This window comes from Delphinapterus leucas, chromosome X (assembly GCF_059928025.1).
Source record: "Delphinapterus leucas isolate spDelLeu-1000000601 "Yukka" chromosome X, BTC_Dleu_Yukka2, whole genome shotgun sequence".
Classification (NCBI taxonomy): Eukaryota; Metazoa; Chordata; class Mammalia; order Artiodactyla; family Monodontidae; genus Delphinapterus; species Delphinapterus leucas.
In genome coordinates, this window is record NC_143150.1 from 81,469,502 (window position 1) to 81,541,590 (window position 72,089).

The following is a 72,089-nucleotide window of genomic DNA, read 5'->3' on the forward strand; positions in this document are numbered from 1 at the left end:
GTAAGTCAGAAAGAGAAAGACAAATACCGTATGCTCACACATATATATGGAATTTAAGAAAAAATAATGTCATGAAGAACATAGGGGTAAGACAGGAATAAAGACACAGACCTACTAGAGAACGGACTTGAGGATATGGGGAGGGGGAAAGGTAAACTGTGACAAAGCGTGGACATATATACACTATCAAACATAAGGTAGATAGCTAGTGGGAAGCAGCCACAAAGCACAGGGAGATCAGCTCAGTGCTTTGTGACCGCCTGGAGGGGTGGGATAGTGAGGGTGGGAGGGACGGAGATGCAAGAAGGAAGAGATATGGGAACATATGTATGTGTATAACTCATTCCCTTTGTTATAAAGCAGAAACTAACACACCATTGTAAAGCAATTATACTCCAATAAAGATATTAAAAAATCTACAAACAATAAATGCTGGAGAGTGTGTGGAGAAAAGGGTACACTCTTGCAGTTTTGGTGGGAATGTAAACTGATACAGCCACTATAGAGAACAGTATGGAGGTTCCTTAAAAATCTACAAATAGAACTACCATACGACCCAGCAATCCCTCTACTGGTCATTTCCCTTGTGAAAACCATAATTCAAAAAGAGTCATGTACCAAAATGTTCATTGGAGCTCTATTTACAATACCCAGGACAGGGAAACAACCTATGCGTCCATCAACAGATGAATGCATAAAGAAGATATACACATATATATACATATGTACAATGGAATATTACTCAGCCATAAAAAGAAACGAAATTGAGTTATTTGTAGTGAGGTGGATGGACCTAGAGTCTGTTATACAGAGTGAAGTAGGTCAGAAAGAGAAAAACAAATATGGTATGCTAACACATATATATGGAATCAAAAAAAAAAAAAAAGGTCATGAAGAACCTAAGAGCAAGACGGGAATAAAGACACAGCCGTACTAGAGAATGGACTTGAGGATACAAGGAGGGTGAAGGGTAAGCTGGGATAAAGTGAGAGAGTGGCATAGACATATATACACTACCAAATGTAAAACAGTTAGTGGGAAGCAGCCGCATAGCACAGGGAGATCAGCTCGGTGCTTTGTGACCACGTAGGGTGGTGTGGGTTGTGATGGTGGGACGGAGGGAGATGCAAGAGGGAAGAGATATGGGGACATATGTATAACCGATTCACTTTGTTGTAAAGCAGAAACTAACACACCATTGTAAAGCAATTATACTCCAATAAAGATGTTTAAAAAAAACATAAAAACTAAGCTCCCTGCACTCAGCACATTTTAATAAAAATATATACCAGTTAAAATTAAGACTGTAACCCAACTACTACTGGATTTCTACTCTGAAATCACAGAATGAAAAAAATCAGGTACCAGATTCATTTACCTTCCTAAAAGGTGTGATTTAGTCATCATGGCTGGCTGAGGGCTATATGCCCACAAACGCACACAAGAAAATCATAATGTAACTTAGAGCTACTTTCTTTTCTTTTATTTTTTTATGTTCCCATATCTCTTCCCTCTTGCATCTCCCTCCCTCCCACTCTCCTTATCCCACCCCTCCAGGCGGTCACAATGCACCAAACTGATCTCCCTGTGCTATGCGGCTGCTTCCCACTAGTTATCTACCTTACGTTTCGTAGTGTATTTATGACCATGCCTCTCTCTCGTTTTGTCACAGCTCACCCTTCCCCCTCCCCATATCCTCAAGTCCGTTCTCTAGTAGGTCTGTGTCTTTATTCCTGTCTTACCCCTAGGTTCTTCAGGACATTTTTGTTTTAAATTCCATATCTATGTGTAAGCATATGGTATTTGTCTTTCTCTTTCTGACTTACTTCACTCTGTATGACAGACTCTAGGTCTATCCACCTCATTACAAATAGCTCAATTTCCTTTCTTTTTATGGCTAATACTCTATTATATATATGTGCCACATCTTCTTTATCCATTCATCCGATGATGGGCACTTAGGTTGTTTCCATCTCCGGGCTATTGTAAATAGAGCTGCAATGAACATTTTGGTACATGACTCTTTTTGAATTTTGGTTTTCTCAGGGTATATGCCCAGTAGTGGGATTGCAGGGTCATATGGTAGTTCTATTTGTCATTTTTTAAGTAACCTCCATACTCTTCTCCATAGTGGCTGTAGCAATTCACATTCCCACCAGCAGTGCAAGAGTGTTCCCTTTTCTCCACACACTCTCCAGCATTTATTGTTTCTAGATTTTTTGATGATGGCCATTCTGACTGGTGTGAGATGATATCCCATTGTAGATTTGATTTGCATTTCTCTAATGATTAATGACATTGAGCATTCTTTCATGTGTTTGTTGGCAATCTGTATATCTTCTTTGGAGAAATGTCTATTTACGTCTTCTGTCCATTTTTGGATAGGGTTGTTTGTTTTTTTCTTATTGAGCTGCATAAGCTGCTTGTAAATTTTGGAAATTAATCCTTTGTCAGTTGCTTCATTTGCAAATATTTTCTCTGATTCTGAGGGTTGTCTTTTCGGCTTGTTTATGGTTTCCTTTGCTGTGCAAAAGCTTTGAAGTTTCATTAGGTCCATTTGTTTATTTTTGTTTTTATTTCCACTCCTCTAGGAGGTGGGTCAAAAAGGGTTTGCTGTGATTTATGTCATAGAGTGTTCTGCCTATGATTTCCTCTAAGAGTTTCATAGGTTCTGGCCTCACATTTACGTCTTTAATCCATTTTGAGCTTATTTTTGTGTATGGTGTTAGGGAGTGATATAATCTCATACTTCCACATGTACATGTCCAGTTTTCCCAGCACGATTTATTGAAGAGGCTGTCCTTTCTCCACTGTACATTCCTGCCTCCTTTATCAAAGATAAGGTGACCATATGTGCATGGGTTTATCTCTGGGGTTTCTATCCTGTTCCATTGATCTATCTTTCTGTTTTTGTGCTAGTACCATACTGTCTTCATTACTGTAGCTTTGTAGTATAGTCTGAAGTCAGGGAGTCTGATTCCTCCAGCTCCATTTATCATTCTCAACAATGCTTTGACTATTCGGGGTCTTTTATGTTTCCATACAAATTGAGAGATTGTTTGTTCTAGTTCTGTGAAAAATGCCAGTGATATTTTGATAGGGATTGCATTGAATCTGTAGATTGCTTTGGGTACCACAATCATTTTCACAATGTTGATTCTTCCAATCCAAGAACATGGTATATCTCTCCATCTATTTGTATCATCTTTAATTTCTTTCAGCAGTGTCTTATAATTTTCTGCATACAGGTCTTTTGTCTCCTCAGGTAGGTTTATTCCTAGATATTTTTTTCTTTTTGTTGCAATGATAAATGAGAGTGTTTTCTTGATTTCACTTTCAGATTTTTCACCATTTATTTATAGGAATGCCAGAGATTTCTGCACATTAATTTTGTATCCTGCTACTTTACCAAATTCATTGATTAGCTCTAGTAGTTTTCTGGTAGCATCTTTAGGATTCTCTATGTATAGTATCACGTCACCTGCAAACAGTGACAGCTTTACTTCTCCTTTTCCGATTTGGATTCCTTTTATTTCCTTTTCTTCTCTGATTGCTGTGGCTAAAACTTCCAAAACTATGTTGAATAAGAGTGGTGAGAGTGGGCAACCTTGTCTTGTTCCTGGACTTAGTGGAAATGCTTTCAGTTTTTCACCATTGAGGACGATGTTGGCTGTGGGTTTGTCATATATGGCCTTTATTATGTTGAGGAATGTTCCCTCTATGCCTACTTTCTGGAGGGTTTTTATCATGAATAGGTGTTGAATTTTGTCGAAAGCTTTCTCTGCATCTATTGAGATGATCATATGGTTTTTCCCCTTCAATTTGTTAATATGGTGTATCATGTTGATTGATTTGCATATACTGAAGAATCATTGCATTCCTGGAGTAAACCCCACTTGATCATGGTGTACGATCCGTTTAATGTGTTGTTGGATTCTGTTTGCTAGTATTTTGTTGAGGATTTTTGCATCTATGTTCATCAGTGATATCGTTCTGTAGCTTTCTTTCTTTGTGACATCCATGTGTGGTTTTGGTATCAGGGTTATGTTGGCCTCGTAGAATTAGTTTGGGAGTGTGCCTCCCTCTGCTATATCTTGGAAGAGTTTGAGAAGGATAGGTGTTAGCTCTTCTCTAAATGTTTTATAGAATTCACCTGTGAAGATATCTGGTCCTGGGCTTTTGTTTGTCGGAAGATTTTTAATCACAGTTTCAATTTCAGTGCTTTTGATTGGTCTGTTCATATTTTCTATTTCTTCCTGATTCAGGCTTGGCAGGTTGTGCATTTCTAGGAATTTGTCCATTTCTTCCAGGTTGTCCATTTTATTCGCATAGAGTTGCTTGTAGTAATCTCTCATGATGTTTTGTATTTCTGCAGTGTCAGTTGTTACTTCTCCTTTTTCATTTCTAATTCTATTGATTTGAGTCTTCTCCCTTTTTCTCTTGATGAGTCTGGCTAATGGTTTATCAATTTTGTTCTTCTCAAAGAACCAGCTTTTAGCTTTATTGATCTTTGCTATCGTTTCCTTCATTTCTTTTTCATTTATTTCTGATCTGATTTTTATGTTTTCTTTCCTTCTGCTAACTTTGGGGTTTTCTTGTTCTTCTTTCTCTAATTGCTTTAGGTGCAAGGTTAGGCTGTTTATTCGAGATGTTTCCTGTTTCTTAAGGTAGGATTGTATTGCTATAAACTTCCCTCTTAGAACTGCTTTGGCTGCATCCCATAGATTTTGGGTCATCGTGTCTCCATTGTCATGTGTTTCTAGGTATTTTTTGATTTCCTCTTTGATTTCTTCAGTGATCACTTCGTTATTAAGTAGTGTATTGTTTAGCCTCCATGTGCATGTAGTTTTTTTACAGATTTTTTCTGTAATTGATATCTAGTCTGATAGTGTTGTTGTCGGAAGACATACTTGATACAATTTCAATTTTCTTAAATTTACCAAGGCTTGATTTGTGACCCAAGATATGATCTATCCTGGAGAATGTTCCATGAGCACTTGAGAAAAATGTGTATCTGTTGTTTTTGGATGGAATGTCCTATAAATATCAATTACGTCCATCTTGTTTAATGTATCATTTAAAGCTTGTGTTTCCTTATTTATTTTCAGTTTGGATGATCTGTCCATGGGTGAAAATGGGGTGTTAAAGTCCCCTACTATGAATGTGTTACTGTCGATTTCCCTTTTTATGGCTGTTTGTATCTGTCTTTTGTATGGAGGTGCTCCTATGTTGGGTGCATAAATATTTACAATTGTTATATCTTCTTATTGGATCAATCCCTTGATCATTATGTAGTGTCCTTGTTTGTCTCTTCTAATAGTCTCTATTTTTAAGTCTATTTTGTCTGATATGAGATTTGCTACTACTTTTGGTTTGCATTTGCATGAAATATCTTTTTCCATCCCCTTAATTTCAGTCTGCATGTGTCTCTAGGTCTGAAGTGGGTCTCTTGTAGACAGCAAATACATGGGTTTTGTTTTTGTATCCATTCAGCCAACGTGTGTCTTTTGGTGGGAGCATTTAGTCCATTTACATTTAAGGTAATTATCGATATGTATGTTCCTATTTTCTTAATTGTTTTGGGTTCGTTATTGTAGGTCTTTTCCTTCTCTTGTGTTTCTTGCCTAGTGCAGTTCCTTTAGCAGTTGTTGCAGAGTTGATTTGGTGGTGCTGAACTCTCTCGGCATTTGCTTGTCTGCAAAGGTTTTAATTTCTCCATCAAATCTGAATGAGATCCTTGCTGGCTAGAGTAATCTTGGTTGCAGGTTTTTCTCCTTCATCACTTTAAATATGTCCTGCCAGTCCCTTCTGGCTTGCAGAGTTTCTGCTGAAAGATCAGCTGTTAACCTTACGGGGATTTCCTTGTGTGTTATTCGTTGTTTTTCCCTTGCTGCTTTTAATATATTTATTTGTATTTAATATTTGACAGTTTGATTAATATGTGTCTTGGTGTATTTCTCCTTGCATTTATCCTGTATGGGACTCTCTGTGCTTCCTGGACTTGATTAACTATTTCCTTCCCCATGTTAGGGAAGTTTTCAACTATAATCTCTTCAAATATTTTCTCAGTCCCTTTCTTTCCCTCTTCTTCTTCTTGAACCCCTATAATTCGAATGTTGGTGCGTTTAATGTTGTCCCAGAGGTCTCTGAGACTGTCCTCCATTCTTTTCATTCTTTTTTCTTTTTTCTGCTGTGCAGTAGTTATTTCCACTATTTTATCTTCCAGGTCACTTATCCGTTCTTCTGCCTCAGTTATTCTGCTGTTGATCCCATCTAGATTATTTTTCATTTCATTTATTGTGTTGTTCATCGTTGTTTGCTTCATCTTTAGTTCTTCTACGTCTTTGTTAAATGTTTCTGGCATTTTGTCTATTCTATTCCAAGGTTTTGTGTCATCTTTACTATGATTATTCTGAATTCTTTTTCAGGTAGACTGCCTATTTCCTCTTCATTTGTTAGGTCTTGCTCCTTCATCTGCTGTGTGTTTTTCTGTCTTCTCATTTCTCTTATCTTACTGTGTTTGTGTCTTACTGTGTTCTCTTATCTTACTGTGTCTCCTTTTTGCAGGCTGCAGGTTCCTAGTTCCCATTGCTTTTGGTGTCTGTCTCCAGTGGGTAAGGTTGGTTCAGTGGGCTGCGTAGGCTTCCTGATGGAGGGGATTAGTGACTGTGTGCTGGCGGATGAGGCTGGATCTTGTCTTTCTGCTGGGCAGTTCCACGTCTGGTGGTGTGTTTTAGGGTGTCTGTGGAATTATGATGATTTTAGGCAGCCTCTCTGGTAATGGGTGGGGTTGTGTTCCTGTCTTGCTAGTTGTTTGGCATAGGATGTCCAGCACTGTAGCTTGCTGGTCGTTGAGTGAAGCTGGGTGCTGGTGTTTAGATGGAGATCTCTGGGAGATTTTGCCGTTTGATATTATGCGGAGCTGGGAGGTCTCTTGTGGACCAGTGTCCTGAAGTTGGCTCTCCCACCTCAGAGGCACAGCACTGACTCCTGATTTCAGCACCAAGATCCCTTCATCCACACAGCTCAGAATAAAAGGCAGAAAAAGTAGAAAGAAAGCATTAGTAGAAGAAGAAAGAAAGAAAGAAAGAAAGAAAGGAGACAGGGAGGGAGGGAGGAAGGAAGGAAAAAAAGAAAGAAAGAAGATAAAGTAAAATAAAATAAAGTAAGATAAAAGATAATAAAGTTATTAAAATAAAAAAATAATTACTAAGAGAAACAAAATGGACGGATAGAACCCTAGGACAAATGGTGGAAGCAAAGCTGTACAGACAAAATCTCACAGAGAAGCATAAAAATACACACTCACATAAAGAGGAAAAGGGGAAAAAATCATAAATCTTGCTCTCAAAGTCCACCTCGTCAATTTGGGATGATTCTTTGTCTAAAGGAGGGAAGGAAGGAAAGAAAGAACGAAGATAAAGTAAAGTAAAATAAAGTTAATAAAATAAAAAGTAATTATTAAGAAAAAAATTCAAAACAAAAAAAAACACCGGATGGATAGAACCCTCGGACAAATGGTGGAAGCAAAGCTATACAGACAAAATCTCACACAGAAGCATACACATACACACTCACAAAAAGAGGAAAAGGGAAAAAATCATAAATCTTGCTCTCAACGTCCACCTCCTCAATTTGGCATGATTCGTTTTCTATTCATGTATTCCACAGATGCAGGGTACATCAAGTTGATTGTGGAGCTTTAATCCGCTACTTCTGAGGCTGCTGGGAGAGATTTCCCTTTCTCTTCTTTGTTCTCACAGCTCCCAGGGGCTCAGCTTTGGATTTGGCCCCGCCTCTGCTTGTAGGTCACCGGAGGGCATCTGTTCTTCGCTCAGACAGGACGGGGTTAAAGGAGCTGCTGATTCGGGGGCTCTGGCTCACTCAGGCCTGGGGGAGGGAGGGGTACGGATGCGGGGTGAGCCTGCGGTGGCAGAGGCCGACGTGACGTTGCACCAGCCTGAGGCACTCTGTGAGTTCTCCCGGGGGAGTTGTCCCTGGATCCCGGGACCCTGGCAGTGGCGGCCTGCACAGGCTCCCTGGAAGTGGGGTGTGGATAGTGACCTGTGTTCGCACACAGGCTTCTTGGTGGCGGCAGCAGCAGCCTTAGCGTCTCATGCCTGTCTCTGGGGTCCACGCTTTTGGCCTCAGCTCGTGCCCGTCTCTGGAGCTCCTTTAAGCAGCGTTGTTAATCCCCTCTCCTCGCGCACCAGGAAACAAAGAGGGAAGAAACAGTCCCTTGCCTCTTTGGCAGGTCCAGACTTTTCCCCGGACTCCCTCCTAAACAGCCGTGGTGCACTAACCCCCTGCAGGCTGTGTTCACGCCACCAACCCCAGTCCTCTCCCTGCGCTCCGAGACCGAAGCCCGAGCCTCAGCTCCCAGCCCTGCCTTCCCCGGCGGGGGAGCAGACAAGCCTCTCGGGCTGGTGAGTGCCTGTGGGCACCGATCCTCTGTGCGGGAATCTCTCCGCTTTGCTCCCCCCCCCCCCACGCCTCTTGCTGTGCTCTCCTCCGCGGCTCTGAAGCTTCCCCCCTCCGCCACCCACAGTCTCTGCCCGCGAAGGGGCTTCTAGTGTGTGGAAACCTTTCCTCCTTCACAGCTCCCTCCCGCTGGTGCAGGTCCCATCCCTATCCTTTTGTCTCTGTTTATTCTTTTTTCTTTTGCCCTACCCAGGTACGTGGGGGGTTTCTTGCCTTTTGGGAGGTCTGAGGTCTTCTGCCAGCGTTCAGTAGGTGTTCTGTAGGAGTTGTTCCATGTGTAGATGTCTAGTTTCTTTTTTAACAAAATATTAGTAAACATCTTTCCAGTAAAAAGTTTCCCCCAAATTCAGAGATTCAAACAATGGATCATTTCCTTCACAACAGTGGCTCAGGCATTTTTGGGTCACAGGCCTTTTTATAAGTCTGCTGAAAGCCTTGTGTCTTCTGCCCGGACAAATACACAGAGACACAGGATGGTGTAAAATTTCCCTGGGTTCACAGGCCATCTAAAGCCCATATGGTTCCCCTTAGGCTAGGAAGCCCTGTTTCATACAATGAGCCTCATGATTCCTTCTGCTAGGGATGTCTATTACACCATACGATATAAGAAGCAAAGTGTGACAAAAAGTGAACCTCTGAGAATCTGATTGAAGACATATGTAATGAAAGATTTAAAGACTTTTAAGTTTTAAAAATCTTAATGGAATACTTGCCGTCTTCACACATAAGTCATAACAATAAGCTAACTAATCATACACATGGTACTTACTTGTCCAACCACTTCCGAATTTGAGCTAAAATCAGGGCTCGATGATGAATAACTTCTAAGTTTCCCCTTGGCATCTTAAAATAAATAAATCAAATCAATAACATTTTTAATTAAATAGAAAAAAATTTAAATACCCAGGATATACAACTTTACCTAACTCTTCTTAGAGAACTAACACAACACTGTCAAATGAGCATACTTCTGGCAAAATTTAGTTGTGTTCAAAATTTATTTTGACTTTTAAGAGAAGTTTCCCTCTTAGCCTTACTGGGCAGAGCCTGTATTAACATTCCTTTGTATAAAGCTAACAGAGAACTTAGCAAGGAAAGGCTTATAATAAATTAATACAAATGGTAAGAGAGCCTAAAATATAATCCACAAGAATTCTGTTTGGTATTTACTGCCAAATGACTATCAGAAATATAGCCTGAAAAATCAGCTTACCTGTAATATAAGCTTTGTGTCCTGGGGCACAACAGTGACAATGCATGAACCCCTCTCCACTTTCCGCAGAGATTCCCCATTAGACACAGGACAAGCCACTCTCCATTAACTGCAGCTGAAACTGCACATTATCCAAAGTAGAAGGAAGCAATTAACAACTAAGCCACACTGCTCTCTCACTCAGCCTCAAGACCATTAGCCCCTCTGATAAACAACCTTATCCCAGAATCTTGTGCTCTCTCACAGAGCCCTCATGCACATGCCCATACACAACTTCTCAACTGATATGGAAAACACAGGGAGGGTTGGGCAGCTTCTCTCTGTCTTCTTGTACTGATAAAGCTATGATCGTATCAGTGAAAGATTCCCTGTTTCCAAGTTATCAATAGAAGCAAAGAAAATAAGTGGGCTATTTTTATTTTCATAAGAAAATTGTGTGCATGCACACACATACACACTAGGGGGGCATGGAACACAGAAAAAAGTGTGGCCGATTTCCTACGAACCATGAGATGGAGTCCTTCAGATATACAATAGAGGGTTGCCACAGTGAGAAAAGAAAGATTACAAAGAAGATTGAGCATATTGCCAGTTTGGTGCCTACATGGTAATTCAAAGTAAAATATTAGTTATATTAAAAAATTTCCTGAAAATTTTTGTTTACCTTAGGATGTGCTGCTTAAGGAAGGACCTCCTTCTCTTTGCTAACTGGTGTGGAGTGATTCAACTGAGATATTATGTTGAGATTAGGGGCTAAGTAAATGAACTTGAAAAGTTTTCTCCAGTCTAGGACTCCATGATAAACAGCAACAAATTGTATGCAACAATCTTAAGTCATCAAGACTTCAAAGGACAAATGATATTACAGCAGGGACTATTTTCTATTTCATACGCTGAAAAGTTACTTTTCAATGAAGCATCTCTCAGGCAAAAACAGTGGCAAGTATGGGAATGAGTTGTTAACAATAAAAACTCACCATATACTGCAAATGATGTGATATTTGAAGCAACCTACAAAAGGTCGGGGAGGCAAAGGGGAGAGTTAGCTATATTACCTGGAGCCAAGACTGAGAAAGATCCAGTGTCAGAACAAGCCTTGATACCTCAGTGTCACTGATGAAAAAGCGACATCTGTCAGTCAGGCCAAGGACAAAGAAATAAAATATGAAATTACAAACAATTCTAACCAAACTAGTTAAACCAAACTCTTCTATTACATGGTTCCATTGCCCTATGATTTCACATCTAGGTCCTTGCAATGGGGACTTAAGATGCCTAAGATGTGGTTGGTCTAGTGCAAAGTGGACTATGGCGCATCCAGTGCATCAGCAAGCCCTGCCATTTCTATCTCCTACGCATGTCTCAAACATATCACCTTTCGGCCCTCACTGCCTCCAGTCACAGCCACTTCAACTCTCATCCCTTTCGACCTACTCTCTACTGGGCAGCCAGAATAACCTTTCAAACCATGAAGCACATCACACTACTCCCTGATTAAAATCATCAGTTTCCCAATCTATGTTAAATGAGCAAAGCCACACTCCTTCCCATGGCCTATCACTAAGGTCTAGCCACTGCTTCCATTAGGTTCCTTGAATAAGCTGAGCTCTTTCTAAGCTCACAGTAGGTACAGTTCCTCCTCCCTGGAACACTCTCCCTTTCTCAGAGATAGAGCTTTCTTTTTCTTCACACTCAGCACATACACCACCACCTCCTAGAGGCTTTCCCAGACCACCAAAAGTTGGTCTCCCCATCCTCACAGCTACCATCCTCTAACTAGCCTCAAACACTTCTCTATTCTCTACCATTACGCCCTGCTCATTTACTTCATTCTCCTATCAGAAGGGACAGCCATACCCGTATTGATAGATTAAAAATTCCAGAAGGGCAGGAATTAGTCAGCTGTTTGGTTTTGTAACCACTGTGTCCTACCACCTGCCACAATTATAGGCATTCTAATATTTGATGAATGATAACCTACTGATTACTAGTTTCAAGATTACATTTCTGTTGTCCCCAAAAGTTACTTATAAAACTAACTTTGAATGTTTTGTACAACTGGAGATAAATGTCTGCCAGTTGCATTTTTCTATTTTTGAATTTATACTTCCAAGGAAAGGAATCAACTAACTACTACATGCCAGGCAATCTCTTAATCCCATTTCAGAGATTGAGAGGCTGAGACTCAGGAAACTTCTCATTGTTGACAGTGAGTAACTTCTCATTGTTGCCTTGAGATTTAGTGGACACTCAGGTCCACCTCCAAAGCACACACTCTTTCTACTTAATGCTATCACTTTCTGGGTCACTGCTCTAAGTGGTAAGTTTTTCTGCCTTGTGTTTACTTACCTCTCCTCCAATCATGGCCAATTCGGTCTGTGCGCACAGATAAGGAAATCGAACAGGAAATTCAGCAGGGTTCTTCCACGGTTCAACAGCCAGAGAGGGTGATTCTGCAGGATTGGCAGATGAGGTTTACCAAGAGCTGATCTGCTCTTTTTAAAAAAAAAAAAAAAAAGTTACACTAATACTTGCTAAAATGCTTAACATGCAATTTAAATCGCTTTCCAAATGTGTTTCAGAAACTCATTAAAGTACTCCAGTTCATTACAAGAGAAAATACAGGGAGAACACACCTGCTAATTCCACTCTATAGATTAGGGATAGTTTTTCAGGGTAGTTAAAAGACCTAATAACCACCGCAGCACTGATAAGATACAAGTATATGTGCTCAAGAATTAAATATCTACGTAAGCCATAGACATGCTTTCCTAACATTTTGATACTCACCCCAAAGGTACTTAATTATCTGACCACCAGCCACCTGCAGTGCTACTGGCTTGGTCTTGGAGTTGCAGCACAGATGGATTATGACCCCATCCACTGCCACAGATGAACTGACAAGAGTAAAAAAAAAAAGGAAATGAGGAAGGCTTGAACAGACCATTTTTCTCAAAAGTACTGACATTTCATTGATTTTGCAAAACAGAAAATGATATAATTTTCCTTTGGTGCTGCACTGCCTATTTCAATATAACATAAATATAATAAATGCACACCCATATGTATATACACACTAATAGATAAACTATTGCAAGCGCAAGCCCAAGTAAAGCAATTACCTGTCACATGACATTATTTTCCACAATGTCAATAAACTAGGTGTCTACATTGTGAGGTCATCACTCCTATTCTGGCAGAAACTTTATGTAACTTATTGCAACTTATTTCAACTTACTGCATTAAATAAAGCAGTGAATCTGTAGGAAAGTGAGCACACTTAATACCTCTACTGCTATTATATTCATTCATAGAAATCTGTGGGTCTCCCTTAATGGGAAGAGGGGAATCTGTTATTGCCATTTTAGTTTTTCCTGAGTCAACGAACCAAGAGTAGACATGTCTTAAAGGAAGTGGAAGAGGTACGATAAAAGCAAATGGTGCCAATGCTAACATTTATTCAAAGAGTTCTTAACAAATCTACAAAAAACTCCAAAATGCCACAAATTTGGGGAGGATAAATTATCTGACAAGTTAAGGGAATAGACTCTGGAGGTGCAATGGCTAGAATTGGATCCTGGCTCCACCTGCGTTATCTCAGGCAAGTTACTTAAACTGCTCTGTGCCTCAGCTGCCTCAGCTGTACAATGAGGGCGCCAAACAGTACATACTTCAGAGAGGTATTGTGAGAAATAAGTGAGTTAATATAGGAAATGCACTTAAAAGAGTACCTTTTACAAAGCACAAGCTATAGTAAATGTAAGCTATAAGCTGATTGGGGGACTACATATCCATCAAAGACATTAACATTTTGCATGGACAAAACAGTCTTTTTTGAGAAACAAAAGTCAAAGCAGCAGAAATATATTTTAAATGACTTCTCACTTCCTTTACAGCAAATGAGATGACGGCATCTACCTTTTACAAGATAATGATAAAAAAAAACTTCAAATTTGGAGTAGTAGAAACATGCATAATTTAGGCATTTCTAATGTAAATTGCTCTGTTTTCCAAAGGAAGCCCTGTTAAGTCTGCATGCAGCTAGCACATATTCTGCATCCAGACATATTGACAAAACCTTCTTAAAAATATGAAGCATTATTGGGATTTCCCTGGTGGTCCAGTGGTTAAGACTCCACACTCCCAATGCAGGGAGCCCAGGTTCAATCCCTGGTTGGGGAACTAGATACCGCATGCCACAACTAGAAAAGATCCTGTGTGCCGCAACTAAGACCTGGCGCAGCCAAAATAAATCAAAAATAAATACTTTTTAAAAACATGAAGCATTATCATTCAAAGATTAGAAGTTAATGACTGCATTTGGAATATGCTTTATGTATACAATAAAGAGAGGTTCCTAATTTTGCAACAACGGTTTTCAGAATTTCAAGCTAACCAGTAGACCTTTAATTACATGTGAATCTGGGGATTACTATCAATGTATGCCTAAGGTGCCGAGTTTTGACACTGGAAACCTGAGGATTTCTCGGAGCTGTCCAGACAACGCTATCTGCTGCACAATAGGGCTTGTAATACAGAAAACAGCATTCATTGATGAAACCTGTTACGTGACAAAGATGCAGTCAGGAATCAAAATGAAACTCAGGGCCAGGGAGCTATGAAATTTTAGCAAAGAAAAATAGAAGAGGCTTTCTAGTAATAAATGCAATCAAGTGCCAAACAAAATGTATAGGAGGCCGGAAGAAGTATTTTGAAGTCACTAAATCAAAATGAAGTGCATATATATAGATCTCATAATTGATTTTAATAACTAACAAGGGTAATTAGAGTGGCTAATTCTCATAGGCTAATAATTACTCTGCTGGAATGTAAGTATAAGCTGAATTAAAATTCTTAACACACCTTAAAAATGTTTTGCCTCATCTATTGGTATTTGTGCTATTTTTCACCAATTCTTGATGCATTTTAATCTATATTTTGACATGACTAAAAACTAGACTTAACCCTCTTGCTAAGTATGTCTAAAAAGGAAGCCACTGCCCCTCAACTCTGCTCAGTGGAAGTAAAAAACAAAAATAAAGTCCTAGGCTCATAAAAGACAGAAGCCTAACTCTATCCACATATTAACACATGGAATACAGGGAATTGTTGGAATGCCTAATATTGAGCTGTCCCTGCTTGTTATCCATCTCAGAAGGGGCCACAGTCAGATGGTGAATGACAGAGCTTGGGGTGGACTGACTGTGGCTCACAGCCAGGAAAACGTCTTCCTGAACCCAGGTGAGAAGGCTGAGCTTCAGTGGGTTTACTTCTTCATCTTCACTCTTCTCAAACTGAATTCTGTTTTAAATATTGAAGAATTTTCAAAACATGAGTAAGACTTCAACATCACCGAGATTTTCCTGAATGAAGAATGAACCACTTTATATACAGTCAACTCCTTATTTGGAGGGACAAAACCTGAGGTAATGCCCAATACTAGAAAATCCAAAAATAATGTTTGCCTTGCTTAAGAATATGTTTTTCTAGTATTTAAAATTAAGTACCTTATACTCTGAGATCTTTCGATTTGAAGAGAACATTTCAAGAAACTGACTACAGAAGAAAAACTGACTGCCCCAGGTCCTACACTAATAAACCCCAGGAGTGTTCCATTGTTACCACTTACCAGCATTCAAACCAGGCTCCAGAAGACATTTAGGCCTCAGTTGAATGGATCCTTTCCTAAGCATCTCATATCAAAATGAGTAATTAGTTTGGGAGATGACTTCTTTGCCGCTAATGCCTTCCTCCTGTAGCATTCAGACACTGGAGGAGGGCCTGTTTTTACTACTTCACGCGGCAACTCACAATGGCTACTTCCTGCCTTTCAGCTCAAGCAGCAGATCCTCAGCGGGCACTGAAGAAGCTGAGACACTAGTCTGATCTTCCTATTCAACCAGCTCTCCCTGGACTCAGTCTCTCCACTACATTCAGCCCCACACAGGAGCATTCCTGCCTCGGGTTCTCACTGACACTCTTCTGCCCACCACACCCAACATTCTCAATCCTTCTCTGGCAATCCTAAACCTCTCTCTTTTTCAAAGTTCAAGGTAATTTATTTATGCCCTTCATGAAATCTTCTCTAAATGACTTAGAGCTATGCTTCTCACAATCTTTTAAAACATGAAACTATATTCTCAATTGCCTCACACTTTCTAGTTTGCCTTAAATCTGTCCTCTAAACTTTCAAGTCTGTGAAATGAAATAATCCATGTACATGCTCTTTGAAAAATTACTAAGCATTATACAGACAGCTCCCAAATCATACACAGGTAGGAAATATATTCATTTATTAAATATATTGCATATAATGACATTTAAGAAACATATTATTTGTTATATTCAGTTATTGGCTCATTATTCCCATTAATTTAGAAATAAATGTTCCCAGGAGACAAAGTAGTGCAGTAATTAAGAACATGGGCTTGGAGGGGGGAAGCTTCAGAGCCACGGAGGACAGCGCAGCAACAGGGGTGCGGAGGGCAAAGTGGAGAGATTCCCTCACGGAGGATGGGTGCCGGCCAGCACTCACCAGCCTGCGAGGCTTGTCTGCTCACCCACCAGGGCGGGTGGGGGCTGGGAGCTGAGGCTCCAGCTTCGGAGGTCGGATCTCAGGGAGAGGACTGGGGTTGGCTGCATGAACACAGCCTGAAGGGGGCTAGTGCACCACAGCTAGGCGGGAGTGTGCCCGGGGACAAGGTCTGGAGCTGCCGAAGAGGCAAGAGACTTTTTCTTGCCTCTTTATTTCACGGTGCACGAGGAGAGGGGATTAAGAGCACCACCTGAAGGAGCTCCAGAGATGGGCACAAGCCACAGCTATCAGCGAGGAACCCAGAGATGGGCATGAAATGCTAAGGCTGCTGCTGCAGCCACCAAGAAGCCTGTGTGCAAGCACAGGTCACTATCCACACCTCCCCTCCCAGGAGCCTGTGTAACCCGCCACTGTCAGGGTTCCGTGATCCACGGACAACTTCCCGGGGGAACACACAGCATGTCTCAGGTTGGTGCAACGTCATGATGGCCTCTGCCGCCACAGGCTCGGACTGCATTCCGCACCCCGCCCTCCCTCCCTGCCCACCAGCCCCCACCCCCCGGCTTGAGTGAGCCATAGCCCCCTAATAAGCTACTCCTTTAACCCCATCTGGTCTGAGCGGGAACAGATGACCTCAGGCGACCTACATGCAGAGGCGGGGCCAAATCCAAAGCTGAACCCCAGGGGCTGTGCGAATAAAGAAGAGAAAGGGAAACCTCTCCCAGCAGCCTCAGGAGCAGCAGATTAAATCTTCACACTCAACTCGATGTATCCTGCATCTGTGGAATACCTGAATAGACAACGAATCATCCCAAATTGCGGTGGTGGATTTTTGGAGCAAGGATGTATATATTTGTTTGCCTTATTCTCATTTTGTGAGTGTGCATGTGTATGCTTCTGTGTGTGATTTTGTCTGTACAGCTTTGCTTTTACCATCTGTCCTAGGGTTCTGTCTGTCCATTTTTCTTAGTATAGTTTTTAGCACTTGTTACCATTGGTGGATTTGTTTTTTGGTTTGGTTGCTCTCTTCTTTCTTTCTTTCCCTTTTTTAAATTAATTTTTAATAATTATTTTTTGTTTTTATCTTAACAACTTTATTATATTTTTTCTTTGTTTCTTTCTTTGTTTCTTTCTTTGTTTCTCTCTCTCTCTCCCCCTCCCTCCCTCCCTCCCTCCCTCCCCCACTCCGCCCCCCCCTTCTTTCTTTCTTTTCTTCTCCCTTTTCTTCTTAGCCGTGTGGATGACAGGGTCTAGGTGCTCCAGCCAGGCGGCAGGCCTGTGCCTCTGACGTGGGAAATCTGAGTTCAGGACACTGGTCCACCAGAGACCTCCCAGATCCACGTAATATCAAATGGTGAAAATCTCCCAGAGATCTCCATCTCAAGGCCAAGACCCAGCTCCACTCAATGACCAGCAAGCTACAGTGCTGGACACCCTATGACAAACAACTAGCAAGACAGGAACAAAATACCACCCATAAGCAGAGAGGCTGCCTAAAGTCATAATCAGATCACAGACCCCCCAAAAAACACCACCAGAGGCGGAACTGCCCACCAGAAAGACAAGATCCAGCCTCATCCACCAGAACACAGGCACTAGTCCCCTCCACCAGGATGCCTACACAACCCACTGAACCAACCTTAACCACTGGGGGCAGACACCATGGACAACGGGAACTACGAACCGGTAGCCTGTGAAAAGGAGACCCCAAACACAGTAACTTAAGCAAAATGAGAAGACAAAGAACCACACAGCAGATGAAGGAGCAAGATAAAAACTCATCAGACCAAACAAATGAAGAGGAAATAGGCAGTCTACCTGAAAAAGAATTCAGAGTAATGATAGTAAAGATGATCAAAAATCTTGGAAATAGAAAGGAGAAAATAGAAGAAACGTTTGACAAGGACCTAGAAGAACTAAAGAGCAAACAAGCAATGATGAAAAACACAATAAATGAAATTAAAAATTTTCTATAAGGGATCAATAGCAGAATAAATGAGGCAGAAGAACAGATAAGTGACATGGAAGACAAAATGGTGGAAATAAGACTGCAGAACAGAATAGAGAAAAAAGAATGAAAAGAATTGAGGACAGTCTCAGAGACCTCTGGGACAACATTAAACACACCAACATTCGAATTATAGGGGTCCCAGAGGAAGAAGAGAGAAAGAAAGGGACTGAGAAAATACTTGAAGAGATTACAGTTGAAAACTTCCCTAATATGGGAAAGGAAATAGTAAATCAAGTCCAGGAAGCACAGAGATTCCCATAAAGTATAATTCCAAGGAGAAGCACGCCACAACACATATTAATCAAACAATCAACAATTAAATAGAAAGAAAAAATATTGAAGGCAGCAAGGGAAAAACAACAAATAGCACACAAAGGAATCCCTATAAGGTTAACAGCTGATCTTTCAGCAGAAACTCGGCAAGCCAGAAGGGAGTGGCAGGACATATTTAAAGTGATGAAAGGGAAAACCCTACAACCAAGATTACTCTACCCAGCAAGGATTTCTTTCATATTTGACGGAGAAATTAAAACCTTTACAGACAAGCAAAAGCTAAGAGAATTCAGCACCACCAAACCAGCTTTACAACAAATGCTAAAGGAACTTCTCTGGGCAGGAAACACAAGAGAAGGAAAAGACCTACAATGACAAACCCAAAACAATCAAGAAAATGGGAATAGGAACATACATATCGATAATTACCTTAAATGTAAATGGACTAAATGCTCTCACCAAAAGACACAGACTGGCTGAATGGATACAAAAACAAGACCAGTATATATGCTGTCTACAAGAGACCACTTCAGACCTAGGGACACATACAGACTGAAAGCGAGGGGATGGAAAAAGATATTCCATGCAAATGGAAATCAAAAGAAAGCTGGAGTAGCAATTCTCATATCAGACAAAATAGACTTTAAAACAAAGACTATTACAAGGGGCAAAGAAGGACACTACCTAATGATCAAGGGATCGATCCAAGAAGAAGATATAACAATTGTAAATATTCATGCACCCAACATAGGAGAACCTCAATACATAAGGCAGATACTAACAGCCATAAAAGGGGAAATCGACAGTAACACGATCATAGTAGGGGACTTTAACACCCCACTTTCACCAGTGGAAAGAACATCCAAAATGAAAATCAATAAGGAAACACAAGCTTTAAATGACGCATTAAACAAGCGGGACTTAATTGATATTTATTGGACATTCCATCTAAAAACAACAGATTACACTTTCTTGTCAACTCCTCATGGAACATTCTCCAGGAGAGATCATATGTTGTGTCACAAAACAAGCCTTGGTAAATTTAAGAAAACTGAAATTGTATCAAGTATCTTTTCCGACCACAACGCCATGAGACTAGATATCGATTACAGGAAAAGACCTGTAAGAAATGCAAACACAGGGAGGCGAAACAACACACTACTTAATAACCAAGAGATCACTGAAGAAATCAAAGTGGAAATCAAAAAATACCTAGAAACAAATGACAATGAAAGCAAAACGACCCCAAACCTATGGGATGCAGCAAAAGCACTTCTAAGAGGGAAGATTATAGCACTACAATCCTACCTTAAGAAACAAGAAACATCTCAAACAAACAACGTAACTTTACACCTAAAGCAATTAGAGAGAGAAGAATAAAAAAAACCCAAAGTTTGCAGAAGGAAAGAAATCATAAAGATCAGATCAGAAATAAATGAAAAAAAATGAAGAAAACGATAGCAAAGATCAATGAAACTAAAAGCTGATTCTTTGAAAAGATAAACAAAATTGATAAAACGTTAGCCAGACTCATCAAGAAAAAAAGGGAGAAGACTCAAATCAATAGAATTGGAAATGAAAAAGGAGAAGTAACAACTGACACTGCAGAAATACAAAAGAGCATGAGATTACTACAAGCAACTCTATGCCAATAAAATGGACAACCTGGAAGAAATGGACAAATTCTTAGAAATGCACAACCTGCCAAGACTGAATCACGAAGAAATAGAAAATATGAACAGACCAATCACAAGCACTGAAATTGAAACTGTGATTTAGAATCTTCCAACAAACAAAAGCCTAGGACCAGATGGCTTCACAGGCAAATTCTATCAAACATTTAGAGAAGAGCTAACACCTATCCTTCTCAAACTCTTCCAAAATACAGCAGAGGGAGGAACACTCCCAAATTCCTTCTACGAGGCCACCATCACCTTGATACCAAAACCAGACAAGGATGTCACAAAGAAAGAAAACTACAGGCCAATATCACTGATGAACATAGATGCAAAAATCCTCAACAAAATACTAGCAAACAGAATCCAACAACACATTAAAAGGATCATACACCATGATCAAGTGGGGTTTATTCCAGGAATGCAAGGATTCTTCAATATATGCAAATCTATCAATGTGATAAACCATATTAACAAATTGAAGGAGAAAAACCATATGATCATCTCAATAGATGCAGAGAAAGCTTTTGACAAAACTCAACACCCATTTATGACAAAAACCCTCCAGAAAGTAGGCATAGAGGGAACTTTCCTCAACATGATAAACACCATATATGACAAGCCCACAGCAAACATCATCCTCAATGGTGAAAAACTGAAAGCATTTCCACTAAGACCAGGAACAAGACAAGGTTGCCCACTCTCACCACTCTTATTCAACATAGTTTTGGAAGTTTTAGCCACAGCAATCAGAGAAGAAAAGGAAATAAAAGGAATCCAAATCGGAAAAGAAGAAGTAAACCTGTCACTGTTTGCAGATGACGTGATACTCTACATAGAGAATCCTAAAGATGCTACCAGAAAACTACTAGAGCTAATCAATGAATTTGGTAAAGTAGCAGGATACAAAATTAATGTGCAGAAATCTCTGGCATTCCTATATACTAACGAAGAAAAATCTGAAAGTGAAACCAAGAAAACACTCCCATTTACCATTGCAACAAAAAGAATAAAATATCTAGGAATAAACCTACCTAAGGAGACAAAAGACCTGTATGCAGAAAATTATAAGACACTGATGAAAGAAATTAAAGATGATACAAATAGATAGAGATATACCATTTCTTGGATTGGAAGAATCAACATTGTGAAAATGACTCTACTACCCAAAGCAATCTATACATTCAATGCAATCCCTATCAAAATACCACTGGCATTTTTCACAGAACTAGAACAAAAAATTTCGCAATTTGTATGGAAACACAAAAGACCCCGAATAGCCAAAGCAATCTTGAGAACGAAAAAAGGAGCTGGAGGAATCAGGCACCCTGACTTCAGACTATACTACAAAGCTACAGTAACCAAGACAGTATGGTACTGGCACAGAAACAGAAAGATAGATCAATGGAACAGGATAGAAAGCCCAGATATAAACCCACGCACATATGGACACCTTATCTTTGATAAAGGGGGCAGGAATGTACCGTGGAGAAAGGACAGCCTCTTCAATAAGTGGTGCTGGGAAAACTGGACAGGTACATGGAAAAGTATGAGAGTAGATCACTCCCTAACACCATACACAAAAATAAGCTCAAAATGGATTAAAGACCTAAATGTAAGGCCAGAAACTATCAAACTCTTAGAGGAAAACATAGGCAGAACACTCTATGACATAAATCACAGAAAGATCCTTTCTGACCCACCTCCTAGAGTAATGGAAATAAAAACAAAAATAAACAAATGGGACCTAATGAAACTTCAAAGCTTTTGCACAGCAAAGGAAACCATAAACAAGACCAAAAGACAACCCTCAGAATGGGAGAAAATATTTGCAAATGAAGCAACTGACAAAGGATTAATCTCCAAAATTTACAAGCAGCTCATGCAGCTCAATAACAAAAAAACAAACCACCCAATCCAAAAATGGGCAGAAGACCTAAATAGACATTTCTCCAAAGAAGATACACAGACTGCCAACAAACACGTGAAAGAATGCTCAACATCATTAATCATTAGAGAAATGCAAATCAAAACTACAATGAGAAATCATCTCACACCAGTCAGGATGGCCATCATCAAAAAATCTAGAAACAATAAATGCTGGAGAGGGTGTGGAGAAAAGGGAACACTCCTGCACTGCTGGTGGGAATGTGAATCGCTTCAACCACTATGGACAACAGTACGGAGGTCCTTTCAAAAACTAAAAATAGAACTGCCATACGACCCAGCAATCCCACTGCTGGGCATATACCCTGAGAAAACCATAATTCAAGAAGAGTCATGTACCACAATGTTCATTGCAGCTGTATTTACAATAGCCAGGACAGAAATGGAAGCAACCTAAGTGTCCATCGACAGATGAATGGATAGAGAAGATGTGGCACATATATACAATGGACTATTACTCAGCCATAAAAAGGAACGAAATTGTGTTATACGTAGTGAGGTGGATGGACCTAGAGTCTGTCATACAGAGTGAAGTAAGTCATAAAGAGAAAAGCAAGTACCGAATGCTAACACATATATATGTAATCTAAAAAAAATGATCATGAAGAACCTAGGGGCAGGACGGGAATAAAGATGCAGACCTACTAGCAAATGGACTTGAGGACACGGGGAGGCGGAATGGTAAGCTGAGACAAAGTGAGAGAGTTGCGTGTACATATATACAGTACCAAATGTAAAATCAGTAGCTAGTGGGAAGCAGTCGCACAGAACAGGGAGATCAGCTCGGTGCTTTGTGACCACCTAGATGGGTGGGATAGGGAGGGTGGGAGGGACGGAGACGCAAGAGGGAAGAGATATGGGGATATATGTATATGTATAGCTGGTTCACTTTGTTATAAAGTGGAAAGTTAAAAAAAAAAAAAAGACCATGGGCTCATTAAACAGAACAGAATCAAATTCTGGATTCTCACAGAAATGGACTTATAATTAATAATTTGGCTTCTGGGTCATTTTACAATGCCTATAATGTACCTGAGGTATTCAATTATATACAACTGTTCATACTATCGTTTCCATAGGAAAATGCATTCTGATTTCCAACCTGAGAGCCTCGAAACACAGCAGCCAAAAGTTCTGCACTGTAGGATGAGACAAACTAGAGACTGCATTAGGTCAGCCGCACATTAACAATGTACGTATCCTCATCTGTGTAGGCAAATGCACTGTGATCTATCATCTGCATCTCCATCTTTCCCACGGGATATTCCCTGTTGAAAATCCCCCCCAGGGATGGTGGGGGAATGGGTTCTAAGTCAGTTTAAGACTTATGCTCCATTGCCACCCATCAGCATATATGACATTCAGATATATAGGTAACTGACTTCCCCAACCAGGCTGAAAAACCAGGGCCCAGGTGTTGTATCTACTTCTTGTTCCACTGAGCAACAGGCACAGGATAAGATAATAACAGTTGGCTGAATTTAGGACTAAATGCTGGCTGCTTCTGTGCCCAGAGTTCCAAGGCAACTAAGAACAACCTACGTGTATCTCTTGTCCTGATGAGGTGTTCTCAGAGAAATGTTAAATCCATTTCCACCCACAGCTCCCAGTTTCACTGTAGAGTCTACACTTGGACTATCACCTAGGGGGAAAAAAATGCAAATACTATCATAGTAAGCTACAAACATTTTTCCTGATACCACGGATATGGGGTCCTGCATTTAATGGGTTCTAGAAGGTAATCCACTTTACAAATAAAGCAATCTAGAAAATAACCACATCTCAACCTCTTTCTTAAATTTCTGCCTACCTTTCAGGCTGAGAATTCAAACCTTATTTGAAAACAAGCCTACCACTGCCATGCGCCAGTATAACTTACGACACAACCATAGAATTCACAAATTACAGGTTCTCCAAGTACATCAGGAAAGCAACTAGAAACTGCGAGCAACGGGACTGTGGAAGGACAACTAGATTAGACGCTAAAACACCTAAGTAGAGGTCCTTGTCCTTTCTTGCTCAAGCAGACTGCAAACCCTCTGGCATTCTGTTTCCTCATCTATAAAACAGAAAAACTCCACCTCTGACATAGCTCCTAGGAAAGCTGTGAGATCAACTGAAAATATGTGCAATGGCAATGAAAACTGTAAAACATGTTAAGGATGTAATGAGATACTACGTTCTTTCTAGGATTGAGAATTATTCTTAAATAACTAACCCTTCAAGTTCAACAAAGCAAAAAGAATTGTTCTTATTAGCCAGAGTAGGATTGAAGCCCCCCACACAAACACACAAAAAACCCTACAAGTCAATTAAACATCACAGTAATAATGATATTGATTATAAACTTCAAAATTTTTCGAAGCCCTAGAGCCAACGCAACACCAAACTATAGTTTGCTTTTGTGTAGGAGAGATTTGATTCAGAACATCCTGATAACAGTTTTTGAACATACCACATTTATAAACAAAAATCTGGTTACTGGCATTTAGGACAGCGAGGTCGTTACTCTTTTTAGGGTGTGTGGAGAACATGATTTGAGCTACAGGGTGTGGGAGCAGCAGTCGGTAGGTGCACATGGGAGGTGGAACCACACTGCCGGAAGACTGTCACCAATACCCTGTCTGCATGAGAGAGAGAAAGAGGATTAGACACATGGATGTTCAATTTGTAAAACAAGGCAACTGAACAGCACAGTACCACTAACTAATAATGGTGGGAGAAAATATACAGCGATTCTTAAAAGTAATTGTTTTTATCATGAATAAGCTTAAATACAGTGTAGAGGAGGAAAGTTAGTGTCAGAGCTCTGTCTATATCTGGCTACTGTCACCTCCAGGCCTATAGCAGTCCATCACGGGGCTTGGAGTTTCAGGTGCCAGGGACTACGGCAAGCAGGCCAAAAGGTCAGAGTTCTAGCTTTAAACCTGGGTCTGCAACCAAGCCAGAATAAACCAAAATCCTTAAAGCACTTCCCTGTACATGGATCTGGTAATAAGGCATATGTGCTTAAGTCCTCTATACAGAACATATGATTGTAAAATCAGTATTATGATCACTACATAGAACATAAATTAGCACACCAACTCACATTACAATCTTAGAAGCAAGTTTTCCTTTATGTCATCAGCAATAAATAAACTGTCTATTCAGGAAAGACTGACTTTCCCTAGTTTCTTTCCCCTCACTAAACAAAAACCCTCAACCTAATTAAAAAACACCAATCCAATCCGAGTACTAGGCAGATGTCTGTGACTTGAACTGAAGATACTGGAAAGGTACATAATTAGCAAGCATTATATCAAAAAAAGCAACACAATGGAGTGGTGTGAGAGTCAATGGAACGCTATGTCAGGGCACAAAGACAAGGCTGACACACCAATGCCACAAGCCTACTGTTGTCTTCCTCTCCACCCAGGGTCAGAAATGTCAATGTCTTCAAAGCCCAGACAAGTAAATATGTAAAGGCCATGGTTGTAATAGAAAAGGGAGTTGAGGGATGTGGGGGGGAAGAGGAGAGACTATGGTCCTCAGGGGAGTACACGCCTCACCTAAGGGTGTTCCCATCCAATCGAAACCAAAACAAGTAAAAACAAACCAAACAACCAGAATAATCAATCAAATAAAAATCCTGCACTGTTTAAGTCAAACTACCACATCTGCAGGCTCCTGGCTCAGGCCCCTTGCAGGCCCATGGACACACTTTTCAGCTCCTTACTTCCATCAACAACAGCCACATTTGCCATGTCACTTAAATTATCTCCTGAGCTCCGGTCAGTCGTCCGGTGCCAGTCATAGCAGAGGTAATGTCAGCCTTGACAGAGAACATACAGCCGGTATGGGGTCACTGGGCCCCACATCAGGGACACAATCTCGCTCTTCCCACAGGTGCCGAAGGGCAGGCTTTGCTTGAGATACCAGTGATAGTTTCCAACAGTCCAGAGCTGAACTGCAGGGGAAAATGAAAAGGAGGCCATCAGAGGCAGGGGCCAGAGGACCAGACTTCGTACCACTTGCTAGAGGGGGATGAGGACACCCTTTTCTTTTTCAAATGACCCTTTCTGCTCAGCCTCTTCATTAAGATAATAATATTAACAATAATTGTTAAAGTATAGTTTTTCATGAGGACAAAATATTAAGCATCAACAAGGTCAGAAGCACACGTGTTCATTTCTGCCTCTACCTTCAAACTTCATGATCATGATGATGGAAGGCTCCTACCATAGGACAGTGCTTTAGTGAGTTGTTTTTTTTTCCATAAAGACTTAGAAAGAAGAAAACTTGGCAATTAGATTAAAAGTATTAAAACACCCAATCCAAGAGCACTAGACTAGCATCACTATGTTGTATTACGCTTAAGATGCTTATTATTTTCTTCCAGGTGTTTTGCATGCAGTTATGTCCAAGGGAGATCAGCATGCAGTTACCCTTAAAAGAACAAGACCAAAACCTGTAGAGTGCAGGAAACAGAAAGAAGTTGGTCAAAGAGTACAAACCTTCAGTTACAAGTTCCAGAGATCTAATGTATAGCGTGGTGACTACAGTTAACAATACTGTATTGTATACTTGAAAGTTGCTACAAGAGTAGATTTAAAATGTTCTCACCGGGCTTCCCTGGTGGTGCAATGGTTAAGAATCCGCCTGCCAATGCAGGGGACATGGGTTCGAGCCCTGGTCCGGGAAGATCCCACATGCCACGGAGCAACTAAGCCCGTGTGCCACAACTACCGAGCCTGTGCTCTAGAGCCCAAAAGCCACAACTACTGAGCCCGCGTGCCACAACTACCAAAGCCCGCGTGCCTAGAGCCCGTGCTCCACAACAAGAGAAGCCACTGCAATGAGAAGCCCACGCACGGCAAGGAAGAATAGCCCCCGCTCGCCGCAACTAGAGAAAGCCCACACGCAACAACGAAGACCCAACGCAGCCAAAATAAAGTTCTCACCATAACAACAAAAATGGTAATTATGTGAAGTGAAGGATGAGTTAATCAACCTTACTGTGGCAAACATTTCACAGTATATGCATGTATCAAATCATCACATTGTACCTCCTGAATGTACACGTTGCATGTCAATTATATCTCAATAAACCTGGAAAAAAAAGACCTAATCATGTCAAAGCCAACCTTTGTTAAACAGGTGACACACATAAATGAAGATTTTAATTATATTAAGGAATTTCTTTTCTTTAAACATCTCCCTGATCACTAATTCTTAACTCAGCAATCACAGCAAATCCAACCTAGTTCTAGAACAAGGCTACTACAATACTTTGACCTAGCTTTGGGTTAAGTTAGACTACATGCTCATGCTCTGTGAGGACAGATGTTGTGGCTGTTCTTGCAGCAACACTTTTATCCTGAGCACATCACAGGGCCAGCCATTAACACCTGGTTAGTCAGTGGTTCTCAACTCTGGCTACACATTAAAAAAATCACCTGGGGACTTTCCTGGTGGCGCAGTGGTTAAGAATCTGCCTGCCAATTCAGGGGACATGGGTTCGAGCCCTGGTCTGGGAAGATCCCACATGTCGCGGAGCAACTAAGCCTGTGCGCCACAACTACTGAGCCTGTGCTCTAGAGCCTGCGAGCCACAACTACTGAAGCCCGTGCGCCTAAAGCCCGTGCTCCACAAGAGAAGCCACCTCAATGAGAAGCCTGCGCACCACAACGAAGAGTAGCCCTCGCTCGCCGCAACTAGAGACAGTCCGCACACAGCAACGAAGACCCAACGCAGCCAAAAATAAATAAATAAATAAAATTATAAATAAATAAATAAATGTCAGTGTTTACAAAAAAAGAAAATCACTTGGAAGCTTTTTTTTTTTTAATTAATACTGATGTATAGTCCCCATTATAATGCACTGAGAGCAACTCTGAGATAAGACATGGATAGCATTTTTTTTTTCTAAAGTTGCAGCCAGGGTTGAGAACTATTGTGTTGAATGAATAAATGAATGAATGAGCTTCTTAATAACATTTCAGTTAGTTCTATTGATTAAAACGTTTGAAAGCCACTCAGAAAATAATCAAGCAAATGAAAAGATTTATGAAAAAAATGTTCAGTGCACTATTGATGACAGTGAAAAATTACAAAACTTTAAACGTCTAACAACATAAGATTTAATAAACTGTAGCATAAATGAATATACAGCAAGTTAAAATGATACAGATAGATATCTGAAATGGAAATAGTTTGTGACACACTGTAAAAGCAAGTTACAAAACTGCAGGTATCATACCTACATATTTAACAAAAATGAGATCACAGCTATACTGAGATGTATACATAAAATTGGGAAGACAAGAAAATTTAAATAGTGATTATTACTGAGTGACAGAATTACGGAAGAACTTTTTTTCTTCCCATCTTTATTTTCTAATGCTTTCACATGTTACATATACACTGAAAAATACTTATTTACAATTTGATTTACCATTTAAAAGCTTACTTACAGAAGATTCTTACTTATATCTAATCTCATTTCTCTTTCACTTCCACAGTATTCCTTTGGCTAGCATTTTGATTTGCTACACTGGTACCATCCATGAAGAGAAAGCACTGATGACTTGTGATGGTTAATTTACATGTCAACTTGGCTAGGCTATGGTGTCTAGTTGTTTGGTCAAACACCAGTCTAGATGTTGCTGGGAAGGAATTCTGCAGATGTGATTAACCTTTATAATCGGGTGACTTTAAGTACAGCAGACTATCCTCCATAATGTGGATAGATCTCATCCAAAGAGTTTATAGAGCCTTAAGAGCAAAAACTAAGGCTTCCCAGAGAAAAAGGAATTTTGTCTCAAGACTGTAACACAGAATATTGTCCGAGTTTCCAGACTGTGGGCCTGTCCCACAGATTTTGGACTCAAGATTGCAACATCAACTCTTCACTGAATTTCCAACCAGCCAGCTTACCCTGATTCTATTTCTCTAGATACCCTGCCTGATACATGACTGAAATCCCTCCCATCAAAACTAACCACTCCCTCATCTCTACCTACCCCCCTCAGTTATCTTTGATTCCATTATAGGACTAAGTGAAAGGGATAAAGGAAACTCCACGGCCTACTACTTTCAATTACATTTTATGGGGCAGAAGGCTGAGATACTAGAGCTGTCTTACCATAGGTTTTTAGAGTGGAATTTTCTTCCCTCTGAAGGTCTTCCAGCCATACTGCAAGCACGGTGGAATCTGCATTCCAGAGAAGGTCATTAACCTAGTAGGGAAAAAAGACCTGTCACTGGCCTTTACGTATTTACTTCAAAATCTTTATGATAGCTAAATTCCCTGCTCTCACAAGTCAAATAATCCCACACTTGAGTTGATCCCTAGCTGTAAATTACTAACCTATGGAGTTATTAAACAAATCTCTGTCATCATATGTAGAGGACTTCAAAAAAATGCATTATGTTTAAATACTTAACCAAATGAAGGTGACATTTTTAGACAATCAGGGAAATTTGAATATGGACGAGGTATTAGGTAATATTAAGGAATTATTACTAATTTTATAAGGTGTGATAATGGAATTGTGCTTATATAAAGAAAAATGTTCTCAACTGTTAGAGAAATGAATATTGAAAATATGATTTTTAAAATTGAAACCCTAGGAAATTTTTACAAAGAGTGTGTGTGTGTGTGTGTGTGTGTGTGTGTGTGTGTGTGTGTGTGTGTGTATGCGCCAGAGAGTGAAGAATAGATGAAAATAATTTTGCAAAATGCTGGTATATATCTGTTGAAAGTAAGTAATAGGTACATGGGAGTTCATTAAGCTCTTCTCTCAACTTTTAATACATTTAAATTTTTACACAATTAAAAATTACCATGATTTGTTTCTGCTCCAGCAAAGATCCAAATGGTACACAACCTCCTTAAGGTTTAAATGTTAAAAATGACAAGTATCTTTATCACTGGAAGAATTATGCTTTTCTCAAAATGAACAATAAAAACTGACATTTTTATTTCCTTTCTGTGTTTTATCTAGGGTGAGGAAGGAATGCTATTTCTTCCCTGCAAAATCTCCTTAATAAAAACAATTTGGTGTGTAAAAAAAAATTCAGTCATAGGAAGCCACTATTTTTATTACTGTCTACTCTGGGGCTTCTATTTACATAGCCATATCAAATACAAATCTTCTCTATAGCTGTGGAAAGTCCTCTAAATGTGATGGTAAAACAACTCAGGCACCTACCTTAACCTCAACTTTGAGGAAAGGAAGTGTAAAATGTCCATGGAGAAGTCCATTTTTCTCAAAAAACACAACATCCTGCTGATTGGGTTTGTCTTGCATAGATGCAATCAAACTGCCTGAGGGCCTTAAAGCAAACCCAGAGTGTTAGAGCACCCAAAAGCTCATCCAGCTGGCTAAGAACAAGATGAAATTCAGAGAAACAATTCTTTCAGCAAAAACAAAAAGCCTCCATCCAAGGAAGTTTTAAATCCCATGTTTCCTGGCAAGCAGTCACCCTAGTGTGGGACTGTATCTGCCCAGAGGACATAGTGCCTTTTCCTGATTTGCACAAGGGCTCTATCTGCCCACAAAGACTCACAGATTTAGACTGCACTTGGGTGACTTTTTAAAAGAACCAATAAATTATTTAAACCATTCCCAGTATAATGTCCTATAAAACCATGAACTATTTCTTCAATTATATGACTTCAGCAACTCAGGTAGGTATTTTTAAAGACTTCTCAATCTACTGAAAACACCTTGATCGCCCCATATTGTTTATATTTGTCTCTAGTTTTAATTCAAATACATTTCTCTCTTTGCTCTGTCATCCAATTGCCACTCAAATATTGGTGGGAAACAGATGTCTAAAACCTAGAGACCTAGGTTTTGCCTGTAACAGATGCTACTGAGGCAGGAAATATTTCTTCTATCTATAACCAGGACAGCCATATATCACAAGCAGGTTGTGACCTGCACAATGGTACTAGGCCAACAGGTGAATCGGGCCCAAATCCAGCCCGCGTGTTCCTCAGCAAACAGGTCCCCTTAGTGTGGGAGTTTGTGCAGAGAAAGGAAGCCCTTTCCTAATTTTCACCAAAGCTCTGCTGCCCCACAGAAATTCACAGACTGCAACTTTCCTTCTAAGCACCACTTTCTGTTTTACACAGTGGCTTCATGTAGGCCCTGCCTATAACCTACAAAACGTGTGGGCCTTGGAATGATGAGGTCTGTGAAGCTCAGAATCTACTATTCAAACCACATTCAGACTTCACGGAACTAAAAAAGAAAGATACAGGCATACAGCCAAATGAGAAAAAGTAATTATCTCTTTGTGTTTTATAAACACCTACATTCAATAGGTACCACCACTCCCACCCTAGTACCAAGAAATTCTCTGGGAAGAAGTTACAAGGTTTCTTCTCCCACTCACTTCCGAGCCAGAGCAGGTCCCACTCCTGCCACAGGCTCACTGGCTGACTGTAAAGCAAACTCCCGACCCCACACTCTGAACTTTCGAGCCCCTGTGTAGTAGATAGAGGGAGAAAAACAACAATGGCAAAACTTAAAGCATTGTGATAAATGTTGTCAAGTCCGAACTTCCAAACACCTTCCTTATTAATAAAAACTGTCATGGTTTCACAAAGCCAATTAGATGAATCTTGTTAAAAATTCGTATCCAACAGGTAGGAGGCTGGGCCAAATAGCCTCAAAGAACTCTTCTGATTCTTAGCTCTATATTCATTTAACACCTAAACCAGCACATCGTTACCTCATGGGTGTAATGAAAGAAAACCCTCAAAGCAAAAGGAAGAAAAATTTATTTCCATACCTGTCTCTGGGCAAACGACACTCATAGCAAAAAACGCTCCATCACCACGCCAGGTAACTTGTGGTCTATGGTCATCCCAGGGCAAAGCAGACTCGTGCTAAAGAGAGGAAAAAACACAAATGTTACTGGGGGCCTTAAATGGCCCAGAACCAAACAAGCCTCAGGCTATTAAAGTTAAACCTTTTATATAAGGTTTAAGCTATCTAGAAATCGAGTTTCACAGAATCCTCAGGTACCCTTCCAGAAGGGCCCTTAGACCCAGAAATCGAGAGAAAAGAACTTAACAAAGCAAAACAAAATCTTTCTCTGGGCATTAAAAAGTGGCCTCCAAGCATAGCAATGGGGAAAAAGAGCTACAGATCTAGATATTAAAAATAACGAGCTGAGGGCTTCCCTGGTGGCGCAGCGGTTGCGAGTCCGCCTGCCGATGCAGGGGACACGGGTTCGTGCCCCGGTCAGGGAAGATCCCATGTGCCGCGGAGCAGCTAGGCCCGTGAGCCATGGCCGCTGAGCCTGCACGTCCGGAGCCTGTGCTCCGCAAACGGGAGAAGCCACAACAGTGAGAGGTCCACGTACCGCAAAAAATAAATAAATAAAATAACGAGCTGAGGAATCTATCAGGTAACTATACAAGGAAATTTATGTTTGTCTAAATTTAAGCGGGTAGAGTTTCATTCACTGAGTAAACTTCACAACGCTGCACAGAAGAGTTAAGAAGATGAGAGGAAGGTGGGCAGGGAAGAGCCAGAGGAGATAAAGCCAGCAGCAGTGATGAAAACACGGACAAGCTCCGCATTCTGCAGCACAGAAAGAAGAAAGGTTTCCAGTGCCACTTGCACCTCCGTCCCGAAAGCCTTGAAGACAGAAGCCAATTCTGTGGGGTTGGGGACAAATGACCACCTGAACATCCATCATCACATTACAGTGATAGGCTAAGTCGGAATGGTGCTAGTGCCACAAGCTGCACAGTAGGGAATACACAGCAGCCTAACAAGATTTATTCTCAATGAAATCGCCCTGTGGTATACACAAACTTCCTCTAGTGAAGGGTTAGGAGACAATATGAGTTACACGGAATGTAGCCAGAAATAAAGTAAGGATGGGAAATGTAACGGCAGTCAGTATATGATTTCATCTATCCTAGAAGGTCAGCTCAGGGAAATTTCCACATATAATATAGACAAAATGCTTCCATTTGCTCTGGCCCGCATCTGGGGATTATCCTCAATTCCTCTCTCTCTCTCTTACCCTACATCTGATCTATTATCAATAAATCCTGTAGCTCTATCTTCAAAATGTATCCAGAAAGAAGGAAAACATAGTTTCATCCAGGAAGGGAAATCAGAAAAAGAAAGACTAATATATACATATGTAGGAAAAGTATAAAAACATGCATGTGAATGATCAACAGTGAATGCAGGGCAGCAGCTCCTTCTGGGGAGGAAGGGGAAGGGTATCAGGAAGGGATACAGAGTGTTTCATTTCTGTCTGTGATGACTTATTTTTTAAAATGAATATTGGTGATAATTATTCTCTATGTGAAAAAAAGAATAACAAAACAACTTGGCAATAGAAAGGAAAAAAGGATCTTTCTAGGATGACTCATTCCCTAAGGTCTCTAAACAGCTTCAGTTTTACTAGAGCAGAAGAGATCTGTCCATTAACACCCTTTACCTGTGAAACAGAGCAGGACCCTATGGTCCCTCCTCACCCCATGTCCTCAGCCTGCCTTTTTTTTTTTTTTTTTTTTTTTTTTTTGCTGTACGCGGCCCTCTCACCGTTGTGGCCTCTCCCGTTGCGGAGCACAGGCTCCAGATGCGCAGGACCAGCGGCCATGGCCCACGGACCTAGCAGCTCCACGGCATGTGGGATCCTCCCGGACCGGGGCACGAACCCATGTCCCCTGCATCGGCAGGCGGACTCCCAACCACTGCGCCACCAGGGAAGCCCTCAGCCTGCCTTTTGTCTGCAGAAAACCTTTAGCCAAACAATAAGTTTAATCAGAGAAGTGAGAAAATGCAGAAACAAAGGAAAACAGTCCAACATGACTACATAATAATAGTTTAGTCATTAAGCACAGTCAAGGACTTTTTTAGTTCCTCCTCAAGGGGTATAGATAATATTCTGAGCCATATCCTTTGAACTGTCTTATAGATACTGAAACCCCCACTGGGTGGAAGAAGTTAACTACATGATGACCAGACTGTGGCCATGACATAAGCTGCCACAAATCCAAGAATTGGCCTCAAAGAAATGGGAACAAGCCGACCCTGGAAGTAAAGACTAACTGTACTTAATAATCAAGATGATGCTGGTCAGACCACCACATCACCAATTTCAAGATGACTCTCAGAGCTGCCTGTACTGTTTCTGCATATAGCCCCCTCCCTCGGCCTATAAAAGCTCTTGCCCACTGGTTGTCAGGGAGCGGAGTCGGCCTTTGCACAAAAATCCGCCCCCAACACTCCCACCCCCCGGTTGCTGGCATCCAGCGGAATAAAGCAAACTTTCCTTTCCACCAACCTTGCCTCTTTATTGGCTTTAGAGCGGCGAGCAGCCGGACCCCACTTTTGGTAACACCTGGACACCTAAGAGCTCCTGGTGTGTAAGCAGAACTTCTATTTGTTCCAAAGAAGGTTCTTTATCCATCATACCAAGCTTACCATTTGCAGCTGAAAGGCGGCTTGCCTGCCTCCTGATCCATGAAACTGCGTCTCCTTCCTGCCCCAGCCAACAGTGATGAACTTGCCTAGAGAACAATTGAGTGAGAATATGCAAGACAACCAATAAGCTAAATAAAATAAAAGCAGTTTCATAGCTATTCTTCATGAAGTTGGGTCCTCTGAGACCTCTCAATAAATTGACCAGCAGTCAATATTTTAGAAACCTATGTTCCATATTATATGCTGAAGTGATTTTGAAGACGTTGAAATGCCCTTAGTTTGGAAAGAGCTCTACTGCCATCGTATATAAATTCCCTTGATGACAGTCAGCAATCCATCCCCACTTTACAAGGAGAACGAAACATGAAGAATCTATGCAATACGTCCACAGATAACAAAACATAAAACTCAAGAAGACAAGAGCTGGGAACAAAATTCCGATTGTAAGTGTTCAATCCACTAAATGTATCCAACCTCCCTGCTAGTGTTGGAGGAGACCACGATTATGGAATTCAACCACTCACAGAGACAGAGACCTAGACCCCCTAGTGACAGAGGCCAAAATTAGAACACAGGGCTTCTGCCTTCCAGGCTGGGCTTCTTTCTAAATTATAATGCTGATCTTACCTGAAATATAAAGTCAGAGTTGCTTGAAATAATGCAGCCTTCTGTTGCTGAAGGTAGGACTTAACATCCACCTATAAGAGGTACTACAGAGATGCCCCTGAAAGCATTGGCCAGATCCAGGACCCAATATTTCCCTCCTATAACTGATGCTGATTCTGACGATGCAGGGCTGTTTATAATTCCTATAAATTATGGGTCAGCATGACCATTTCCTGTCTGCTCTGCTTGGGCACATCCAAGTATTGTAGTACCCCAAAGCATACCTTGCTGCTGTATACAAACAGTAGCGCCTATCCTGGTGCAGACCCCTGGGCTTCTACCCGAAAGTTTCCACAGAGAGATAAAGGGTCAAGGAGCAAAGCAAGACAACTTTTCCAGTGGGATCAGATAATAAGTGGTGGAGTCACAGCAGGAATCAGTAAACTACAGCCTGCATCTGCTTTTACAAATAAACTTGTATTGGAACACACTTCTTTATGTACTGTCTTTTGAGTGTTTTCATACTACATCAGCAAAGTTGAGTGGCTGCGGCTTCCCTGGTGGCGCAGTGGTTGAGAGTCCGCCTGCCGACGCAGGGGACACGGGTTCGTGCCCCGGTCCGGGAAGATCCCACATGCCGCGGAGCGGCTAGGCCCGTGAGCCATGGCCGCTGAGCCTGCGCGTCCGGAGCCTGTGCTCCGCAACGGGAGAGACCACGAGAGTGAGAGGCCCGCGTACGGCGCAAAAAAAAAAAAAAAAAAAATGTTGAGTAGCTGCAACACAGACCATATGGCCTGAAAGCGGAAAACAGTTACTATCCAGTTCTTTACAGAACAAGTTTGTCGACACCCCGGTTAGAAGGAAAATATCTATTCACCACTCCACAGAGTGACTTTTTGTACTGACAAATACATTTCTGAGACCTAAGACCCTGACTTGGACTCCCCCTCCTTTGATTTACTCTATTAGACTTCTTATGGAAAAGTCAGTGGAATGAGCCAGGTCCAGGGCACTTTCCCATGCAAAGATGTGTTGGTTACTACCTCTATGACTACCCTCAAAGCTGGATGCCCCAGAGTCCCACTCTGGGCCCTAGATCCAGCACCATACCTGCTCCCTGAGCAAGCACATCTAATCCCAAGACTATAAAGATTCCCCACATGCCAATGACACCCAGTCCACAGCTCTGGCCTCTCCTGAGCTTCAGCCCCTTCTACTCACCTGCTTTACTTGGTGATCCCATACGGCCCTTAAACAAATCCAAAAAGGAACTCATCACCCACCCTTTACAGACCAGCACTTCCCCCACCTTCCCTCTCAGATATTGACATCTTTATTACCACCACCTGAGCTTCTGGCTAGAGTTCTACTAAACTTTCTTCTTCACCTTACATACCCAAAGCCTATTTATTTCACTTTCTAAACTGGTACTTCTCAAACTAGCTAGGGCAGGAGGGGAACCATGCACATATATTCAAAAAAAGTTTCCCATAATTCCAAAAAATGTACTCCTATCCTCATTGAGAATCAAAATTTTCCTGCATTTTTCCCTTTTCTAGTCCCACACCCACCTTCTTTATCTCTCACCTGGATTCCTGTAGCAACCTCCTACCAGACAACCCTGTCTCGTCTCTTCCCTCTCCACCAATCAATCAATCTTGCATCATCAGAACCTTTAATGACTGATCTCCTATAACTTAATGTCCAAATTCCCTATCAAACTTAATCAAAATCCCTCCCCTTTATTTCATTCCACATCCATGTCCTGTCACTAGGTAATGCTGAAGTACTCATAGTTGCCTGAATAGGCCATGCTGTGTCAAAGGCTTCTATGAAACATCCCTGCCTTGGAATGAACTAATTCACTTGCTTGGACCACCCCCCCACCCTCAACCCTCATTTACCCAACACCAAATCGGCCAAAACTCAGCTCAAGTCGGCCTCTTCTGGGAAGTCTTCCGTCCCCATTACTCCCTTTCTCTCCTTATGCTACCCTAACACCTGCACATCCTGTTACTATTGACTCCTTAAGGGAAAAGATGAATTAGCCACAGCACCAAACACACTGCTGGGTTCATACTACCTACTCAAACATTATTTCTGAACAAACAAATTATTTTTGAATTAATAAATGAGTAGCACCTTTCTAAATGATTTCTTACTTAGTAGAACGAGAAGTCATGAGGTTAGACCTCAGCAAAAGTTAAAATACCATCTCCCCTATCCTTCTCCTCAATCAGGCCAGCTACCTGGTGCCCTCAAGTTGGCCAGAGCTTCTTATACTCAATAAGCATCTCCCCTTCAATAGTTCCACAGCCTAATGCCCATATCACCTCAGCTAGATCTTAGCAAGAAAACAATATGATGGTTCCCATGAAAATTCAGGTCTAATCAGCAGGAACAAAAATCAGCTCTCTATCCTGCCTCTCTTGTCTTCTCCCCAAAACTGTACCTCAGAAATGCTCTCCTTATTCTAGCTAGTACAGTCCTTTCCATTAAACACCCCGGCTAAGCCTGTCCTGGGGTTTGGGCAACAACTACCCAGGTGATTCTAAGCACAGATCCCTATTCCCCAAGTTATTGACCAAGCCAACTCTGAGACTTGGAGAGGCACCAGAGGTATGCCTTTTAAAATCTGGAATGAACTAAAGGAACTGGGCTATCAGACAGTGAATTAAGTAGGGGTTTAAGTTCTTTGGGTTTATGACGTGCCTATTAGTGTGCAAGACAAGTCACAAAATGTTTCAAACAAAGCTATACTTACTTTCACCAAAATCATCCTGGTGGATTTGCTGTTCCATGATTGGTTCAAACTCTTTTGTCACCATAATTAGGGTCTGTTGACCTTGGAGGAGCACAAACAAGAATGATTTTGTTCTCATTTAGCAAATCTGCCATTCCGTAAGTATCTACAGCACTGGAAGCTACTGAGCTGGAGTGGAGGAGCTTATAGTCAAAACAGGGAAGACAGAATTTATTCAAAATGTTCTGACTCTCATTTTTATAAAGAAGTTTTGACTGGGTACGTCACCTAGTGCTTATTCTCAGCTATTTATGTATGTCAAGCTAACATTAAAGTCCACATAGCCCTCCTCCACTAACTTCAACGATTTAGTCAGCAAGATATCTCTTCAAATGTATACCTCATCAGGGTGCTAGTTTGCAGAAACTCATCTGGAATGAAAAGACTTAAGGGAAAAAAATTGGACTGGGAGAGCAGTTCTTAGAATCAGTTTATTTTATGTAGCAACTCTTCCTCTTAGAGTAGATTAAATATTGCTGACATTTTAAACCATAACTATGGACCTTAGCAGCAACTTTTAAAAACAATATATTAAGAAGTAAAACTTAACTCAAAACCACCACATTCCCTATAGATTATCATGCTGGTATCCTTGTTCCAAGAAATGTTTTTTTTTGAAACCTAAGCACCCTAAAACTTAAGCCTGTGAGATATTAGGAGTCATGTTTTATAAAAGTCAAGAATTAGGGACCAGTGACATGCTTACCTGTGGCAAGAAGCACCAGTTCTTGGTCAGGACTCCAACTCATGACAGAGATACCACTGGCTACACTCCCGACACATTCCAGCTGAGAGAGACATTTCAAAATGTTAAGGGAGATATGAAAATATAAGCGTCTCAGTAAATATTTACTATGACCTTAATCAAAACAATTAACAAAACACACAAAGGTGAAATTATTCAGTGAACACTTATTCAGTAACAGGTATTAAAAGACCAGGCATGATACAGACCATAGGGACTGGAGGTGACTACGGCCACTCCATTCCTCCCGTTAAGGAGCTAAAAGAGAGATAAAAGATGCCTCTACAGCAGGGTTAGGGATGTAACCGAGGTCTCTGGGAATTAAGTGGGGGCCCAGAGCAGAGACTGACAAACGGCCCCAGAGAGTCCAGGAAAGCTTCTCTGAGGAGGTGCTTTGAAAGGGTAGGAATAGGGCTAGAAGGAAGAGACTGGGGGGGAAATGTGCAGTTAAAAAGAGCAGTTAAAAATCAGCTGCAACTAGAGCATAAGGTATATATACACACAGGAATGATGAGGGTGGGAGGTGAGGCTAAAAAGGAATTTGGGGAACAGATAGTGAAAGGTCTTATAAGGCACAATAAGGAACATGGATTCTGTCTTGCAGACACTGTGATGCCACAAACATGGAGGATCAGCACCATCTGGTGGAGACCAATGGATTGGAGGAGCTCAGTAATTAGGAAAAAGTTCTACAAAATGTTTTGAAAGTAAAAGCATACCTTTTAAATGTGAGAAATACTAATTAAGTTATACTTGATGGCTTTGATATTTATCACCATGAACTGAGAACAAGATTTATTGTTTGACTAAATGGAACCGTTAAAAGCAAAGGTGCCAGAGTTAGACTGCCAGGGTTTAAATCCCACCTGATAACTGTTTGACCTTGGCCTAGTCATTTAAGCCCTCTGTGCCTCAATTTCCTCTTCTGAAGAATGGAAAAACAACAATCTACCTCATAAGGTTGTAGTGAAGATTAAGTACAATTTTGCGTGAAAAACACTTGAAAAAGTGCCTGGCGCATTGTAAACATTTAATAAATGTCAGCTGCTATTATTGTCCTATGATTAGTAATATGACTTGTGATACATCCATGTTAAAGAGATCACAACTAAGGGAGTAATCAACAAAGTTTAAAAAGCTGTCAAGAAGGTGAGGATAGAAATCCAGAAACTCAGCCTTATGCTAAGTAGAGAAGGAGGCAAATGGTTGAAATCTATCTTCTCTGGTAGTCACAAGATGTGCACATAATGATAGCATTATCACCTTAGCACCTGTAGTTCAGGGACTCTTAAAGTTAGCCATCAAGGAGAGGCTTACTCAGCATTCATAAAAGAAAACATAAGCCATATAAACACTTCAAAGACTTCATAAATCGAGAAATAAAGGTTACAACTCAGGATCAGATTCTAGTAAGAGATGAGCTATACCATACAAGAATGGCCAGGTTTGAGTTTTTGTTAAGTTCTTATTTGGAATGTTCTGATTGTTCTAATTAATAAATGCACTAGACAAAACTGACTTTTAGAAGAATCCTGAAATATAGCTAAAGCCATGCCAACAATTTTCTGTAAAGAATTATATAATGCAAAGACTTTAACTTGCAAAATGCTTAAATATTATGGCTCCTGACATTTTAAACTTCTACGAAAAACTAGTGACATGAAACAAAAAAAGGCATTTGAGGATGCCTAAGATTTCCTCCTCACTGGTCTCTTCCACTTACCTGGTGTGTGTTGAGATTGCAAAGTAGGACATCTCCAGAGGCTGTGGCCACACACACAGACTCGTGATCCAGCAACTCCTGAATACCAACAGTGCAGCCACTTCCATCCTCTGGGAGAAAGCCTTCTGCCACCAAAGGAGTGTCATTTTTCATTTTTCACCTTTCACCAAAACAAACAAATATGCAAATTAAGTCAATCTACTTTCAAAAACAATTCACAACACTTCCAGAAATACTTTTTAATGTTTCTTTTATAATATAAAAGCTTTCTAAAATGTTTTCTCCTAGATTAAAACCCAAACTTTCATTTGAGAAATATCACAACACTACCACCTTTAACACAAAACACAGTTAATATGACCTTTGTGGCACACAAACATAAAAGCCTGGTATCTTTGAAAATATCCAATAAAACATGAAGCTGATAACTATGATTTCCTAAAATGGACACGGTATGGGGAAAGGGGACTAATAATGTAATCACCTAAAATACATTAGTAGCAAAATATAATTAAGGAAAGATATCAGAATCAACCTAAAGAGCTTTTAAATATACATACGCTCAAGCTCCAGAAGTGAAGATTCTGATTTAGTTGGCATGAGATGGTGACTTGAAACAGTTTAAAAAGCCCTACAGGAAATTTTCATCTGCATTCCCACTTAAGAACTGTTAATAGATAGTATTTACATGGTAGAAAGGGTAAAAAGTAGGGCGCCCCCACAAAATACAATGTCAGAGTTTTGCCAACGTAGATTAAAACAGAAGCAGACTAAAAGATAGGGTACTAGTTAAGTTATGCCTAATATGACATCAGTATAAAGCGAAGGGAGTATTCATTTGGCGGACATAAATTCAGAAAGATTTAAAGGACATAGTATTTGGGGAAGCAAGTTTGGAAAAAGACAAGTCAAGAGTCATGCCAAGTGCTAGCATCCTCCAACAGTAACTTACCTCTCTTGTGACAGGGTCTACTTCTATCAGTCCATGTTCTGAGCCAAGGAGCACTGTGTCTTGTTCAGTTCGGAGAGAGAAGCACTGAGGTTTCCTTGGAGCCTGAATATCCCTGAACTCCAAGCTCCGAAATAACTTTAGATTTCTCATGATGAAGCGACTCCTGAAAGAAAAGTACAAATATCTCTCTTTTTAAACATCTTTATTGGAGTATAATTGCTTTACAATGGTGTGTCATTTTCTGCTTTATAACAAAGTAAATCAGTTATAAATATACATATGTTCCCATATCTCTTCCCTCTTGCATCTCCCTCCCTCCCACCCTCCCTATCCCACCCCTCTAGGTGGTCACAAAACACCGAGTTGATCTTCCTGTGCTATGCGGCTGCTTCCCACTAGCTATTTTACGTTTGGTAGTGTATATACGTCCATGCCACTCTCTCACTTTGTCACAGCTTACCCTTCTCCCTCCCCATATCCTCAAGTCCATTCTCTAGTAGGTCTGTGTCTTTATTCCCGTCTTACCCCTAGGTTCTTCATGACCTTTTTTTTTTCTTAGATTCCATATATATGTGTTAACATACGGTATTTGTTTTTCTCTTTCTGACTTACTTCACTTTGTATGACAGACTCTAGGTCCATCCACCTCACTACAGATATCTCAATTTTGTTTCTTTTTATGGCTGAGTAATATTCCATTGTATATATGTGGCAAATATATACAAATATCTCTGGATGAAGCTTTTATTTCTCTGAGAAATAGAAACAGCTTAGTAGCGATAAATGACACTCCAATATAAGCAAAATGATTCAGGGAGCAGAGAAGTTAGAATAACCAAGAAAAAAAAGGAAAAAAAATGATCTGATCTGAACCCACACAGAGATGAGTGGTAGCAACATAGTCAATTGTGTAAATCTATGGTCTACAAATTGAGGCCGTGAAATCTATTTTACGGTCTCACTCTTTGAAAGAGGCAAGATTCTCAACTTCAGAGTTTTCTCTTCAAAAAAGATTTAAGATCAGTTATTCTGCAGGAAAGTTGAGAAGAATGCAATGAATGAGAAAACATTTTATTTTTGCACGAGGATGTTTGCATAACTTGACAGATTTACAAAATAATATAAAAATCCACATATATATCCTGGCAGTTGAAGAAAATAAAATTACTTTAATACCACCAACTACATTTATTTATATTCTGGCTCTATATCTTCATTAAAAAATTAAAATTGAAATCAAACATAGAAATAAAGAAAAGCATTTATGGGACCTCCCCGGTGGCGCAGTGGTTAAGACTCTGCACTCCCAATGCAGGGAGCCCGGGTTCGATCCCTGGTCAGGGAACTAGATCCCACATGCATGCTGCAAGGAAGGGTTTGCATGCTGCAACTAAGGAGCCCGCCTGCTGCAACTAAGTAGCCCGAGTGCCACAACTAAGACCCAGCACAACCAAATAAATAAATAAATAAATATTTGTTTTTAAAAAAAGAAAAGAAAAGCTTTTATTGCTCTCAGGGAGAAAAGAAGACACTATGAAATTACAACAGTATACTTCAAAATGATGACCAACAAGTCGAGGAGCTTGATAACCAGATATAACTACTTCACATTACTCCACTTTCCCGGCCTGATTTTCACCAGGGCAATAGAAAAGCTGAGAAAAGAACGATCAATAGGAAATCTACTTTGGTCTGGCAAAATCAGACTTGTTTTAACGTATAAATTATCTAAGAGGGAAAGAAAAAAGTTAACGTGCTGTATATTTATATCCAGACCCCTTTAAGGTTTATACTATAATTGGAAGTCCCTAACTTATGGTAGGGGTGACAATTACACAGTCCACACTGGCCTTCTTGTCACCTTAATCCAAGGTGAATTCTCTCATCTTGCATTTCATACTTATGACAATGAAAGTATAAACATGAGTTAACCCTTATACTACATAGCAGATAAAATGTTAAGTGTAGTATGAGTGAGACAACATAAAATGTGGGTTAAGAGGAAGGCAAGCCCACACATGGTGGAAGCGAGGAAGAGAATCAAGGCAAACAATGGTCTTGTAAGCTTTCATGACATTTATATTCAAGAACTTCTAGAAATTATTCGAACCTGTATTACACCATGAAGACTTTTTATTTAGATCTAATTCTATATAGAAAGCTTGGGTTTTTGAAAGCATATAAAAATTACATTATCTTTCATCTTGAAACAGCATAAAGATGACCACTGACATAGATCTGAGAGGATGGGTAGATTTGAGATGAGAGGATGTCTGACTAGAGGGGAGTAAACACGGGACAGAGTAGCAAGAGATGAAAACAGGCGACAGAAGACCAGGTGTATTTCATCCTGGTTTAACTGATAATAATTATGCTGTTATTGTTGCCACGATCAGAGCATCAAAATGTCTCCCTGTGAACTTGGATTCTATTCACCAACAATCTGTGGAGCCCTGGGGTCCGTGGACCCCAGCATAAGAATTTGGAAGGCAAAGGCAGAAGGAGCTGAGGAGGACTCCCTTTTTCCTGTTACCTTGCTGTTTCAGTCAATATCGCCCCAGCAATGGGCCTTCATCCTTCCAGGGGCCCTTGGTCCCAGCCTCTAGCACTCCCATGACCAGCATGATAACAAGCACCCCAGAGGTACCAGCACTAACCAGGCAGGTGCTCCCCTCCAGGTGCCTGAAATCTAGCAACATGGAGCTCCTCCTCTGAATTCCAGAGTTATCAACACCAGCTTTATAATGCCTCTCCTCCAAGGTTAGGTCATGATAACCCCAATGGCTTCCCTTGTTTTGATCCTCAGACCCAGCTAAGTGTTGTAACTTCTTCCATCAGTTTACTTTTCTAGTTACTTCACTGCTCCCTTTTGCTCTTTGTTCCTCCAGCAGCTATTTAACCAATTCTTCGTTTTAAATTCTGTTGAAATATTGTGTGGTTTCTGCTTTCCTGACTGGACCCTGACTGACAAACATATCAAACAACCTGAGTTCTCAAATCACTGAGCTTTCAAAATCCCCCGCCAAGTGTAATAGGGAGGAACCTTTTGTATTCCATTACAAGTTAATCACTAAAGGGATGCAGCCTATAAGCTTAAATTATACATAATCACCCAACTCTCAGAACCCTGACTCCCAGGTAATGAGCATTAAGCTAAAATACTTTTGTTTAGCTCACAAGAAACATCCTGACCAGGCCCACCTGTGAATGACTGCAGGGAGGAAGAAATTAACACATAACCCTCTGGAGGCTGATGGGAACCAGGAAATGTTTGACTTTACTCCCTCCACTTTTAGTATAAAAGAAGCCTGAATTCTAACTCAGGCAAGATGGTTCTTTGGGGGCACGAGCCCACCATCTTGGTTTGCTGGTTTTCCGAATAAAGTCCTTATTCCTTGCCCCAGCAACTCGTCTCTCGATTATTGGCCTGTCGTGTGGTGAGCAGTACAAGCTTAGACTTGGTGACACAAGGGCAGCTCATCATTCATCTCCTTCCTCCCCAACCCTTCCAGCCTCAAAATGAACTTCTCTAAAATTTCACACCTATCATCCTTATTCCCTTACCTTCTCAGAAGTGTCCTACTCTTTTTCAAGACCAGCAAAGGAGAACCCTCCAAACTCCCCCAGGACCTTGGCTTATCAGTACCCTTTCTTTTACATCTGCAATCTCCAAACTCCCCTGCCCTCAAATGAATCACCCTTTCTCAGCCCTTAAATGCGCTAAAGATCTCTCCACTCCATAGATCAATTCTGGATCCTCTCTGAAATTTCTGACAACGCCTCTATTTTCTTCCCTTGCTCCTTCATCCATCCACCTCTTGGCTAATTATCATGCCCATGACCACAAGTACCAAACAGATCACTAATATGCTTAGTAGATCTAAATGTCTAGCCCTGACCCTCCCTAAACTGAACACTAAGCTCACATTCTCAACCTCCTGCTGTTACCACAGGGATTTCTCAAAAGCACATCAAATGCAACCTGTTAAATGAAGTACCTGCTATTCTCCACCAAACTAATTTCCCCTCTGGGGACATGGCATTCCTACTTTCTCTGTCCTCCAAGCTGAAACTGTGTGTCTGCTTCCCTTTTGCCCACACTTTCACAGTAATCTATTCACTGGTTACTGCCCTGCCTGTCAGTGTACGGTTTGAATCCTTTACATAGTACGTAATCCTACGATCCGGTTTGTGGCCTACATCAAATACCGACTGAGCACTTGCTAAGTGCTAGTCTGGACAAGAGATGACTGACAGTCACTGCCTCCTCAGAGGTCACAGCTTAACGGGGGAGAGGGCCACATAAGATACCACGTTACATGGAAATGCACGGGGACAACATCTCCAAGGAAAACTTGCAGATGCGAGAAGGGACTCGCAGCACAGTACCTAAACTTCTCTCTACTACCGTCACCTTCTATCATGCATTGTTGCGCTTTAATTGGTGCATATCTTGGTTCGGCGGTATGGTCTGCAACTGCAAGGAATCCGGAGACTGGGTAAGTGTGCAGCTGGGGGAGCAGCATGTCATTCCCCCTCCCGCCGCGCAGAGCCCACTGATGGCCGCGGATGCAGCAGGCGGCAAGTCTGCAGAAAGAGCACTCAAGGAGGGCAGAGGTGGTCAAGCCGCACTTCACTCCCAGACCAGCAGCAGGCAGCGGTTGGGCGCTAAAGGGTCCCCTTCATCAGGACACCCTCTGGCGGACAGGGCCCGTTGCCGTGCCCCCACCCCAGCTAGGTCGCTCGAACGCTCACCTACGCCGCGCTCTGAGGACCCCCAAACAGCGGTGCGTCCGCCCAGGGCTGCGCACGGGCCTCTCCCTGTCCGCTGCTTCTGAGCTCTCGCGACGCGCACTGGGTCTCCGAGCCGCCGGGCCGCTCGACCCCCTCCGGTAGTGGCTGAAGCCGGGCGGAGGGGCGACCGGCGAAACACTTACTCGCAAGCGAAGACACCCCGACACGCGCCGAGCGGCGCGGGAGTGACGCCGCGAGGCAGGGGGGCTGTAGCCTGCCTTCTTCGTCGCCCCGCAAATATTTGTGAGGAGCGGCCGGCGCTGGCCGCTGCCCCCTATCCCTACATCCTACTGACTAGCCTATTGTGTTTGAACCCCGCTTTGACGTCAGACCCCAAAGCTCAGTAAGTGGCACCGGTAGGTGGAGCCTGCAGAGCCAGGGGAGCAGCACGCGTGCGCACAGCGCGTGTCCCGGGCTACACGCCGGAAAGACACCTTCCTCCGTGGCAAGCGGGAGGAAGAGTACAGGTCCCCAGGGGGCGGGGTTTGCAGCACCTGAGGTCGCCATGGCTACCGAGCCCGAGACCCCTGAGGCCGCCTTGGCTGCGGAGCCCGCGGTGCCGTCGCTTGTGGATCGTTACTTCACTCGCTGGTACAAAGCGGGTAAGTGGAGAATAATAGTCTCCTCTGGGCCCAATTTGTCTGACAGTATAGGGATTATGATGACAGATCATAAGCCACAGGCGCCCTCCCCAGCGCTTCCTCCCTACGTCAGAAGGAACTGGATCTCTCTGTTCCCCTGTAGGCCAAGGGAATGGCATTTGCAAAGACGTGGAAAACAGCAGGGTGCATGCTGGGTAGGGCGAGCGCAGTGCGAGTTCACGAGGTTGGGTTGCTTGCGGGAAGATGGTAGACTAAGGTGAGATCCCCGAGGGAGGCAGGAGCTGGGTTGCAATCTCCATGAGTGCCTAAAGGGATTTGAGGGGCTCAGTCCTCCAAGAAGAGGCGATACATAAACTGATTTAAATGGTAGCGGTCTAAACTAAGGTAGAGGCATAGGGATGGAGAGAAGAGGGTGGGTTAGAGTAGAGTCATTTAGAAAGCAGAATCTAACAGTTTTACTTAAAGGAAGTCGCTGGTATTACACATTTGCCACTTAGAAGTAGGTATCCTGTTGTATAGCTTTGTGTACCCAGCAAATATCAGTGATGAGAGCATCGTTGGGGACCCTCCTCTAACCCAACTTCCTCCCATTCATTTAGGAACAATATGAGGTGTACTCATCTTTTACAATATTGAAATATTTTACAATAGCATACGTTTTATTAGCCAGACTTAGTGTAACCGACCGTCTGGTTTACCCTGGATTGAGGTGTTTTCCGGAATCCATTACTTTCAGCGCTAAGATCAGGACAGTCCTGGGCGAACCAGGATAAGTTCTTCTCTCTAAAATCGACCAACAAAACATGCTACTAAATTAAATAAAGAATACATTACTAATCACTTTTTTTCTAATAGAAATAATGATTGTACTCATTTTAAAGTGAGGATAAAAAAAGGTGGAGCAAAGAGTTAATCATCATTTTAACATTGAATGAAGGATTCCATCTGGACCAGATATCTTTAAATACTTTATGGTAAGCCTTTAGGTATATCGTTTTGAGTAATGAAGGGCTACCAGTGATGTATGTGTCCAACCTTCATAATTAACTACCTCTATGAACCAAAGAAAGTACTAGACAGTGGTAGTAAATATTGATTCAACAGCCATCAGACTCATTCATTTCTTCTAGATGTCAAAGGAAAACCCTGTGAGGACCACTGTATACTACAACACTCTAACTGGTAAGAAAATTGGGAATTTTAAATTATCAAAAAATTTTTTTTCTGGCATTGTAGCCTGGTACGGTCTTGTATTGAATAAATATTCATTAAATGATTATCTTCCACTGTACTGAGATGGTATTATTTATACTAGGAGTTTGGTTGACAAGAATGAGTCTTGCAGTGCCTACGCTAAACAAATAAACTTGATTACCCAAACATCCAAATGGAGGACCACACCCTCAGTCGGCTACTACCTCAAGTAAGCAGCCTGTGCCTAACCACTGAATTGCCTAAGCCCATGGAGAGGGCTAGGGTAGAAGCACAGATGGTATCCTGTACATACCAGCATGCCTTACTTTTCTCTCTTCCTCCTCAGTGCTGTCTAAACACCTCTGGTACTCTTCCCTTTGGGGGAAGGAAATTCAGTCCCATTTTCTCCATTTTTATTACTGCATTCTTTTCTTCAGTTAAGCTACAATAGTAGCCAGAGGAAAATGGGGGAAAATGATAGGCTGACTAAACAAATGTCAGCTCAGCTATTCTTGTGCCAGTAGGAATACGGTGTTATAGGAGGAAGAATCATACCAAGCAATAATACAGGATCAATTTTTGCTCCTCGTAGAATATGTGTCATCACACTGGCAGGATCCCATCTAGTTCTTCAAAGTGGAAAAGCAATTAAAAGCATTTCCTATCAAATCAGTACCAACTGTAGCAGACTTCAGAACAAAGTCTCTGGGAAATTTAAGCGGGTATGTTCCTGTATTTCTCTACTTAAATCATCTATTATCATAATAATGATAGAGCCAGCCAGTCTTAGAACCCAGTAATGTATGCTCAGCATACTTCCCTGGCAGTTAGAGATGACTTTAAGACTACGTAAACTCTAAAGAAATTCTCAGGCCCCCAAAATGAAGTATTTCAGAAGGTATATTATCTGTCATATTAGCTTCTGGGCCACCATCCCTATCATCTCCAGGATGAAGGATGGAGAAGCTGGGCCTTTGAAAGAACAACTCTAATACCAATATAACAAGATATTTTGTCCTTTCTAGTTTTGTTAAGCCAGTATTTCGAATTCTATAAAATTTAGGTGATCAATACTTCTTTATCGTATATTTTCACATGTGAACTTAAAAGTAAAAAAAGTCCTGAGGTAGTGAAAAAAAAATCAATCTGAGAAAATATACAGTATTTGCTTCGTATCATTTCCCATTCCTAAATCACTGCCAATTTAATACACATCTAGCTACACCCTCCTCCTCCACGTAGTGTTTAGTTATAGAAAATGTTACCTCTGCCCTCTACACCTTTAGGCAGGATGGACATTTTATTGTTAAAGGAGGGTATCACACCAAGGACAACTCATTACCATACTAAACTATCCTGACAAACCCCCCTGGATAGGAAAGTTTCAGTTGGTGATTTAGATCCTTCATTTACTGAGTACATACTAAGAGTTTCTGCTAATTACCCTCAGTGTTCTGGAAGACCCTTGTTTATACTCCCCTTTGTAGTCCTGAAGGCCCCTAATAACCTGCCTTATAATTATTGATTTTTCCTCACTCAAGAAGCAAGTGGACTTTAAAAAGCATAGACCATTCTTAAAAGTCTACAAATTGCAAGTAAAACAGTTAGTGCTTGTGATGTTCCTGTGATAAATCTTTGTCCAAAATGGTAACACTGTTGTTACTTCTGAGGAACAGAGAGGGACCTGCATATGGAACCCACTGTAGATAAGCTTTGATCACATCTCAGCACTGCTCATCATTTATTCTCCCATGGGAGGTGACAAAAAGGGATTAAAACACTTCTTTCTGACACAGAGCCAGTGGTAGACAAACCATCTGGGACAAGTCCCCAGCCCCTCCTCCTAAAAGTGGGGAGTCACACTGACTAGTATTTTGAAACGAAGTACCCACAGGCAGAGGAGTGAAGTGCATGCAGTAACTCCTGAATGCTGTCTAATAATGTTGTGAGTGGGAAAGAGGCCATAAAGAATAGCATCTTGACCTCAGATGTTCACTGCAGTAAAAATTCCTGGGAAAAAAAGGGCAACACATCAGACATGCTTGCATCCATTTCCCATGAGCCTCCTTGTATTGGGTTGGCCAAAAAGTTCGCTCGGGTTTTTCACGTTAGGGAAAAACCTGAATGAACTTTTTGGCCGACTCAGTAGATATTTGTCAGAACCTCCCCAGATATATCCATACAGTGGAGTACATGAAAGTATAACCGTGCCACAACATTCAAACAGACATATGTCAAAATGTAGTATTTGCTAGCGGGTTATAGGATAATGGGTAAGTTACTCTTATCTGCTACTTAAAACTTTTCTGTTTTCCAAATATTCCTCAAATTGCATTTTTTTAAATTAGAAAAATATCCCTTCTTCAGAAAGTCTTAGTGATTGACCTAATAAAGAAGTTCCTTTCTCTGTTAAGTTCTAATATAAAAATAAGGTAGGAATCTTAATGAAACTAACTTTGTACAATATTGCTGTCATTCTCTATAATGTTGAATTTTATATTACTGCTTATTGGTAAGATTTTCCTACCCTTTTGAAATCTTTACACTTGGCTATGTGCAGCTTTCTCATGTACAGTTAAATATAAAGTATAATAAGTTAAGATAAAATATATTCTTAATATGTAACTAAACTACCTATTATCACATTTGTCTTAGCCTGCTTTTTCCTCTAGAGCCTAGGGTGGTGCCTAGCCCATAGAGGCATTTAGTATATAAGTATTTGAATAAATCAATGGTTTTTCTGTACTTAAGTCATTTTTATTTAAAACGCTAATTCCAGGAATATATCCTATTGTGACTCTGAGGGCTGCCTCACAAAGAAAAGTGAAAATGTACATCAATTAACTTTTTCTTCCCTTTATTACCAGGGGGCACAGTTTCTAACAGAACTTGCACCTCTGTGTAAGATTTACTGCTCTGATGGAGAAGAATACACCATGTCTAGGTGAGTTACTTTTTAACCACAATTTTGGGGAAACAAAGAAGGTAATATTTTTCTTCAAAGCAATTTTTTCTTTAAATAGCTGTGTTAGAGGATGGTTGATGGAAGTGAATGAAAGCATTCTCCATAAGCCATCTATTCTTCAAGAGAAGGTAAAAGGGTCTGGGGAAGTAAGATCCCATCCACATACTTTTTATCTGTTTTTTTTTTTTTTTACCGTTTGACCGTATTAAGTATTCTATTTCCCTTCTAGCCATCCACCGAAGGCTACACTGCAGTTGTGTTGCCCAAGTTTGAGGAAAGTAAAAGCATAACAGAAGGGTTACTGACACAAAAACAGTATGAAGAAGTCGTGGTGAAAAGCATCAATGCCACAACAGCTACCTCATGAGGATTAAGATTGAGTAAAAACAACAGGGCATTCTTATCCTTACCTGGCCTACGAGTTAGTGCACTAAGGAAGAACCAGAGGCGCTGAAGCGTCCTTCACACCGGGCTATCTGCAGGGAGGCCTGATCTTAAAACCTGACCTAGTTTTCCTTCTTTATCTTGCATAACAAGCCTTGATTCCATTTTGTCTTCAACCTCCCAGATCTGCCTGCCCATGTACTCACTCTGCTCTTCTTTTGCTTTTCTCTTTCTAACAACTGGCAAGTGAGAGGCGTTTTTCTGATTAAAAACCAACAAACAAAGCACTTTGAGGAAAATTTGAAAAGACAGAAAAGTAAAAATAATTTACCCATCATCCTGTAACCCATTAGTAAATACTAGGTTTTGATGTAATTCTGTTTGAATATTATGTCATGGTTATTGTTTTTGCCTCAATTTTCCATCACTTTGAAGTTGGAAAACAACAACTGGCCTTTCTTACCAAGTCTGCTTCAGTGTGACACGACCGAAACGTCTGGTCCCACCCCTTTTGCCCCAACTGCCTCCCTCAGGTTGCCGGGAAGAGGCAGGGTGTAGAGTGTACCTTCTCTAAGTCTATGGGTTGGCCTTCAACTCTGAACAATGTAGCACTGTAACACTGGCTTCTTAATGAGGGACACATGAAAAGGCTTTGAAAGGGGCTTTGCTAACATGGAAGTATCAATATTATAATGCGGTATGAAGTAACATGTGCATTTGTGGTCACTCAGTCTCACACTCTAGTTACAGGGTCACCAGCGAAGAAGTTCCCGAGAAGTTCCTGGAATTCAAAGACACAGGTGCTTTCGAACAGAACAAAAGCTTTCACATCATTTAAACAATAAACAAAAAACTCTGAATTCATGGTTTAAGATTGTATACTTGTTTACATTGAATTTCAAATAAAAGGACTTCTTTTAAAATTGTTATTTTTCCTTAAGGGCTGCAACATATACATACATATAAACATTTCTGTTTTTAAATAAAACCATTATCCTTGAATTTAAATTCTTTTAGTTCTCCATCATCTTTTGCTGTTCAAGTCAAAAGTTATCCCTTCCCCACCCCTACTTGCATTTAAATAAGAGAATATTCTCATTTGAGGTATGTAAAATATTTTGTAAATAAAAATTTTAAATTATTTTTGACTCACAAGGAAACTTCTTTTAACCCTAACTCTCCCCTAAGTAAACCCACTAGACATGATACAGGTAGTAACTATAGAAACATCTACTCTGATAGTGTTGTGAGCTGAAAGTGTAAGCACAAACCAGCAAATCCCCATTTCAGGTAGCACAAAGGGTTCCCAAAGGTGTCATAAAACAAAAATACTAAAGATAGTAAAAGAATTATATATCTATTTTACATATAACATTACCTCACATCATTCTCCCATTATTTCCATTGTAATTTAAAAGAATATTTTGGTTTCAGGGAATAAAAATCATGTTTGATGATTTTTATAAAGAAATATTTTATAAAGGTCATAACCAAGCTGAGTGCATCCCATTTTCTCTCCGAGGCCTACAGTAAATTCAAGTTTCCTTCAATAAAATATTGACTAGCTAATTCGTAGCACTGTGGTTCTTCAGGATCTTGTGAATATTGACTGTGATGGCTGACTCAGATAATGATCATCAGACGAGCTTATAGAACTACTGCCGTTTGGCAACTGACATGTCCCGTTAGATTTCAAAATACATTTCAAAGCATTGGGATACAAGCCCCAAAAAACAAAGTTAACTATACTACATCATAAGGACAGAACTTATAACCAGATCCTTCAATCAAAACCCACCCGACAAAAACAAAAGCTTTAAACCCTAAAATTAAAAAGACTAAAGTCATTTATTTAATGAATATTCCAAAGGCACATATGTATACTTACTCAGAAATTATTTTGAACAGCTTAGTTCAAGTGTTCTCTGTCTTCTATCTTCTGCTCCATCAGTTACTACTGAGAAGTACAAAAACTGCTTTTCAAGCCAGTAAGATAGGCTTAGGATTCCAGCTAATATCCAGGGCAGACAGGCCAGCTATGCTAGAGCAAGAACAAAAACCATCTCCTAGTGAGTTCCTCCAGGATTCCGTGGAGTGAGCTCCATGACCCTGTTTTTGGGTGGGGGAGGGACATGCATCAAAACAGATTTCCTGTGCTCTGTGAAACACTTACTAGAGAACAGACGTGTGCTCCTGGCATGCATGATCTATGACAGAGGAGACAGCAGAGGCCCAGTCATACTCAGTGGACAGAGGGATTGGAGAAGGGTCCACAGGTTTAAGGAAAACCCTGCATCACCCAGACTACTGTGTCTCTTCTGCTGCAAATTAGTGTCCCAGATGATAAGCTTAAATTTAAAAAAATAGGAAGTTAGGGTCAAATGTGCCAAAGGTGAGCATATTTTCAAAATAGCTTCTTTGGATTAAATTGTCATTAAGGCAGTAAGGATATGTGGTTTGCCTTTTAAAGAACACTATTCATGGCAATGTCCCATTTAAAATCACACTTCAATTAGAAATATAGCAACCACCATGGCATTTATAGTTGTCAGAAAGCTTCACAATCGGTTTCATGATCAGAAAATAAAGCAAGATTTCAGTTTGTTTTCTTTACAAAATTGTTGTATTTCTGAAATATACAGGATCGTTTGCTTTCTAAAAATGTCAGCTTTGCCACATGGTGTTCCAGAGATCTGACCGCAGGAGCTTCTCAAGTTTTACCGTCCACAGAATCTTTATTTGTAACTGAGATCCATCGGTTGTTTTCCATTTGAAGCTGGAAAGAATTAAGACAATTGGTTTCTGCTTTACTCTTAAAATAAAAATTGCAAAATTAAATAGTATCTATTTTCTTCTGCATTTTCCTTTAGACTAAGTTGGCCTCTCCCGTTGCGGAGCACAGGCTCCGGACGCACAGGCTCAGCGGCCATGGCTCATGGGCCCAGCCTCTCCGCGGCATGTGGGATCTTCCCGGACCGGGGCACGAACCCGTGTCCCCTGCATCGGCAGACGGACTCTCAACCACTGCGCCAACAGGGAAGCCCTAGACTAATTTTTTAAATGTGAGTTTAAGATAGAGAAATTATCTTACCTTCTTCAACAGTTTATAGCAAAATGAGAGAAGTTGGATCAAAATAGCCATTATGCCTCTTGTCTTTGTAATACTCTTATCAACCATAGTGACAGAAAGCAAGCAAATCAAATTCTTATAAGGAGGCCCTCAAAAGACTTTATCATTTATTTAGTTTGAAAATGGTAAACATTTCTTCTAAGGGATCTCAAAGGGTATGTAGATTAAGGCATCTGAGCTGACTTGATGACCTAAGGTCCCAGAACTCAGAAGCAGGGACTGTTGCCCAAGTCTCATGACAATTTCATGGAACCCCAGGAAGAATGGATGGAAAATCAACCTGTTCTATTTCAGACGGTTTAGGGGCCTCTCAAAGGGCACCAAATAGTGGCAGTGAACCCCCTTCTTTGCAGTTCCTTGCACTCTACTTTTTTGCACTCAGACTCCCTAAAACAAACAATAGAAGCCCTTCACTCTGAGGGGTCTGTGCCCTAGTTAGTCAGGTGATGATGTTGGGATTTAAGGGTAGCTGCTCTGTGCTATGGTATTAATCACGTCCAAAAAGCTAATTTATTTGGTGAACCTACCGCTTCCTGGGGTCAGTTGTAACTGCAGATGATAAATGGAAATAAATTGTTCTTCTGTGGGTATTAACACTTTATTTGAAGCAAAAGGGACTGGAAGCTAACCTAATAAAAAAAGAAGTGTGAAAGTTTCTCAAGTGCTTTCCTGAATGTCCCACCCTCCCTTTTACCTTTAGAAACACTTGATTCTGCAAGGGTGTCAGTTACTGTCTGGAGCTGGTGGCATAGAAGAACAAGCTTGTTTATTTCCAGGAGAAGCATAAGCTTATCATCACCTTTCAGCTGAAATGTAAATAAGGAAGTTATAACAACTCCAATGAAGTTCCATCTTTTAAACCTTAAGTACCTTTATACCTCAATAATATACCCTCAAAGTGGGTATTTACGACATCACCACCAGCACCAGGCAGGGATACGTGCATTACCTGTTTTGAGAAAACTTGCACACTTGAAGCAAGCTTCAAACCCTCTTCAGCAAAAACCGGGTGGAAAGGAAAAACATCACTACGTTAGGTGTATGTCGTCTAGATAGTTGGTAAGAAATACACTCATGGATAATTTTCATACAGAATGTAAAAAATAAAACCTAAACATAAAATGTCTGTCATGGAACTTCTGTGGTTTTTTGTTGTATCCCTGAAAACACAAGAGTTTAACTGTATTCAGAAGCAGTTTTCCCAGACCTGGTGCAGAATCAGTCCCTGCAGTGGCTCCCCTACACCGGGACACCTCCAATTACCATGCAGGATCGCAAGACATTTGATGCTTAGCCATAAAAATTATGCCTGGGCTTTTGGATGGATCCGAAGCTCATCTCATAATATCCCCAATTATAAGAGGGTGCTGAATCTTGGAACATGGGGTCAAAAGGGTTAGATGAGGTCAAAAGTGTTATTAGAACATTGCTGCTTCCAGCTCAGCAAGATAGAATTTGTCACCTATACACATTCTTCAACCAGCCGTTTGAGGGGATTATTTTTTCACTATTCACCATACATTATACAATTTAGTGAGGAGAAGAGGATGATGGGAAAGAATACTGAAAAATACTTTAGAATATTCGGGATGATTATTTTTAAATGGTACACAGAATGTTTTAGGGTGAGAGATACCAGGGAAGTGAAGACTGAGCTTTAGGTGGCAGCAGGAAGAATGAAAAGAACAGGGCAAATCTGAGAGTGATTTGTGAAGAAAAATAATAGATCTTGGTAATAAATTAGATAAAACATATGAAGAAGAAGGAGGCAATAATTTCAAGGTTAACTTTAATTCCCTTTCCAACAGCCTTGCTATAATTGGATAACCTGATCTCAAGGTCAAATAGTCCTTCGCATCCTTCCCTATCCTTTAAAAGGGAAAACAATGCGGGCCCCTCATTGCGGTGGCTTCTCTTGTTGCGGAGCATGGGCTCTAGGCACGCGGGCTTCAGTAGTTGTGGCACGCGGGCTTCAGTAGTTGTGGCACGCGGGCTCAGTAGTTGTGGCTCGTGGGCTCTAGAGCGCAGGCTCAGTAGTTGCGGTGCACGGGCTTAGTTGCTCCACGGCAGGTGGGACCTTCCCGGACCAGGGCTCGAACCCATGTCCCCTGCATTGGCAGGTGGATTCTTAACCACTGCACCACCAGGGAAGCCCCTATTCCAACTTTTTAAAAAGGGAAAAACTCACTTATAGTCAACTTTACAGAAAATTCCACATGAAGTATTTTCTATAATTCTTCTGACTCTGTTGACAATCATCCTCTCAAGCTGAAATCCCTTTCCTGAAGAGGCTCGGGTGAAAGCACATGGGAATGCCAAAGGAAAATACATAAAGTTGATAAAGTGATAGAAATTTCAAATTTCAAATGCAAGAATGCCCTTGGTTCTAGAGAGGCAAACAGACTAACAAGAGAGTCAGGGGAAGTAAGAAAGGACTCTTGTAATCCACTTATCAATCTAAACCTCCAGGTAAGTGAGGAGAATTAGAGCAAGGCCTATGTGGAGTTTCATGAGACACGTAGGGCAGAAGGGTGAGTGTCAGTACGTGGTCTCTCCCTGAATGCCCTAAATCATCAGGAATATGGAAGAAGAAAAGGAAACTAACATGTACTGAGAACTGTAATGGTCTCAACCCTATGAGAGATGCTTTCTTATGTGTTATCTCATTTCATCAATATCATTCATCCAATTCAATAATGAAGAAGCCAAAAACCTTTCCTCGCATTCAGGGCAGTATAAGAGATACTCATTTGCTGATAGGATATTTTCACCTACTTGGGAAAAACTTAAACTTAATATTGCATCTGGTAACTATCAAAGCCCATTCTACTTTATCCCTATAATATTTGAGGTTTTTTTCCAATAAGATCCCCAAAAGGCTCCAAAAAATGCTACTGCAAGTCCTCTAGTTTTCTACCACCATCTATAGTATACATGTGTTGTGTGCACAGGTAAACATAAAATTACATTAAATCATTTAGAAAACTAGCTATTACCAACTTTTAGCCCAACTTTTATTCTACAGTATTAGCATGAAATGGAAATTAAATCTACCTCTAGTTGATGAATTTAATCCTGCGAAGTTTTTAGTGGCCTCTCTCCCCTGAAATAAAATGAATTATTAACGAGGTAAGAAAAAATTATTGCCTGGAAATTGATTTTATATTAAAGTTTTAGAGCATTTCATGCATTAACATATACCAAGTTTTGAAGAATAATATTGAATAGGCTAAAAATATTTTGAGTATTCTTTTTTTTTTAAACATCATTATTGGAGTATAATTGCTTTACAATGGTGTGTTAGTTTCTGCTTTATAACAAAGTGAATCAGTTATACATATACATATGTTCCCATATCTCTTCCCTCTTGCATCTCCCTCCCTCCCACCCTCCCTATCCCACCCCTCTAGGTGGTCACAAAGCACTGAGCTGATCTCCCTGTGCTATGCGGCTGCTTCCCACTAGCTATCTATTTTACGTTTGGTAGTGTATATATGTCCATGCCACTCTCTCACTTTTTCACAGCTTACCCTTCTCCCTCCCCATATCCTCAAGTCCATTCTCTAGTAGATCTGTGTCTTTATTCCCATCTTACCCCTAGGTTCTTCATGACCTTTTTTTTCATTTTCTTAGATTCCATATATATGTGTTAGCATACGGTATTTGTGTTTCTCTTTTTGCCATACTTCATTCTGTATGACAGACTCTAGGTCCATCCACCTCACTACAAATAACTCAATTCTGTTTCTTTTTATGGCTGAGTAATATTCCATTGTATATATGTGCCACATCTTCTTTATCCATTCATCTGATGATGGACACTTAGGTTGCTTCCATCTGCTGGCTATTGTAAATAGAGCGGCAATGAACATTTTGGTACATGACTCTTTTTGAATTTTGGTTTTCTCAGGGTATATGCCCAGTAGTGGGATTGCTGGGTCGTATGGTAGTTCTATTTGTAGTTTTTTAAGGAACCTCCATACTGTTCTCCATAGTGGCTGAACCAATTCACATTCCCACCAGCAGTGCAAGAGTGTTCCCTTTTCTCCACACCCTCTCCAGCATTTATTGTTTCTAGATTTTTTGATGATGAAACAACTTTAATATTTAACTATTACTTCTTAAGACACTTCAAAAAATTTCAGGTAAACATTATATATGTTCATTTTATAATGTAAGAAACTTAAAAGTGACAAGTTATAGTTAAGTTTTATTTTTCCTTTTTAAACTTTTTTATTTTGCTTCATAAGTTAAAGATATAAGATCTGATAATATGTCTTAACTGAAAGAGCTTTGTTCCACAATGGAAAAAAGATCTGACCCAAAATCAGTAAATTCTCACTTTTTATTCTAATTTCAACTCTGACAGGAATTCAGTTGTTTTTGAGGAGGCATGTCAGTTAAGTTTCAATTCTGAGTCTATAAAATAATCGTAATAATATTTGTGCTACCACTTTCATCAGAAGATTAGGGAATATCACATTGGCAACTACTAAGAAGAATTAAGTTCTGCCCCTTAATAGCTATGAGATGTGAACAAAATATTCTTATTCTCAGATAAACTTCAAATGAAATTATGAAGCAGAAACCACTTTAAAAACTATAAGGCACTGGTAAGTGTGAAATATTTTAAAACTATAATGCACTAAAAAATCTAAAATGTATAAATTATAAAGAAATATGAGTAACTGCATATAAATGATAAAGAAATTATATAAATTGTTAAGACAACCTTAAACAATAGCCTGAAGAAAAGCTATAGAATTGCCCAGGAAAACTACAAAACTGGATCCCGTGAAAACTAACAGATGAGTCTCAGAAAGAAGCAATTAGATGAGGCTGGTAAACCATCGTCTTAAGAGAAAACAGAAAAATTGTTTGGGAAAAAACAGGTATACTGACAGGGTGGGTAGAAAGCAAAGCCAGCTTGAGATTTTACCCCAATCATATTACCAAGACTTACCAAATTGGCACAAGGTGTTATCTATTACCATTATTCCATTAGCCATTCCCATCAAGAATTCTAATATACTGTCATCTATTTTTGTGTATATCTGCTCAGTCTCTTACACCTCAGGTGTATTTTTCAGAGTTTTGATTTTGATTCAGAAAGCCTGGTTTATCAGTCAGAGTCCATTAAGGAAAACAAAAACCACAGCTATTATTTTATCAGAGAGAGTTTAACATATGGAACTGGTTAACCAAGTACTAGAGGACTGAGAAGGCAGAAAGGGAGCACAGAGAAGGAACGTTGAGATTGAAACTGTGGGCAGCCGCTTATACCCCTAAGGCTGAAGGAGCAAAAGGAAGAGTTTGGGATTCTTAGAATTTAGACGCTTGGCGGTGAGGCCCCTGCAGAGCGGGTTCTTGAACCTCTGAGAAGGGGGTGGCAGCCTGCTGGAGCTGGTATTTCCGAGAGGGCAGGATGAGACTGGTTCTAAGTGTATAGAAATAAACAGAAACTTGAACGAACAGCTGCTGCGGGGTACAGAGCTACTGTTGAGTGAAAGCAAGCGAACAAGGGAACAAATTCCTTCCCCTTCCTCTATCCAGCCTTGCCCTGTCCCTCTGGTGTCTGCTACTGTTGGAGCATAACAGCTGTCAAAGGAGGGGTGTTTTCTCAGGCCCCCAGTCCCAGAATCATGAGCAGTGTATAGGAAGGGTGGGTTTGGAGCTGAGAGAGAGGCTGGAAATCAGCTCATCAGCTTACTGGGTCTTGATTTCCTCAGTTATAAATGGGGATAATACTCCCCTGTATACTTCACTGGAATGTTTTGAAGGTTAGATGAGAGGGTAGATATAAAAGCATTTTACAAGCCATAGAAATAAAAGCAACTGAGAATTAGCCTCCCATAAATACTTGAATTTACTGTAATAGGTACTTCTTAGAAGAAATGTGATCACCTTCAGAACTAGTGGTTTTGAAGCTAACAATTTATAGTGCTTCCCCATGCCCTCCCTTATCCTCATCTATTCAGATCATGTTAACATCTAAGATACCAACTTATGAGTCTTCTAGGAGAAATGACCAGGAAAATTGTGTTTTTGCTTTGGTTGGTAAAGCATGGTAATGTCATCTGTGCAGGATACCATGAGTCACATGGCAGTGTTTTGAGCACGTGACATCACTGCTGAGAGTGCGCCAGGAGGGAACACGCAGACCTGAGTGAACGCGAGGCGGAGGGCCTACAGTGTGCCTGCTGAGGCTCGTGCAGGTGTGGAATTCCTGCAAAGTCTCTTTTTTATTTATTTATTCATTTATTTTTATTTTTGGCTGCATTGGGTCTTCGTTGGTGCGTGTGGGCTTTTCTTTAGTTGTGGCGAGTGGGGCCCACTCCTCATTGTAGTGCGTGGGCTTCTCATTGCTGTGTCTTCTCCCGTTGCAGAGCATGGGCTCCAGGTACACGGGCCTCAGCAGCTGTGGCACACAGGCTCAGTAGTTGTGGCCTGCGGGCTCTAGAGCACAGGCTCAGTAGTTGTGGCGCATGGGCTTAGTTGCTCCACGGCATGTGGGATCTTCCCGGACCAGGGCCCGAACCTGTGTCCCCTGCATTGGCAGGTGGATTCTTAACCACTGAGCCACGAGGGAAGCCCCTTGCAAAGTCTCTTGTTTTACCTTAAACACGTGTGCAGAGTTTGCTTTCTCCTCCATGATATGCACAGAATTGTTTTAATGTAAAAATTCTCACAAATCTTTGAGTACAATCTGGTGCTCTGTGTATTCTATAACCTCTTATTATACCCCCTCCTCCCAGGGTATGGCTCGCTCATTTGGAAAGGACCAGGCATATATCACTGAGATTTTCTTTTTCTGTTTTTCCCCCATCATTACCTTGTTCTTCTGGTGGACAGGAGATGTAAGTGGTCTGAATTGAGACTGGAGAAACTGGCAAATTAAAATCACATAAGTGTTTGACACCACAATGAAAATGAAAGGCTATTTATTGCTGGCAGAGATTTGGGTATTTGCAGTCATCAGAAGTATAAAATAATCTTTGCTGATTCAGTCTACTTTCTACTGGGTTGGTCAAAAGGTTCGTTCGTTTTTTTTTTTTTTTTTTCGTAAGATGGCTCTAGTAGCACCTAGTTGTCTTTAACTTCACTCAAAACAACTTTGTTAGATAGTATGTGACAGCTGTCGTATAAGCGTGCATTTAAAAAAGACATTAAATTGGTGAATTTTTGTGTAGCCATTTTAACATTGAAGATGGAATTTTTAAAAAAGCAACATTTTTGGCATATTATGCTTTATTATTTCAAGAAAGGTAAAAACGCAACTGAAATGCAAAAAAAAAAAAAAAAAGATTTGTGCAGTGTATGGAGAAGGTGCTGTGATGGATCAAACATGTCAAAAGTGGCTTGCCTTCGCAAATCTCGTGCTGGAGATTTCGCGCTGGACGATGCTCCACAGTCAGGTAGACCAGTTGAAGTTGACAGCAATCAAATCGAGACATTAATTGAGAACAATCAACATTATACCACGCGGGAGATAGCTGACACACTCAAAATATCCAAATCAAGCGTTGAAAATCATTTGCACCAGCTTGGTTATGTTAATCGCTTTGATGTTTGGGTTCCACATAAGTTAAGCAAAAAAAACCCTTCTTGACCGTATTTCTGCATGCGATTCTCTACTTAAACGTAGTGAAAATGTTCCATTTTTAAAACAAATTGTGATGGGCGATGAAAAGTGGATACTGTACAATAATGTGGAACGGAAGAGATCGTGGAGCAAGCGAAATGAACCACCACCAGCCACACCAAAGGCCAGTCTTCATCCAAAGAAGGTGATGTTGTGTATATGGTGGGATTGGAAGGGAGTCCTCTATTATGAGCTCCTTCCAGAAAACCAAACGATTAATTCCAGCAAGTACTGCTCCCAGTTAGACCAACTGAAAGCAGCACTCGACGAAAAGCGTCCAGAATTAGTCAGCGCATAATCTTCCATCAGGATAACGCAAAACTGCATGTTTCTTTGATAACCAGGCAAAAAAAGCTTGACTGGGAAGTTCTGATTCATCCGCTGTATTCACCAGACATTGCACCTTCAGATTTCCATTTATTTAGGCCTTTACAAAATTCTCTTAATAGAAAAAATTTCAATTCCCTGGAAGACTGCAGAAGGCACCTGGAACAGTTCTTTGCTCAAAAAGATAAAACCTTTTGGGAAGATGGAATTATGAAGTTGACTGAAAAATGACAGAAGGTAGTAGAACAAAAGAGTGAATACGTTGCTCAATAAAGTTCTTGGTGAAAATGAGTCTTTTATTTTTACTTAAAAACCGAAGGCACTTTTTGGCCAACCCAATTATTGGGTTCTAGGTCCCAGTTCTACTGCAAATGGTATCATGGTCTCTTATCATCAAGAGAAGACTTCAGTTCCTGTTCTTGGTTAGTATTTTTTTTCACTCTAAATTATTACATTAGTAAGTAGAAGGAATATCTTTTTGTAAGTGTTGAGAAGGTTAGTAGTATTAGGAGAGAATGCGGAGTCGCTACAATTTTCCCTCAGTTCTAAGACTATATCTTTATTAAAATCAGTTTAATGCCTTTAGTGTTGGGATCCTGGGTGGAGGGCTGGGAAATCCAACATGACATTAAATGTATAATTTTTAAAAATTGTTCTGACATACACACTTGTCAGTGCAGTGGCATACACTCATCCACACAACAGTTGAAGTTTGAGTCTAAACAGTCAAATTTGCATGTACATTTTAAGGATTCATCTGAATCATTTTTGGCTATTGGCAGTTTTGCATTGTGTCTTGGGGACATTTTCATATTCCTTGCTTAAGAGCTGGAACTCTTTAGTCATCCTTAGGATTGACAGTATGATTTGAAAACAAATTCAAAGAAGATTAGCATTTCATCTGCATTTCCTATTGAATTATACCGAAAATGTTTTGTTTATTTGGATGTTTTGTTTATTTGTTGGGGGGAGAGGATTCTCATCAATTAGGTTACATATTCCTCAACAAAGTTAAAAGCCCTAAAGGTGGCTTTCTTTTGAAAGTCGGTTAAAAACTCCTTTTTTTTTTTTTTTTTGGCCGCAGGGGATCTTAGTTCCCTGACCAAGAACCTGGGCCCTGGCAGTGAAAGCGCTGAGTCCTAACCACTGGACTGCCAGGGAATTCCCTAAAAAACTTTTGACAGATCAGTTTGGTGCCACAGTATTCACCCTTCATGTGGATCAATCAAGCATAGCAACTTCTTTTTAGCTTTGAAAAGGTGGCAATTTTTACGGCTGCTATTTGCATTCCTGGCATGTGAGAGGCAAACGTTCTGAAATTTTTTCATTTAAATGCTATACTCTGGTAGCATCTTGACGGCATTTGAAGTAGACTTTGTGGGAGCCGTGTCAAGTTTAACTTTCATGGCTTATGTTGCTACCAGGAATAAATGAACCACCTTCCGTTCCAGCTAAGCTCAAATAGCCAGACAGTTAACTGCTGTATCCCTAGATCCCCTTCTTCCTGGAGGCTGGCAAGCTGCCTTTGGTATCAGCCCCCAAACGTACGCTTATTTCTGAGATGCTAACAATTCATCTCAGACCAGAGGCAGTTTGGTAATTGTTTAGTTTATAATGTGTCTAATCCAGTTGTGATTTCTGTCCCCTGTTTTCCTTACTGCTGGCTTGATGCTGGCCTTCAGGTCAAGTTCAGTCACAGCTTTCTCTAGGGTGGTCTAGTTGGCTTTATCAAAGAGCACTTCCATTTCCCAGCTGAGCCTTAAAGACTTTAAAATTTTGAGGCTTCTCATTATCAGAGTATGTATTATCAGTGTCCCTGTGTAGGAACTCTAGTGTAGATTGTGTAGGAAAGGAGAAGTTCTCATAATCCTAAAAGAGGCAGATGAGCTACTCACAAAATTAGTTCCTCTCAAATATTCCTCACCTGCCCCTTCCCAGATAACAGTAGTAGGGGGATCTGTGACTTGATGGGGCATTTTCTGATTGCTTCACGTTAAGATGCAATGTAGTACCATGCAGGTTGATTGCAAGTCTTGCAAAAATGTAATCCATTTCATAAAATGGATTAACGTTTTACCAGAGTAGCACTTAAATCATGGCCGAATTAGACTTGTTATAACTGATAACAAAATTACTTCAAATGAGTATGATTTGACTATCAAAGGATTAAGAGAAGTCTTTGGAAAAACTGATAAAACCCTCAAAATATTTTTGTGAAATGACTCCCTCTGTGCTGTGAAATTCAAATATGGAAATGTGAAAGATGTCATGTCCTGCTGTCATACAGTTTGTCAGAATAATTTCTTTCCTGCCAATAAGTCAATACTTGGTATTTATACATAGTTAAGTCTAAGAATCAAATATAATTGTACTTATGCCTAATTTTTAAAAATAAGATACACTATTTTCAGAACTTGTTTCTTTTTTAAAAAGCAGATAAGGTGTCATTGAAAGTTTAGTTACTATTTAACATGAAGTTATGGGGCTTGTTGACCATGAATTTAAGTAGCCTTTTCCAATATTGTTAAATAAGCAAAACCTCTTGTAGTCTTTTTGTCTATATACAATAGATTTTTGTTTGGGAGTGTAGGGAGTAGTAATTGTATGTGAAATTATAATACTGTTATGATTAGTAGAGAAAATCTGGATTGTACAGAAAAGTATGTCAAAGAAAATTAAGACTTGATAATTTGTAGTCATACGTGTGTACATGCATGTGTATATATATAATGAAAATCATGTTTTTAAAACATTTTATCTGGAGCATTTTTCTCACATTTTAAAATATTCTCGTAAAAGAATTTTTCGTGTCTGTATGGGTCATATGTATAGGTGTACCATGAATAATACTGAGAAAGAATGTCTCTCTATATACATATTTTCTCATGTCTCTACTTCCTGTGTATGATTTCTACTTAAGTAAGAGACTCCATAAATCTAACTGAAAGAGGGCCTGGGAGTGTTATCTAACAGTGACAAATTTCCCCCAACCATCGCCCTCCTCTTCCAGTTATTTATTTATTTTTTAAGTAAGGACATTTTTATTGATCAGTGTGTTTGTAGAAATTTTTATTATAAGTATTTTCTGTCCATTAACTTTACTTACTGAATACACGCCACTCTTATAATTGAGGTAAATTTTACATACAGTGAAATGTACAGCTCTTTGGTGTATAGTTTGGTGAAATTTAATACATGTATACGGCCTCGTAAGCACCACAACCACCAACCCCTCCCATTTGAAATACAGAACATTCTTCCACTTTGAATCACTCAGTGGGCATTTTTTTCTTCAACCCTCCCACATGCCTAAAGTTGAAGTGGGATTCCTCTTCTTGGGGCAGGGCCTCCAGGCTGTGTTTGCTCTGACCAGGAGGTTGTTAGGGTGACAGAAACATTAACTCTGGTTCTGATGGTCGTCTTGTAGGTGCAAAGCCCAGTCGCCTAGCTTTAGCTTAGAGTTACTGCCTCAGATCCCACCAACATGAAGGAGTGTGTCTGTCACATTTCCTCTTTCCTTTCAGATGCTGAGCTTTTTATACCACCAAAGATCAACAAAAGAACCCAGTGGAAACTGAGCCTTCTAGAGTGACTCTGATCCCAGTTAGGAGGGCTCTGGCAGAGAAGGCTGTTTTCCTTCCACTCCTCACTCCTCGAGGCCTGGCTGTTGGGAAGTGGGAAGAGTAAGACCATCTACCTTAGCATTACGGAGAGCTGCTCTGTACAGCAGACCTCAGCAGACACCAATTCTATTTTATTTTGCATATAATTTTAATCATTAAGCAAGACTTTAAGCTTTAACCCATATAGCACCATTTTGTAAAAATTACTGTTCTTTTACTTAGTGCTGATTGAGAGCATATTTCTGGTATTTATGGTAATCAGGACATTGGGTTTCATTCCCAGCTACAGGTCAGAATCATACTGGAACTGTAGACAAATCACAGAATTGATTTGTGCCTCAGTTAATTGGGAATGTTTCGTGGCTGCTACCTCAAAAGTGTGAAGAAAAGTGAAGTAATGTTTTTAAACTGTTTTATGTTCCTTGAGGAAAGCATTATATATAAGCAACATGGCTATTAGTGCTCCCAATATTTGGTCAAATTTCATCATTTAAATGATTTCACCTTGAACTAAAGCAGAATGAAAAGCGAAATCTATCCTTTGATATTCTAAGCCTTCCTATGCTGACAGCGGTTATTTTGTAATATCTTGCCAGGTCATGTGCTTCCAGTTATAACTGGTTTGAGCCTCCTATCACTACAGGGTCCATACGGACTATTTTCATTGCCTGTGAATGTTCTGCTAGAGTTAGCAGTGTTAGAGCTGGAACAGACTAGAATTTCTGAAACAGTATTGCGTACATTTGGGATGGTGAGCAGTGTGCATCATAGGCATGAACAGTAGTAAGTTACTCCTTTTTCTCCAAATGTTGCTTCTTTTAACATAGTGTTTTTGTCAGTATCTAGGCCATTTCATTTATTTTTCTTTATGGTGCTTAACTGACCTATGTCTTTTAGTTATTTTCTTTGAAGCAAATGAGAATTTATCTCTTTTTGGTGAGTCCAGAAAAAGCTCAGTTTGTTTTGACAACAGTTTTGTGGCTGACTCTTGGGTAAGGTTAACAATCTCTTTCATGCTTTTAATACCAGAACCAGACCTTTATTACTCTACGTAGACTAACAGGAAGTCAGAGTATAGGTATACCCAGAATTGTGTAACTAAAGAAGCCTTTCCCTAATATAGCAAAGTGTAAACTATAGAATCTAGGTGTGTTCACTGTATAATTCAACTTTCCTGTGTGTCTGAAAATTTTCACAAAATAATAGAAAAAGAAGATCTATAATTAAGTGCCCAACATTGAAAGGTTGCAAGTGCTTTTTGACTACTCTTTGGTGTGGATTAATGAACATGGTAACTTATATGACATTTTAATATATTATAGTACTCTTGCTATGGATAATAGTAAAGGGACCCATGCTGATGGGTTGGAAATAGAAGTAAATGTGCCTGTTTATAATGGTGTGACTTTGCGTGGATGTTCACTTTCCTTGAAATACTGTATGGAAACAGCAAGAAAGAATTTGTGTGAATACAAATTACTATCAATTACTCTCTCCTCTGAGTGAGATGGAATTTTATTCATTTGGAGAAGGAGCAGGTGGGAGCAGACCATCCAAATTGAAGGCAGAAGGCAAAGTCAAGGGTGAATTTATGGGGGGGAAATGCTGTGTATAGGCAAAGGAGAAACTCCTGGGAGTGATGAATGCTTAATTTTGGGGAAAGATTCTATCAAGTTCTAGAGAAGAGTATATAATTCTTCCCCCAAATTTGGGCTCTTCCCAAATTCATGTTGCAGGAAGCTAAAAGCCTCAGTTATTTAGTTTGTTCCATGGAATCAGCTTTGTTCAGATGCTCCAGACGTCAAGAGGAAACTTGCAGAGGATTGTCTCCTGTAATCAAAGTGTATTTTATATTTAGACGTTTTGAAAAACTGAGGCAGAAGCTAATGTTTTTATTATGCCTTTATGAGTATAGCTTGGTGTTATTTCTTAGCACTGCTGCATATTTTAAAATAAATTTATTTTTCACACATATCTACATATATACACACACATATTTATGTGTGTATATACATACATGTGCACACATCTGAGGGATTTTTCATAGCCATAATTGAAGAGGATGTTTTTAAAAATAAACAAAACTGACGATTCTTAGTAATTTAAGGTGACTACAAGTTTGGGAAGCAAAATTAGCTTTTTTTCCTCCTCCTGTGCTGGCCCATAACCTTCTTTGCTTCACTAGAAGCACCACCTAGACAAGTCCTTGGGAGTCTTTGGCTGTCCTTCCTTGTCTGTCATATTTAGTAGTAACTGAGTTGAGGATGAACATCTTAGAAGCTAGGTAACCATAAATGTCCGAGATCTGTAGACAAGCCAAAGTTTCTATTGGTGATGTTTGGCAACCCTGAAGGCCTGCTCTTGATTCCTATTTTCTCTGTGCTCCCTAAGCCCTTGCCTATGCTTCATGCCTACAGTGGGCTGTTCCACCATTATTCTTACTAGCTTTGAAGTCCCAGGAACTTCAAGACCAACAGATGTCCTCTTGGTATACGGAAAGAACAAAGTCATGGGTCCACTCATCTTAGTGTCCTTGAACAAAGTCATTTAATCTCACCGAATCTTGCTTTTCTACAACCTTGTGTGCCCACTGGGATAACCTGGGTTTCTCAGCCTTGGCACTGTTGATAGTTTTGGTTACGTCATTCTTTGCTGTCCTGTGCCTATAGGATGTTTAGCAATATCCCTGGCCTCTACACATTTGATGCCAGTACTACGTACCCTCTACTCCTGTTATGATAACCACCAATATCTTTAGACATTGTCAAATGTTCCTTGGGGTTCAAAATTGTCCTCAGTTGAGAACCATTGGGCTAAGATGACTTCCAAATACTTACTAAAAACTATTCATCTTTTTTAATGTGTGAGGAGGATTCTTTTTTTCTGCAAGGGTGATTTATATGGATCAAGTGAGAGAATTCATAAATGTGCTTTGAAAGAGATTACACAGTTGTTTACCCTTATATTGGTATTTTTCATTTTAAAATGCCGTATAGCATTTGGTCCTAGGATGGCCTGGGAGTTCCCATTCTCCAGAACCACCTCTCATGCCTCCCCTTCATCAAGACCCTCACCTTTTGCGGGGTAATAGACTGGGGGTTCATAGACCCTTAAGGGATCTAAAATAGAATATTTCTGTAATCCTATGTATTTTATTTGATATAGTTAAAAATAGTATTCTATTATTCTGAGGGGTCCATAGGCTTTACCACCCGGCCAAAGAGGTCCAAAGGTTAAGAATTAACTAAACTTCAACCTACCCATCAGTGAATGTTCATAGAGTGTTGACAGTAGAGGTTTGGGCAGAAACTGAGGTGAACAAGGCATACCTCTCTCAAGTCAATGTACCCAACTCCTAGCTGATTCCCTGATCCTCCAGGGTAAGGCTTAGTCCTTGCTGACTAAGCTCTTCTGTGGCTATTTTTGCTTCCCTACTCTAGCTTGCTGGTGCCAACCAGCTGTGCTTACTTACCAGGCCTCCAGGGTGGAGCATTTAGGTCTTTCAACGCTGTCTAGGCAAACCTGGAGGCTATGAGGGTGGTTCTGTAGGGCTTCTCCCTGGGAATGGTAGAGATGCCATCGCTCTCCTATGAGTGATTGAATGTGTGTGTCTTTGGGTGTACGTGTGGCTCAGGATCATAGTAAGGCATTTGGGCTCCTTATAAGAGGTAGAATTCTACAAGATAATACTAGCTAACAACGCTTGGGATCACCTCCTGGAGGCCACACACTGGTATTCAGATGTTTACCTCTGATATTTACATCAGCTGTGTGAGGTAGGCATTTGAATTCAATTTTACAGGTGAGCAGACTCAGGTCACACAGCTAGTTGGTAGCAAAACAGTTTCAAATCACAGAGTCTAAAGCCCATGTTCTTTCCACTATTTTATGCTGCCTGCCAGTGTTGGAGACAGGACAGAGAATGTACTGGGGACTCCTCTAAAAGACGGAAGGTCCAATTATAAACTGCCCCGCAGGAAATACCACAGAACATGCTGGGCTCTGGAAAGGCTTCCCGGACCATGAGGATCTTTACGTTCCTTCAGTTCCTTATTTGGGTTAGAATGACCAGCATGGACCAGCCTCCCACAAACCCACACTGCAGAACTGGCAGCCTTTATCCCGCACCCATTCCAGACTCCAGTTGTATACCCTGCAGGTTGATGGAGAATCCAGTCTGGTTGGAGAGGAGCATCTGCTGCTTGAAGTGTCTGGAGAATGGCTGTGGGTTGCATCCTCATGACCTTAGTGCTGATAACCCAAGACAAATCTGCCCCCAATTTTTTAAAGGGGGAAATCTATATAGCACCTATTCCCTGAAGAGTTTTTCCCTTAAGATACACATATCTTGCTCATAATACACCAGGCTTCAGCAGCCAGTCACCATGATGGCTTGGTAAGAACTGGTATCGAGACATAAATGACTACTGGAACTAAAAGAAAGTACAGTTAAAGCAGGCGTCAGACATCTTCATCAGCTCTTTCCAAGCCTTCAGAGTCACTGGTCAAGTGTGAAATGCACTCTGCTGCTTTGTGGGCGACTGAACCATTACAGCATACTTCCTGTTGGTGTTTATTGAAAGGGATCTTCTTATAGGCCACAATAGCATTTGCTCTATCTATCTAATCTATCTTTATCACACTCCCCCTTCCAAGCAGAGTTTAACAATACTGTAGTACCTAAAGTGGGGAATATACAAAATAAGGGACAGAATAATTTTAGAGGTAGTTTCTCCCCCAAATACTTAAGCAATTAAACCATAAGCTACGTCTTTTTGGTCCATAATCACTCCCCCCTTCTCCCCCCACCCCACCCCCCGCACTGCCCCTCTCCTTCACCCAGCCCCCGCTGTTGTTTTGGCAAATGGACATTTTAAGGCAGATGCTGCATGTATGAAGTTCTCATTGCGTGAGGAAATAGAGAAATACACTGTGGAGGGAAACGCAAGGATTGTTTAATACTGCAGGAGTGAGCTGGCTGGCTCAGCTCCCTATGTATGGGATGGGTGCTCACCCAGCAAAGCTGACGCATGGCCACCACAGCAACCATGCTTCATCGGAGTTCAGAAGCACCTTCTGTAGAGGAAGAAAGGCCCATGTTCCTCGTACTCAAAGCAGTGGACCCACAGTGGTTGGAAGCCCTGAAGCGACGCTAGGAGGGAGCCACCCGTCCACACTGCAGTGTCTCTTTCGGGCAACATGTTTACCTGGGGGGTGTCATTAGGACACATGCTCCTCAGCTCCTTCTGCCGATGGTTAGGGAAACCGCTGAGCATGGTGCTCCCCACACAGAGTAGGATATACCCCATGAGGTCTCGTTTGAGGGTGATGTCACACTTGTTAAGGCAGGACACTGTCTGGGTGTGGAGGCCCAGCTGCATGGACTTGATCAGAGAAGGCTTGAAGAACATCTCTGAGCAGAGGAACCTTTCCTGGCACAGGTATATCTCCTGCCCATCCGGCAGGGTGTACTGGATTGTATGCTCAGTAGCTGGAACTTTCTTCTCTTCAGTGGGGACCAGGGCCACAAAGCAGCATTTCTTCTTGATGTCCTCCACAATGCCCAGCTGGTCCTCAGTGAAGTGTTTCCCTGAATTGTTCATCAGGCCCATCAAGTAGGTTGTCAGGTCAGAACCCGCATAGTCCAGCCGTCCAGTGATGTTGGGCAAAGGATAGCCCTCGTAGATGGGAACTACATAGGACACACCGTGGCCGACCTCCACAACCAGGCCGGAGGTCCTCCTGTAAGAGTACACAGACAGGCGGGACTGGTAGGCGATATGCATTGCGGGAGTTTTGAAGGTCTCAAACAGCATTTCAGCATACTTCTGTCTATTTGTGTGTGGGCTCAGGGGTGGGTCTGAAACCAAGGCGGCGTGCTCCTCTGGGGCAATCTTCATCTCTTGATGGAAAAGATATTCCCAGATAGCCTGCACTGTATCCCAGTCCATGATGATGCCATGTCGCAGAAGATTAATTAGCTTGAGACAAACTTCTGGGTTGATAAGCTCGTG

General features: G+C 40.7%; 3 protein-coding genes across 10 annotated transcripts in view; 1 reads left to right on the forward strand and 2 right to left on the reverse strand.

Moving 5' to 3' along the window:
- Positions 1–8,504: 8,504 nt before the first annotated feature.
- On the reverse strand, positions 8,505–46,507 carry LOC111170904 (elongator complex protein 1-like). 7 transcript variants are annotated; one of them, XM_089904475.1, is made up of 14 exons: positions 46,170–46,507; positions 41,415–41,577; positions 40,463–40,622; positions 38,701–38,782; positions 37,956–38,036; positions 34,586–34,671; positions 31,923–32,019; positions 30,332–30,455; positions 29,263–29,356; positions 12,485–12,591; positions 12,044–12,189; positions 10,750–10,825; positions 9,695–9,815; positions 8,505–9,324 (listed from the first exon to the last, which is right to left on the reverse strand). In XM_089904475.1, the coding sequence occupies exons 3-8, from the start codon at positions 40,613–40,615 to the stop codon at positions 30,439–30,441; spliced, it is 516 nt and encodes a 171-aa protein (XP_089760601.1). In that variant the 5' UTR covers positions 40,616–40,622; positions 41,415–41,577; positions 46,170–46,507; the 3' UTR covers positions 8,505–9,324; positions 9,695–9,815; positions 10,750–10,825; positions 12,044–12,189; positions 12,485–12,591; positions 29,263–29,356; positions 30,332–30,438. The 7 variants fall into 7 exon arrangements, with proteins under 7 accessions (XP_089760601.1, XP_089760602.1, XP_089760599.1 ...); XM_089904476.1 differs by having other exon boundaries at positions 8,505–8,773; positions 9,251–9,324; positions 9,695–10,825; XM_089904473.1 differs by having other exon boundaries at positions 9,695–10,825; positions 12,044–12,184.
- Positions 46,508–46,624: 117 nt separating this feature from the next.
- Positions 46,625–55,577, forward strand: LOC111170905 (protein Abitram-like). Of its 2 annotated transcripts, XM_022566526.2 has the most exons (7): positions 46,625–46,810; positions 47,941–47,992; positions 48,126–48,233; positions 48,597–48,726; positions 50,872–50,948; positions 51,028–51,097; positions 51,199–55,577. In XM_022566526.2, the coding sequence occupies exons 1-7, from the start codon at positions 46,714–46,716 to the stop codon at positions 51,334–51,336; spliced, it is 672 nt and encodes a 223-aa protein (XP_022422234.1). In that variant the 5' UTR covers positions 46,625–46,713; the 3' UTR covers positions 51,337–55,577. The 2 variants fall into 2 exon arrangements, with proteins under 2 accessions (XP_022422234.1, XP_022422235.1); XM_022566527.2 differs by lacking the exon at positions 51,028–51,097 and having other exon boundaries at positions 52,098–55,577.
- Positions 55,578–71,138: 15,561 nt separating this feature from the next.
- The window catches only part of LOC111171178 (actin-like protein 7A), a 2,717-nt gene continuing 1,766 nt past the window's right edge, over positions 71,139–72,089 (reverse strand). Inside the window, exon 2 of the mRNA XM_022566805.2 lies at positions 71,139–72,089. This exon is cut by the window's right edge and continues 413 nt beyond it. Coding sequence (XP_022422513.2) covers positions 71,139–72,089 — 951 coding nt within the window.

Coding starts and splice junctions, on each gene's coding strand:
- LOC111170905 (XM_022566526.2), top strand. CDS start 46,714: ATGGCTACCGAGCCCGAGACCCCTGAGGCCGCCTTGGCTGCGGAGCCC. Junction 47,993..48,125: donor ATACTACAACACTCTAACTG/GTAAGAAAATTG, acceptor TATTTATACTAG/GAGTTTGGTTGACAAGAATG. Junction 48,727..50,871: donor TCTCTGGGAAATTTAAGCGG/GTATGTTCCTGT, acceptor CTTTATTACCAG/GGGGCACAGTTTCTAACAGA.
- LOC111170904 (XM_089904473.1), bottom strand. CDS start 40,615: ATGAAAAATGACACTCCTTTGGTGGCAGAAGGCTTTCTCCCAGAGGAT. Junction 34,672..37,955: donor CCAGGATGATTTTGGTGAAA/GTAAGTATAGCT, acceptor ATTGTTCTCTAG/GCAAGTTCATCACTGTTGGC. Junction 32,020..34,585: donor CCGCCTTTCAGCTGCAAATG/GTAAGCTTGGTA, acceptor TCCTCTCTTTAG/CACGAGTCTGCTTTGCCCTG.